Below are 72,089 nucleotides of genomic sequence, written 5' to 3'. Positions count from 1 at the left end.
TTAATTTTCCATCCCGCTCATATGAAGACACGCGTAATCTGTTCAAGTCAATCAGATCCAGAATTTTCTTGCGACAAGCACGATTTGAGATAAAGGGAATGTTCGTCGGACGTGCCTTAATTAAGACATTTTACCTTGTCATCAATTTAGTTTCTTAGAAGTCATTAGGAAGGTTTCTTTAATGGAATAATGAACAGCCGTTAACGAGTTTTAGGCACTTTGTCACCATAAATGTAGTTAATTTCCGTAAGAAATAGAGGAAGGAAAAATAAATTGTCCGTCCTATCCTTCATTCTTTGAGAAGCTTTAAAGAAATACTCATTCTTCTCTTGAATGTCTCATTGCTTTGACATTGGCTTCCTCTAGACCTCGTGGATGAATCCAGAGCCTAGGTTCCTGGACAGGGTGTGTCAGGAACAAAAATGACTCGGATGATTGCTCAGCCGGTATGCCATGAGATTCTTGTTGCCATGTGATTGCTTTTGATAAGTCACGGCCCAGTAGCAAACCATCGCACCCCACTGGCCTCGCAATCGACCGTGATAAATGATAGATCGTGATTGCATGTCATCAATCTTGCATGTGGCACACAAATCACACAGCCGTACATGCAGGATACTAAAAGAATAAAAACCAAACAAAAACTCTCATCCTGATGTGCCCGCCCGCACACACACACACACACACACACACACACAGCCCATTACATTTACGTCAGCAAACGTGAGAAACGCATGCCGTGGTGGCTGTATGATTGCCATCTGGACGCATTTAAACAGTGAAACATTTGAAGGCCAAAGAGCTGAAACCTTTCCACAAGAGTTCAGCTTATTTACCCTGCTTATCTTCCTTCTGACTTCAACACAACCAGGAGCCAAACTGATGACTGTTTATTCTCACGGAGCAAAGTCAAATACATAACAGACCATTCACTTCTCTGTGCTGCAAGTTGTGAGTGTGTGTGTGTGTACTGTCTGTGTGTGTGTGTGTGTGTGTGTGTGTGTGTGTGTGTGTGTGTGTGTGTGTGTGTGTGTATTCTCAATTGATCTATGCTGGGTCATTTTCCAGATCTCCACCATCTAAGTCCAAGAGTGCGTGTATCACCCCTTTCCCTCCATCTCTCTGCCTTGCTCCCTCTCTCTCCCTCCATCTCTCTGCCTTGCTCCCTCTCTCTCCCTCCCTCTCTCTGCCTTGCTCCCTCTCTCTCCCTCCATCTCTCTGCCTTGCTCCCTCTCTCTCCCTCCCTCTCTCTGCCTTGCTCCCTCTCTCTCCCTCCCTCTCTCTGCCTTGCTCCCTCTCTCTCCCTCCCTCTCTCTGCCTTGCTCCCTCTCTCTGCCTCCCTCTCTCTCCCTCCCCGTGTTGAGTCTGGGCTGGGAGGGTATCATGTGCGGGGGGGCAGGGGGGGGGGGTTGTGGTCCAGCCTGATAAGAGCCTGCTGAGGAAGTCCCGTCCCACTGTCTGAGGGCCGGAGAGGAAACAGCAGGTCAGTCTGGAAGGTCAGATAAAGAGAGAGAGGGAGAGAGAGAGGGAGAGAGAGAGAGAGAGAGAGAGGGGGAGAGAGAGAGAGAGAGAGAGAGAGAGAGAGAGAGAGAGAGAGAGAGGGGGGGGGAGTTAGAGACAGAGAAGCTCCCAGTCGCAGGGCCAGGAGGCAGTAAGCGGCCGGGACAGACTGCAGCCAACCCCCGCCGCCACCAGCCCCCGCCCCTCACCCTCCCCTCGCCATCTAGATCTCATCATCGCTAATCATAACAAACGATGGGCGAGAGAGGGACACTGATATACTGAGAGAGAGAGCGAGCAAGAGAGAGAGAGAGACAAGAGAAAGAAAGAGAGAGAGAGAGAGAGAGAGAGAGAGAGAGAGAGAGAGAGAGAGAGAGAGAGAGAGAGAGAGAGAGAGAGAAGAGAAAGAGAGAGAGAGAGACAAGAGAAATAAAGAGAGAGAGAGAGAGAGAGAGAGAGAGAGAGAGAGAGAGAGAGAGAGAGAGAGAGAGAGAGAGAGAGAGAGAGAAGCTAAAGGACAGTTTGAGAGAAAAACAGAGAAAGATCAAACTAGAGGATTGTGTGAGAGCAAAACTGTAATGATAAAAACAGGATTGAGATGGTGCAGTCTCACTGGATTGAGGAGGATTGAATTTAGCAGCGGTCAGGACCAGAAAACACGAGGGATTTAACCCAACCTCAACATGTATCTTGTAATCCCCTCCTTGCCACCCACTCCCTCCCTCTCCCTCTCTCCAGCAATACAGTGAGTTCATAATCTCAGCTTCCCACTGAGTGTTGTGATGTTTCGAGGCTGGGGCCTAACCCTTCCAGCAGTGGCTCACTTGCTCTGCTACTGCTCGGTGAAGCATTCCACCGTGATTCATTAAGTGGCCGTGTGATTTGCAGCAGAGTTGTGGTATTGTTCTTCTACAGTAGAGGCTTTCACAGGGAAAAAGCCCAACTTTACTGCCATGTCTTAAGCAAGTCTGAACAACCAGCTATCTCCTGAACTCCCGGGTGCTTGTCAACGTGAGGTTAGACAATGTGACACGGTCATTATTCTGTCTTTGTGACATTCTTCAACAACACAAAAATGACATGAATTCTGTTTTCAGGAATAAAGTGCAGTTTGCCTTTTAACATCTTTACAGAGTCGTAAAAGCTCCAACAGAAATGGCTTGGAGGATCTGATTTGAAAGGCATGACCTGCTGCTGCTGGGTTGACCTGGGTGAAGGACACAGTGACACTGCCAGCCATCCGAACTCTACCCTGCCAGACTCACAACAGCTTTGGTGACGCTCTTCTACAGCACAGCAGGTGATACCTACCGCCCTCCTCCACTCTCTCTTTCTTTCACTCTCTCTTTTTTCCTCTCTCGCTCTTTTACTCTTTATTCCATCTCTCTTTCTCCCCCCCCCCACCTCTCTCCCCTCTCTCTCTCTCTCTCTGTAACTATCAGTCATTTCTCTCCTCAGATAGAACAGCTTTTCCATCCATCCTCTCCCCTCTCAGATAGTTCCAGGATGAACTGAAGCAGACAGTGTTTGTTTCCGGACATATGGCTCACCCTGACTGTTCTGAGAAAACACAAACTGGCTGAGCAGAGTTAATGAGCACGTGTGTGCACACACACACACACACACACATAAACACACAAGCACATTACCTGTAGCGACAGAGGTCACTCACAAGTCTGTCGTGTGATATGCTCATGTAGCACATTAGATACATAAGCCCAATTAATGGGACGCACCGTTGTGTAAAACAGCTGACCCAGTAGGCCTCTGCTCAACTTCTGTTATGACATCAGTTAAAGACTCTCTCTCCCACACATACACACACACACACACACACACACAGCTCTCCCATAGGTTGACATCGACAGTGGCTGTTTTTACTCTTTTAATGAATGCAAATGGCGGTGTCCATCAGCCTATTAGCAGCAGGGCCATTTACATGATGGCTGCTCCATGTCAACAGTGTCTATGTTAATACCACAGCTTATTCTGGTCTCGTACTTAATGAAGGAAGACTCAATTAAAACTCCCAACCTTTTGTCTCTCTCAAGTACTTCTCTCCTATGCACACACACACACACATCCCACACAAACATCCAAGCACACTGGCAGACACACACAGGCCACACACAGACACACACACACACACACACACACACACACTAGGGAAGACGTTAAAAAGCCCTCCCTCCCCTTTCATCACTGGCGTGTCCTGTGGCAGACGTGTGCAGAGGATCATGGGCGAGCCGCCCTCACCCTGCTGTTCGCACGCCCGCTCCCCTACCCGCTCCGCTCCCCGCTCACCTCCCCTCTCCCCTCTCCCCTCCTTGCTCCCCTCCCTGCTCCCCTCCCTCCTCCCCTCCCTCCTCACCTCCCTACTCCCCGCTCCCCTCCCTGCTCCCCTCTCCCCCCTGCTCCCCTCCCTGCTCCCCTCCCTCCTCCCCTCCCTCCTCACCTCCCTACTCCCCGCTCCCCTCCCTGCTCCCCTCTCCCCTCCCTCCTCCCCTCCCTCCTCACCTCCCTACTCCCCGCTCCCCTCCCTGCTCCCCTCTCCCCTCCCTCCTCCCCTCCCTCCTCACCTCCCTGCTCGCGCTCCACCTGAGGGCTGCCTGCTCCTCATGCCCTCTAACACACCCTCAGTCATTTTCATTTGAAAAAAACGAAGCGAAAAGCTATCAACTGGCGAGGATCTTTGGAAAATGACTTCTCGAGATTGATCCCCCCCGCGCCCTGCAATCAGCGGAGGGAGAGGGGCAGGATGAGATGGAAAATACCTCTCTCTCGCTCTCTCTCTCCCTCTCTTTTTCCGTCCTTCCCTCCCACTCTTTTCCTTTGGGTCACCCTCGCGAGCGGTCCCTTTGATCTGGGAGAGAGGACAGTGACGGAGCGACGCGGTCGTCCTCAGAGAGGAGGCCGGGCTTGCCGCGTTTCTCCTTTCTCCATCATTCTAATGAAAACGCCAGGGAGAGTACCTGGCGCGCCGCACAATTCATATCCACTCCGTTGCTCCCTCCCTCACCCAATCCCTCAGTGATGTCTTTATCCATCAGCAGCCCCCACACCCCCCCTCACACCCGCCCCCCCTTACCCCCCCCCCTCCCACCCTCGGCAAGCTAGAGGCCATAAAAACGTCCCGCGTGGGTGCATCAGGGCGCTGCGACTCGGCCCATTCTATATAAGGATGGAGTAAATATGCTAAATAAAAACCATTGTCCTTCTGCGAAGATACCTTTAGAGCTAAAGGTAGCTCGGGAGTTGGGGTGAAATATTGGCCAAACTCCAGGAGCAGGACAGAACTGGAGTTCTCAAGGATGGGAAGGATACACAGTAGGGTCATATACCGAGCATGATGGGTACTGTGGTAATCATATGACATGTGACAGTAACCAACCGAATGTCTCCTTGTTAATGGTGTTTACTCTGGGTTCAAGGTGGTTCACTATTTTCAAGGTTTATTGAGGCAGACTTTTAAAAGAAATAGCCTGCATTTGTTTGTTTAACCTTTCATTTGCCTGAAGTCAAAATGAAATTACATTTGGAGAGCTAATTATACACAGCCTCTGGGGAAAGATAGCTTGTGTTCTGAGCTCTGCTGGTCAAATTGGGGGGAATGAAGCTACAAAAGGCTGACTGTTCTGGTGACTGTCAACTGCAGGGATGCCAACCTAGTCCAACCAATGGGTGACAAGGGCACCACAAAAAAAGTTTCCATGGACTAATTCCTGACATTTAAAGTTTGAGATTCTAGCCAAAAGGGAAATGTTGTGCCAAATATGCTAAATTAACCTTGGATAGTATGATCGCACTAAGGAGTTAACTTAATTTGGAGCATGTATATAGGATGGGATATAAATTAGTGGCAGAGCATTCAAGAACATATTGAAAAGATTGCAGGTTAAAATCCGCCTCTTCGTAGCTTTGGGTAAAATCATCCGCTAAATAAAATGATATTACATTACATTATTTGGTAACTGTGATGAGATAACTGAATCAAGTTTCCATTGATCCATGCCTGAATTCTGTTTTGGACTAAATCCGATAGAGAACAATGAACACCTAATCTACTTTAATCTGGTTTAAACGTCTCCCCTCTGAAGTTTGCCTCGTGTGAAGTCCCCCTTGCCACTCCCTCTCTTCCTGGGCCAGAGGGAGGACAAGGGGGAGAGAGAGAGAGAGAGAGAGAGAGAGAGAGAGAGAGAGAGAGAGAGAGAGAGAAAGAGGGGGGAGAGAGAGAGGCCTGCTACTGTGATTTTCCATCCCTTCAATGAAACTTTAATCTTTTCAAGCCAAACCCCAGTCAAAGACAAAGCCCTTGACTTTTTACAATCAGGCCTAGCCTTTTAACAACATACTTTCAAATCAAAGCTCATTTTGGAATGCTTTAACTGCAGTTTATTCTCTCAGGTTTATTCTCCTCGATTTTTATGAAGCAATCGCAGAATATCACCTTCCTCAAGGTCGGCCATTTTGCAAGTTTTCCATGCAGTTCTCAAGGCCTCTGCCGTTTTATATGGAGTTTTACATTTCATTACGGGCGGTGCTGTTCCAGTGTCACTGGCGTTTGGTGTGTATAGTTTACAGGAGTAATGGCTCCGTGCTTCATAATGACTTCATTACAGAAGTGCTCTCCTCATTAGCAAGGCTGTACTCAGAGAATACTGCTAGGTTTCATTAAGCCCTGTTGGTAACGTAGATTCACCACCGTAATTATGATGCTTGCCACTAATAAAAAGACTGCCACTGAACTCACATGGCCCCTCTTCTGTCTGTGCCGTGTAACCCTGGGTTCAGCCCAGGACCAGTGGGAGGCCAAACCTGAGCCAGCAAGAGATGGGTCAGCAGGTTTATGGAATCAGAGAAGTGAGAAAGCAGCGATTTATTTCTGGTTGTTCACAATGTGTGCTTCTTGTTTTGGCTACCCGCAATGCTTTGGGGCTATCTTGTTGTTATTATCAGTGACCTATGCACTTTGTAAAGCTCTCTCTTGGAAATCGCTTTGGATAAAAGCGTCTGCTAAATGAATAAATGTAAATGTAATGTCAATTTAAAAAATAATTTTGAACTCTCTCTTGTTGGTTTGACACGGCGTCTGTTACAATAGTACCTTTTCTAAATGATAGGTGGTATTATTTGTAGTTTTTCTCTCGAGACCCAGTCTGACAGTACATAGAGGCTTAGAAATTCACAAGGATAAAGCTAGTCTGGTCGCTTTAAAAATAAAGCTAGTCTGAGTGCAGGGTAAGCTATTGTCGTACCAGACAAGGTCGGGACCAAACATCGTCCATCTTTCTCTCTTTTCCTGCTCTTTCCATTCCCTCTCCTCTCCCTTCTCTCAACCTCTCACTTCACCCCTCGCTTTTTCTCCACGTCTCTCTCCGGTCTCCCTTCACCATCTCTCTCCCTCCCTCTACATTTTCACCTCTCACATCTCTCTTCATGTCTACATACCTTCCTTCTGATCTCTCCTTCCACTGTCTCATTCATCTCCTGTAACCCGCACATCACCCACTCGCTTATCAAATCTTCTCATTCGCTAGCGCGCGGCTGCAGCAAAAGCCTACATTTGCTTTACCTGTAATCCATTTACTCAGCTTAGATATCCATTTAAGAGGATTTACCACCTTCACCGCTGTGTGATCCAGCTCTCTCCGTCTCTCTCTGAGTACAGGCCTTCTATACATCCCCCCATTACAGCTTCCATCCCTCTTAATCAGCAAAGTTCATGACAGGTCCCACCAATCCTCAATCTTGTCACATATTTCTAGATTTGATTCAGAGTGCCCTGCAAGCCACCCCATCTACTGCAGTATCAGCAAATCCGGTGTGACCACAAGGCCTTCATCCCGCAGCATGTGGGTTCACAAGTGCGGCCAGGCCGGCCAGTGGCGGCGGTCATAACTTCAGACTTGGCTCTGCCTCTGAATGTGATAACTATGAATCCCATTACCTGTGCTCAACACTGCATTATTCAGATGCATGGCAGATGCCCTTGTCCCGGGCCACACTCCAATTACTTTTCCAATCTCGCTTCTCACATGCAACCAAGACCTGTACAAAACATGCCCTAATCCTCTTACACAACAGCCAGCCTGAACACACACACTGTGGAGATGCTGGGGTCAATTTGGAATGTGACAGAGGTTTAACCTGAGGGGTGAAGTACCTAGTAGCAGCTCCAGCTACTGTGCAGGGGAGTCAGCAGTGCACTGCCCTACAGCCAGCATTGAAGCTTCTACCACTCACCCCACTCAACCGGTTTGAATGTATCCCTTTTCACAGCGGCTCAAGCTGCAGTGTACGAGGCGGGAATACAGGAAGGAGGCCTGCATGCGTGATGACAGTGGGGACGAATGGGGACAATAAATCGGGCAGCTGTTTTCTGTTTCGCTAAATAGCCCTCGTCGTCGAGCAAAAAATAAATAAAGCGGCGTAATTATGAAAGCACTCGTTTGAAAAACTCCCTCTCTCTCTGGGCGCCAATTATGAGTACTTCAGAAAGAGGAGAAGAGAAACAGGAGAGATGGAACCTGTGAAAGGAGGTCAGGTGAGGTCATCTCATCCACCATACAAGAATAAACCTTTCAAAGGAGAGGAAAAACACGCAAAAACACATCCACAACCGCGAGGCGCTGAGTGATGGATGAATAAAAAAGAGAAGCAATTTCTGTGCCGCTAATCATTCTAACTGTCAGTGCCTAATTTCACAGTAACCCTTCAAACCCTTTTTACTCGCTACATTAACGAAAGGTATTGTGAAACAACCCCTTTTTAATGTGTTTAACAATGCATTAAATTACTTGATTAAGCGGCTGAATTAGACTGGGAAGCTTTTCCACGGGTTTGCCAAACACATTTCAGGGCCGATGGCCAGAAAACACGTAATGGATTGGTGCGGACAAAGGTAAATAGGTAGTAAACAGAACAAGTTGAATCTACATCTTGTGATAGGTTTATTATATGGTTTTACTGTGCTCTGACCCTATTAAGGATATTTCAAATCTCCAAAACTCATGCTAAATGAGTATGTATATTTTCCAGTTACAGTATGTAACTTAATGTACTATAATTCGGCACCATCAAAGGGGTGAAAGGGCCAACTCACAGGACTTGGCCGACTCTTCCACAGTGTTGAGGGGAATGCTATATTTTACAGCGAACGGCAAAGGAGGTGTTTTGGCCTAAAAGGCTGCCAGTGTGACTGATTGCAGGGAGAAATCTGTGTATTTTATGACTAACATTTTCTGCTCTGAGTTTCTAGGTCCTTCTATTTCAGCCACAGTCACTGTAGTTATACAACACTAAAAAATAAAATAAAAGATTGAAGTATATGGCGCCAATGAAAACATAAACGATCTAGCCCCCAAGAGGTGGAACAGAATGACAGGGCAGGGCTGAAATAAGGAAGTAGGAGTCAGTCCTTCTAAAGCTAGGATGGGTTCAAGCTGGCAGGGAGAATGCCTGTTTAAAAAACAATCCTGCCCAGTGTGACCCTAACCTACGGGTCCCTGGTGTGCTGCATCTTACCTCATCACTGACACACTGAAGGACCCACCCTCCTCCTACCGAACGGAGGAGTGCGTGCACAGCAGATTACAGCCTTGCTGGGGTCATCCAGACCTGTTAAAAATCCACCCTCAGATGTCCCGATGTAGTAAAACTATTTCCCCTTGTTTGTTTTCTTTTGGACGTGCACAGAGAGGGATGAAAAAAAGAGACAGTTGGCACAAAGTGTGTTTAGCCGAAAAACTTCTGACAGGCATGTGGGCCTGAACCTAGCGACTGTGCTATGTGATAGAGGTATGGGGGGGAAGTCCTGGAAGCTGGAATAACACGAGCAGAAATGACACATCCTCTGTAAACGAGCGAAGAGAAGGATGAGAGAGGGCGGTCGACATGTCTCCCTGGACAGCGTGCTATGACATGGAGAGTCCCAAGCAGACAAAAGGTGGAAGGAGAGGACAGTAGAGGAAGAAGTGGAGGACAGGAGAGGGGCACAGTTGGCATCACTTGAAACACGCTTCTCACTGGAGGTATCAAGGCGCTCTAAAAAAAGAAAAAAAGAAAACACCATGGAGTGGTGACAAGTCAGTATATGTCAACATGTCAACGTCATACAGCAAGGACTGCACTGCATTCCAACCTCGTACATCTGTGGGGGACACTGAAACGGTGGTCAAAGCCCATTTTTACATTTAATTGTATTCAAATATGACACACAGCGCCCCCTGTTCTTGTCTTGAAATTGGCTTAATGCACAAGACAGTGAATCTATTTTTCCATTAACAAAAAATTGGCCAGGTTTTAGAATGTAGATAAACCTTACTTTCATGATGTAACTCAACACTTATAATTTGATCCCCTTTTCCCTCTTACTTGAAGGGCAGCAACATATAATCATGTACATCGTTAATGGTCATTTTGGGAAGATTACTCAAATTTATCTAAAAAACGGCATTTTGTATGAGAACTCGCTGCTAGCTACCGGAAGTTGTTAACATGGGTTACGTATCTTAATATTACGTATCTTAATATGCGGAAGTAATGCGTGAATTCTTAGCGACAGTAGATTAGAATAAGTCGTAGTACTGCGTCATTGAAAGTGAAGTTTTTAATTGAGCAAAAAAGTACATGCGTGAACTCACCTGTAGATTGCTAACTAGATACTGGCGTTCGGAAATAAGATGGCTGTCTGTTTCGGTCACTAGCTTTTGTCGTTTGCTAATTTACACCTAGCTAGCTAGCAAGCCTAGCTGTCGGAAACACGCACGCAACTACCATGTAGCGTTGCTGTAACACTGATTTCTTCATTTGGACTAAATCACATTGTTGGATATTATCAGCCTCTCCTGGTGTTTCATCAAAGGTGAGTTGAGACCTTTTTATTTGGAATAATTCGATTCCAGACATCCTCCTGATCTGTTACCATTATGGAAACTAATTATGTGTAAAATGTGTGCTTAATATCACTTGGCACAAGTGTCTCATTAAGCAGTGCTATGATTAAGTTGTTCCATTGTTGTAGTTTGCAGACTTGGCAGTGAGCCATAAAGTAATGCAATCCTCGTCTGAGCTCTACCTATACTTCCTGGATTAGATTCAGTTCTGTGATTATTTGAATTTCGCCTAATCACAGACTTGGTATTACCAGATGTAGCCCGCATTGTGTGTGTTTTTAGGAGAGACTATAATGAAATCTGCACTGCAACAATACCAGTCAGTTGCCCTGTCTGTGGGCCAGGAGTCATGGGTAGGACCCCAGACACCTGTTTTACCTACTGGCGTCAGACGCCCTTTGACTTGTGGCCTAGCAACCCTCACGGGGGCCGTGTTAGAGGTGATTTGGCTCACAAACCGTGGTGAAGGACCCTGGGTAAACAAACCTGCGGTGAAGGATAGCTCCAACCCGGGCTCTCTGTTTCCCTCCACGGCTAGATGTTTCTGGTACAGATGTTTGTCATAAATATTCATAAAACGGCCTAATGACAATCGTTACTCCAGCTCAGTCTCCTCCTGGTGAGGCTTCTTGCCAAAACGACTCCTGAACTCTGACCTCTGGTGGCCGCCGGGATGGATACGGGCTGTCGGCGCAGACGACACGGGCCGGTCTCTTGACACAAGCTGGCACGCGGCTGACAAGCGTGTACGCTAATACATGAGGTAGAAGAATGTACGAGTCGTGTGTGAGGCGGGTAGTGTGTGTGTGTGCTCTCGTGTGTGTGTGTGTGTGTGTGTCATACGTGTGTATTAGTGGAGTGGCAGGCTCTCTAGTTACCTTCTTGTTGAAAGGGGTTCATTTCTGTTGACAGATGCCCTACCATTTGTACCCATAATGCTTTGTGAAAAGGTTAAACCGTGCAGACCTCACCAAGGTCACAGAGGAGTGAGTTTGGTGGCACTGGGATGAGAGAGAGGAAGAAGTGAAGAAAGAGGAGGATTTAGAAAGGAAAATAGAGAAAGGGGGATGTTGACGGAGTTCTTTAAATGCATTTTGATGGTGGATAAGGGTGAGTGAACTTGAAGAGCTTCCCCTTACTTTGCCTGTAAGTGTTTAAACAGTAGCCAATAAAAGCGCAAAGGGTGACTGACGGAGGCCTTTACCTTTAAAAACAGTCCCTCTTTTTCTTCCTCTCTCTTTATCTGCAACTCCTCTGCTCTCGTTTCCTCGCAGTGGCCTCTCCTAACCATCTGAGACCTCTATAAATCTAAAGGGATTTAAAAAACCGAGTTGGATGTTTCTTCCAAATTAAACTGGGGCAGAATCACTCAATAATCTGCGAGAAAAGGGAGAAAAAAGAAAAGGAAAAAAAGAAACTGCATTGACTTTGGCAGGCTGCCCACTCATAAGGAACAGGGAGCAACAGGAAAGAGGAGGAGCAGTACATATATAAATATACATGAATAAATAAAGACTTTACAATAAATAAATTATTACTACCACGTAGCTCTCTTTGCTTTTCCCCAAATTGCAGCCTGACATTCAGAGACATATGTTGCTGCACTTTGTTTGACTTGTTGTTCGCTTAGGGACCAGTTTACTGAGATGCATAACTTGTCAATGACAGTGTGGCTTTGGTAACCTTTTTTCATCTCAAAGTCAGACAACATTTCTTCAATACTTTTTTACCCTTTGACAGCATCGGCATGGCAAGAAGCAAGCATGCAAATGATGGATGTTTATATTTGAGTATACACAGGAAAATTGCTTATTCATCCTCATTATCAGCCCTGTATTCATAATAACCGACACACGAGTCCCTCCCTTTTAGTTTCTAAGCTAAAAGTCAAACAAATAACTGATTTGTGTGTTTCATGGACATAGTGTGTGTTAGTCAGACCATCTGAGTGTATGCTTCTCAATTCTGAACATAATTCCTCCTCTTTCCCCCATCTCCTCTCTTCCCACCCCACCCCCCCTCCCCCTCTCTCCCCTCTCCCCCCCCCCCCTCCCCCCTCTCCCCCAAAGAGTGATAATCAATCTGAGTAACAAACCGTAACGGTTTGTGCTACTTTCAACCAGTCCTGTCGAGAGGGAGGAAGGTGAAGGGGTGATGTTTTGGGGGAGGAGGGTGAAGGGGTGAGGGTTGAGGAGTGCACCCTGTCCCACTGGTCTGCCTCCCCTTCTTCCCCTGCCTCCTGGGTCTCCAGGGACCCTTTGTTGGCATACACAACGCTGTTTGTTTGAGCCGCTCCACAATACCTCCACTCAGCCACAGGGAACTCCTCCCTAGTGTAGAGTTACACCTTGTGGCTTTCCTCTCCTCTGAGCCCAGCTCGCCAGGGCGAGCATGCAGATTAATCTGCTCACGGGCAGCTAGAGAAGGCCCACTGTTGCACATGAAAGCACCCTGAAAGTGGAGACTGGTGATCTGGTTGCGGCTAACCCTGTGTTTCTGGCTGGGTGGGGGTGCATCGTGTATGAGGAGTCCTTTCGTTTCGGTGGATAATCGTGGCTCGACACTCTAGATGTGATCAGCCGGTTTGTGCTGCGGAACCTTGAGCACAGTTCATGCAGAATGCTTCAAGGGAATTGAGAATTAGGCCGTGTGTGAAGGATATGAAAAGTACTGAACGCACTGTTTCGTCGAAAGCCCTTACACCTAGCCAGGGCCGGTCCACAGTGGCTTTATTGAGACGCCAGTATGTCATACCGGGCCTGCTAGGCAACCGGGCCTGCTAGGCAACCTAGCTAAAGGGGTTCACTTCCATCCGGTGCTGTTCGTTGTGGCAAATTTTTAAATGAGGGATTTGGGGTAAGTGTTTTTGCAAGTCCCATAATGAGGCCATGTGTTCCAGAACCATGGTATTTTCAGTTGACGGCGGTCGTCGTAACATTATCGGTGGGCAGATTTCTCCCCTCAATTGCGACCATTCACACTTCAGGCTCATTAGCCTCAGGCATTGATTTGACATTCTTCACTTTCCACATCTGGTTTGTGTTTGATGTCATAAGTATGAGGTGAGTATATATATATACCAAGGTCGTGACAGACAGATGCAGTCATAATGGTTTTCAGTGCACTCCCAGTCAGTGGCAGAAGAACTGCATGGTTCTGGTTAGACTCCTTAAACAGAGACTCGACTGTAGCCAACCACCAAGCCTTTTCTTCTGCGTCGGGAAAGAGAAGTAAGCTGAAGCGCCGGTGTAACCTTCAAAGGATGAATTGCCGTCATTGGGGTGGGGAAGAAAGCGGAGCAAATTATTCCTCGATTGAGAGCCCATTCCTCCAAATATTGTTTACATGGCTGTCACTTTGGTTCGCTGAGGAGATGCTTACAGCCTTTTTAGTTTTTTTTTTTTGTGGGCTGACTGCTACAGGCCCTGTCTCCAAGCTGCCATCATTAGATTTTCTGCTCTGCCACTTTGTTCTTCCTAGTTAAGGGTGGGGGAGGTCTGGGAGGTGGGGAAGGTCTGGGAGGTGGGGGAGGTGGGGGAGGTTTGGGAGGTGGGGGAGGTCTGGGAGGTGGGGGAGGTCTGGGAGGTGGGGAAGGTCTGGGAGGTGGGGGAGGTTTGGGAGGTGGGGTAGATGGGGGAGGTGGGGGAGGTCTGGGAGGTGGGGGAGGTCTGGGAGGTGGGGAAGGTCTGGGAGGTGGGGAAGACTTGAGGTGAGGAACGGAGTCTGAGTCCCACGCAGCTTTTGAACAGATGAGGGTTGGATATCAAATGAGAAAAAGCCCTGCGTAGGTTATCTTCAAGAGTTCATGTAAAGTAAGGAGATACAGGTAGTGTGGTAGGCAGTTGCACGGTGAACCGTAGCGATTCCACTATCTTTGCACATCCAGTGATATTTAGTATGAACACATTTTATGGGAGATTATAATAGGGCCACGATCACACTTAACTACTTCTTAGCTTTACATTTCACACTAATACTGTAAGCATACAAAATAGAGCGTTTCTGCCATTGACACGTGTGAATCAACTGCATATCTTTGTAGGGATCTCTGCCATATGCTATCCATTTCAAGGCTTAGAGTGCTATGCCCACCACTGAATCCTTTTCTCGCCTGCACCTGACTGATGATCTGCACAGAAATCCTCTCGTCTGCCGCTCTCCAAGCTAACTCTGAGAAAGAACGACGAGGACATTGTAGGGGGAAAAAAATAATAAAGAAATGAATCAAAAGCAGGAAAGAGGTTTCGTGACAGTTGAGGCAGGGAGACGTGCGAGCAGGAGCCGCGAGCCACACAGCGAGTGTGGATTCAGAATCGGGCGTCGTCCTGGGTCCCTCCTGGAGATACAAACCCTCTCAGAGCGTCTCAGGAGAGACTGCAGGCCCCAGACGTCAACTGCTGAATAATTTCTCTCTCCCCTGGGGGGCGGAGCCAGGCGTGAGCAGGAGAGCAGGCCTGCCTGGGGTTCCTTTACCCTCTCAGACGGCTCTGGGTGATCGGCAGTGATCGACAGCTCCTGTGTTTTCAGTTGGGCTTTTTCTCTTTTCTTCTGTCAGTTCGGCCCACGTTCCTTGGCTGGGTGGGCCTATTCCCATGTTTGCACGTCATGTTCAGGAGCGAAGAGGCTTCCCTCACGTTGTCGTGCTAACACCGCCGCAAATTAGGCTTATGAGCTGACTGTGTTTGATGATGTTTTTCTTTCCCACTTCCCTACCGAGATTTATATGGGACATAAATGAGAATAAACACCATACGCAGAAAGGGGCAACCCCATGCAAGTTCAGGCATGTAAACACACTCACACACACACACACACACACACACACACACGAGCACAGAAACAGCAATAAAACAACTAGGGATAGGCTTGATGATTGATGCTCTTAAATTAAGGTTTGAATCTTACACCCCTCTGCACCAAGGTAGTAATCTCTGACCGCGGTAAACCTAAATGAGGTTGTCTGGTGCCATGCCCACCCCGAACCCTGCTGAGAACCGCAGCAAAGACAGTAAATTACAGGTCTCACACGCCAACAGTTTGGAATGTTTTCCAATTTCCCTCAGAACCAATATGAAAGCCATAATCCAAGAGGCCCAGGCTCGAAATACGAGGCTGGCATATCTTAACACTCTGGGTGCCTTTTTGAGTTTTAACATCCCTTATTACTCACAGCCGGGCCATGAAATTAACAGCCGGTTAGCGATGACGCTAGCATCTAGAAGAACCTAACCGTTTCCCACCTAGCTCCTTTCCTTCTTTTATTTTCTCTTTCTCTCAAAATGGCTGCCTAATGATGTGGATTTCTATTGGGACTACTGCTCTGCTGTGAATGACATTGTTCTGGTTAGTCTCGGAGGAAACGCACGCGATTAGACAAGGCCGTTCCCTCCTCAGCAGCCAAGCACACGCCACTGTGACTTATGTGGATCCGTCTAACGAGCATCACATCCTACACTGGGATAACTCCCTGTTTTATTCCACCCTTTCTCAAACCAACGGGGAAATTAGGCGAGAATGTTTTAGCTAATCAATTGTATGTTTTCAGCTGTAATTTTTTTGTTGCCCTTTTTCGCTTTTGTCTTTGTTGTGTTCTACCAGTTCCCATCAGTGCTTGGCTCCTTGTTTCACAAGGCCTTGGCATTCCCACATAAATCCATTGCCCAGTTGAAGGATAAAAGTTAATGACCTTAGCATCTCATTTTCAGAGACCCTGCCTTCAAAGTCGCGCCTTTTGAAAGCATCTCACAGCTCAATGAGACAGAACAGAGAGGAACCACTCTGCCATGGAATGGATAATGACATATTCTGTTATGGCCTTGAATGTTTATAGGTCATAAAATCATAAGTGGTTCATCCCGGAGATCTCGTGGACAAAAAAGAGATAAGCATCTGTGGTCAGGTCGGAGACTTTGATGATGGTCAGGTTTTTCCAGCGCTTGGCTGACCTGCCCGCAGAGAACTGTAAAAAGGCTTTGTGAAGCTGGAGGAGAATTGTTTGAGACTTGACGGTCCAAATCCAGCTTTTTTCCTCACCTCACAGCAGATGCACAAATGTTAGTATCTCAAAGCATTGTGGGTAGTAGATCAGCCAGCCAGGGAAAGCAGTCGATGAAGGCTGAAATTAAATCAACGTTTTCCTCCCTTCAGAATACTGAAACCCAAAACCAGGAAGTCTAGCGTTCTCGTCAAGACGTTAGCTCCGGCTAGCTCCGCTCTGACTTGTCATTTGGGTGAAAGCCAGTGCTTTAAGTCAGAGAGAAAATTTTCACCTCAACTCCTTTTTTTTTTCTTTTCTGATATGGCCTTGGCTGTGCTCCCAAAGCTAAATGGCTGATTTGCAGCAAGTTGCTGAAGCTGGAGAAGTTGAGGTCATTCTGCAAGCTAGCAGTCTGGGGTGATACATCAATTTGGGTAGAGAATGAGGGTATTGTTGTAGGGTTAGATTTCAGAGGCAGATGGGTACTCTGCCTTAACGGAAATCGGGACCGGCGTCTTTGTAAGTCAGTACATTTCTGGGGGAGATAACAAATGCAAGGTTTGACTTGGAAAGCAATTCCACAGATCTCATGTGAGATTCATATTGATTTGATCCCAGTATTGTTTTTCCTATCTTGGATTGTAATGGGTTTGATCTGCAGAATGTTTCCTTGACATTTCAGTGAGGGAAGAAAAGCTGAAGTCAGTGTTCTATAGTGAATCTGCAGGCAACTGTGTACAGCCATTACACTAATCACACATCCGTTAAATGAGAAGGTGAAATGAAATGAAATCTGTAGATCTTGTAAACCGAGCAAGCAAACACACAATCGATACAGACCCAGACCCCATCTCTGTCCCTACTCAGCCCTGTGGCTTGGCATTGTCCGTCATGGATAAATCACTGTGTGTGTGTGTGGGTGGCTGTTCTGGAGTATGTGAGTGTGTGTTGCGCTTGCCCTTACGAGTGTGTCCGTGTTTCTATGTTTACGATGGTGTGTTTACGTGTGTGTGTGTGTGTGTGTGTGTGTGTGTGTGTGTGTGTGTGTGTGTGTGTGTGTGTGTGGAGTCCTGTTGAGGCTCTGTTCTCTGGTGTAAACTCCGTCAGAGAGACGAGTGGATCTGGGCGACAAAGAACTCAACATCCAAGATGAAGGACGCACCGACCCTTACACACACACACACACACACACACACACACACACACACACACACACACACACACACACACACACACAGACACACAGTCTGAGGTTCACTCACACACACACACACACACACACATTCAGTCTCAGCCACACACACACACACACACACACACACAGGCTGACCCTCACTCAACCACACACACACTCTTTAGTTTCCATGTCAACCCCACTCCCATTACCAGTGTGAACTTCCATTAGAGCCAGACTCTGGGCCAAATAGAGTAGAGACTGCAGGGAGTCTGCTTAAAGACTGAGACTCTGCTACAACGCTAGTATTCTCATAGCACTATTTGTGATATACGGACCGTCAGAAAACCCAACAGCCGGATACTTACAGAGATAGGATCTCAGTGAGTAGAACTGTAAGTGCCTCCCTTGTCTCTCTGTAACTAAATTGGATCAATTGAGCGCACGCTTTTATCCAAAGCAACCTCCGAATTCATAATAAAGTTCAGCAGATAGAGAACGGGGGTTGTGAAAAAAGAGAGCTGGGGAATCTAACACCAGCTTTACTTTCAGGAGCTGAAGAAAACACTGCTCGCTCTCAGGTTGTGACACCACCTATCTTTGACCTTCAAGAGGGCATTCTCTGAGCCAAATTGACCAGTATTGATGTTGAGATAGATTTATTTTATTTTTATTTTTTGGGGGGAGGGGGGGAAAGCTCTAGCAATTTTCTTTGCTATCTAAATCTACATTATCTTCCACCCCTGCCACACAACTGGGCTCAACAGCGCCAGCTAAACAGAAATATTTAATATTTCGATTTTCCCGCACCATATTAGTGCACTTACTAAGATGCTATCTCACTAAGTATAGGGCTGTTCCTGGCGGTCCATAATCGAATAGTGCCCATACCACAATCCCAGTGTTGCCCAAACCAAGAGTTTGACACCAAACATACAAAACAAAGTACAATATTAAGGACAGATAGCACAGGCCCTTACTGAGGTGATTTCGTGAATTTAGGACAAAAATACATTTGCTTCTGTTTGAGTTTCTTATTGTCTGGCACATGGAGAGGAGAAATCACAACTGCTCTGCTCTTTGTGACCTTGCTCGGTTCTGACGAAATATGATTCATGAAGTTAGGAACTCACGGCTGTAGTTCCTGACAGAGTTCTACCGGTTCAGTCTGGGGATTTTTTAAATTTTTATTTCTAACTTTTAATTTTTTTGTTTTGCTGCTACCGGCAAAACTTTAATCTTTGTTTGTCCTACTATATATAATTAAACTCCAAGGAGCTGCCAGTTGCAGACAAACACATTTTTGTGTACGGAGGTTAAGGAGACCACACACACTCCCGTTTCCCACAGGACCCCAGGCAGAGACAGACAGGCATGTTCAAACACACACACACACACACACACACAGGCTGACGACCTGATGAGACATTAGACATCAGGATCAATATTTTTACACGCTTAATTCAACAACGGCACATCCATGAATTTTCCTAAATATGGCTCTGCCCCAATCTAGTTTATTGAACCAGAACCGTAGGAAAATATTCACTGGAGTAATTGCATTCCAAAGACCCAGTGTTTCACTGCTGTTCTGCCTGTGACTGATTTGTGTGTGTGGATACGTGTGTGTACATGTCTGTGTGTGTGTGTGTTGCGGGGCGGGGGGGGGGGGGGGGTTGGAGGGTGGAGTGGGAGGACATATTGTCTGTCTCTAAACAGCTAACAGCAATTTAGCGACAAAGGATCAAGAACAGGAGTTTTCCTGCCCAGCAACGACAGACGACCAAAAAAACAATTATGTTCTCAGAACCCAGTGACACACACACACACATCTTGTCTGCTTAGAGCGACCCAGGCCCGCCAAGACCGCCCTTTTATTTAGTCACAAAACACGTTTGTCAGTCAAGCGAGACTGCACGTGAGACGGAGCTGTCAGGACCCCCCCCCTTCCTACTTCTCCTTCCTACTCACTAACAACTAACGTAAACAAACAGTTTCCAGTTACAAAGACAGCACACCTCCTGAAAGCCTCACCATGAGAAGCACTCAAACTCTTCTTTCCCTTTTCCCTCTTGGAAATTAAAGAAATCATTTCGGCAGAAAACACGGGCTGGCACGATGGCAATCGTTCAAAGCTCACTGCGTATTTATATATTTTTCATGTCAATGGAACCGCTTTGTAATTCACACTTGTGTTTTTACATGTGTCTCAGGGCGAGCTGGCTAGGAATGCCAGGCGTCTTCACACACACTCCTATCCATTGTTCCACACAGACTGTCAACATCAAAGTTATAATTATGCAATCAACTATTGAAGACCACGGCTGCTCAAACCTGATTCTGTCAGGTCTGCAATGTTTTTTCGCCTCCAGCTTGTTTGTGTGTGTTCTCACATCGGGCGCACTGTTCCCCTCAGATCACGACGCGGAAGCAGAGGGCTTATGCTGCGGTGATTCTGTCGGCTGATGCGGTGGAAGGAGACTTTTCTGAACTACTCTTCAGGCCTGCTTTGGCAGGTTCCTGTTGTAATTGGCGTGTAAACGCCCCGCTCTCTCTCTTCTCTGGGGACTGAGTATGCAAACACAAACACTCTACATGCACACTGGTGTTCCAGCCCACAATATTAAGCACACACACACTGGCACTATGCATACATGCACACGCACACTTATGTCTCTCTCAGATGTGTACGCACACACACACACCTAACAACTAACGGCCAACTTATTGTCCAAACACACCATTCTATGGATACTCTGACCACTTCCTGTCAAACCTACTTTCACAATAAAAGGAAAAACAGCTTGAGTAAAAAACACACTGGCACATTCAGCTCTACACTGCAGAAGCCCTTTGGTTTACCTTCAGCTCCTGACATTGAAAGCTTGGCCGGAAACGACAACCCCCTGCTCTCGACAATCCCCTGCAGTTGACTGAAACCGTGGTCAAATAGCCAAATGTTTTTTTTTCCCCTACAATGTTCCAGTGGGTTTACGATACATTTCCTGCTTTTTCATTGTCATCTGTGAGAAAGGTTTTGAAAAAGTGGAAGAGAGGGCAGCTTTGGTTCCTGCTTGAGACCCGCCCTCTGTTATGTCATCCCTGATTGGCCTGAGACTTGTCCAGAGGCCTGTCCCTTACGGGTAGAAAGCCACCCATTGGCTCGTTGGTCATCCACTGATTTCTATCTCCAGGCAAGAACAGTGACACACTCAGTTGCTGGTCTTATCAGGGCAGGGGTTTTGTGTATGTGTGTGTGTGGTGGGAAGGGGGTGTAGCAAGGGAAATGGGTTGGGGGGGGGGTGAAGGAAGACTGGCACAATGGCCCCGGGTAACCGTGGTGACAGTGGGTTTAGCACCACACCCTGATAGTCACAATGGAGCACGTCCGCTCTGCGAGTCACGCTGCAAACACCAGGAGCTTGGAGAGGAGGGAGACCAGAGCGAGGGGCAGCTCTAGGGGTCTGTACAGGGGCCAGCGCCAGGAGAGAAACACAGACAAGTCAAGTTGAACCTGACTTGTCATGCTTCTCACATAGATAGGTGTGCAGTTCCTGCTTTTCCATCTGGTGTATAGGATGTGCTTTGGATGAAGAAGGAAAAGTAAAGGCAGTGCCGACTGTACCGGTTAACTCTGGTGGAAGATTTCAGTTCGCATGAGCACATTTTATTTTCCATGCATAACGTATTAACGCGCTGACTTCACATATCACACCTGCCTCTCTCCCCCCTTCTCTCTCTTTCCCCCTCTCTCTTTCTGTCGCTTGCTACCTCAATTCTCTCTCTCTCTCTCGCTCTCTCTCTCTCTCTGTCTCTCCCTCTCCCTCTCTCTCCACCTCCCTCAAAGATGGAGGATCTAAAATAAAGTCATACACAGCAAACTTGTAAATGCCTCATACGTGCAGGGCCTCACGCTCCAAGGAGCTTTCTAATATAGCGAAAGAAAATGAGTTTGCCTTGCCTCACCCTATTGTACAATATGCAAGCCTTGAATTCGTTTTTTATTATACAGTATTATATTTATTTATATTTTAAGACTGCTGTTTATTTGCTTGAAGTGCCTCACTCTCATCTTGGCGGGAGATGATTTTGCTCAATTTATTGAAAACTTTTGGAATAGTAGAACAATCATGCCTTAGATTTGAAATATATCAATGATACTCAGAGTTTAAACTCCAGAAGGTAGCACCAAAAAAGGTGCTCTGACAGTGATGGGGAGGAAAACAGCTTTTCTTGAGTTTCTGGGGGTAGAAAAGGGCTGAATGTGTCACCAGCTGCTGCAGAGAGCAAAGGGAGGTTGGGGCTGTCGCAAATGAGCCACAGAGAAGTTCAGCATCCAGAGATGGTCATGCTAGTAGCTAGCACCATCTTTTCTCCAAGGGAATATTTATGTTGACAGATTCAGACTGTTAAATCTACCCAAGGTTGTATTTCCTTGATCATAGGCACTTTTTTAAATGGCATGGCACGTTAATAAACACTTCCATCCTTGACACCTGCTCTGTAAGGCTTTTTCAAAGCTAACACCGCTGTCAGTGCTAGTTCCAGTAGCATCTGGAAACTAGCAGCTAGAATGTAGATGTCGCAATTGTTAAAAGGTGATATGCAACACCTTTCATGAACTTGACACTTTATCCTTTTTCCAAACTTGCAATTATACTCCAAAGACACACAGAATAGACTTTTGATTGCACTTTTTCCACATTCTCACTTTCGTAAGAGACAACGCGTGCATGCACAGACACCAAGCAGGATGCTGATGAAACACTTCCAGATGACACTTTTTCTGTCAATTTCAAGTTTTATCTATTGAGGTTCCAAGCATGTAAAGAGCAGGCACCCCTCACAATTTGTAGCCATCCACGTGTGCGTGGTCGAAAACAATACGCTTTCAAATGTTTCAAAAAACGAGGATATTCAGCCTCTTTTCCTATGCCATGAAACTGTACTGAGCCAATTAAATAGGAAATTGAATTATCTGTAGTTATTCGATTGTGGCAAGACCACAGTCAAGGTCATGAGACTGGCTGATTTGTTTAATCCTAGACATTGTATCCATGTTAAATCACATACATACTCAGTTGGACTCTCAAACCGAAGGGAAACATTTCTCAAACTAAGCTCTTCTCGTTTTCCCACAGAAGCCTCTCTTTGTTTATTTGTGTCCTCTTGAGATATTTAGAACATTCGACCAAGACAAAAGTTGTTTGTTGTGCCCAGAATCATACAATCTTCTCCTGTTTCGAGGTCACGCTCCTTCTGTGTTCTGCACATTTGAGTCTCTTGACGTGTTATTCCAATGTGTTCTCATTTCCATCCAGCAACAGTGTTTTTTTTGTTGAACTTTCTGTGATTCTGCCATGTCACTGTAAATTGTCTATTCCAAATGTAAGCAGTGTGCCTTTGGTATGCATGGTGCACGTTGGGTTACCCAGGATTTGATGAGAAAGCGCTTTGCATGTCCAATGTGTCAGTGTGTATTAGAGGTGAGAACTAACAGTTATGTCCAGACACACCCACTTAGTCACCCCCTGAATATCATTTGCATGATATTAGCAGAACCCCTGACCGTGAAACAGTTGATCCAAGCTGATGCAGCTTATCCCACAGGTTCCAAACACAACACACCTTAGGAGCTGTTGTGGGACTAGTTAGTTTCTAAATGTTGTAAACGTACGGCAAGAAGAGGTTGAGACGATGCCAGGAAAACAACCTTTGTACAGCCTCAGAGGGACTTTGAGGGAAAGGAGAATCCGTGTTTTGCAGACGCTCAGTTCACAGACCTGGCCTGCCAAAGACCATTCAGGTTTCACTCCATCCGTAAGATGAGATGGCCTCATTGTGTGTCATGGGTTTGGGTGGAGGCAGTTGTCCTGATGTAAGTGGACATTGCATGCTTATTTTGTAGCGGCGGGACGGTGTCTATCTTGTGTAGTTTGAGACTAACACCGTTGGGGTTCTCCATTTGGTTTTATATTACTGTTTTAGGTTCAGGTCTGAGCCCAGGTGTGTTTGGCCTGTCTTGGAAATTGCAAGTGAAATTGGACTGTGGTCTGAGTGGTCCCATACTCGGGTAGGAGAGGGAATGAGAATATGGAGAAACATGGGTTTTACTTCCATGCTGCGGCCGTCGAAAAAGGCCATTCCTTTTTCACATTATCATGTATCGCATGCATTGCTTATCTTCTGTAAGCCTTGAGACGTTGGTTTACGGGAGGGAGTACGGTTAGGACATCATGCATGTTTTGACTAGGGGGGTAGAACAATCCAGAAGTCCCTCAGGTGCCAAAATCATTCTTTTTATTTTTTTTTATTTTTTACTACAAGCAGATAGACAAACAACGTCCAGTTTCTGTGGATCAGTCCTTCAGTCGATTAAAATTTGTATTTTTTTTTCCAGATTTAGAGTGATTTGAGATTGGTGGAGTTTAAATTGGTGCGAGATGCGTGGTCTGTCAAGCTGACGGTGAAAATTGTGTTTAATTTAAACCAAAATAACTTTTTCCTCAAAGACTCGAGTTGGGTTTCAGATTGCTGCTTTATCCATCGGCCCCATTTTTCCACCAATTCCTCCATCTTTTCTCTTTCTTCCCCAGTTTCTTTTCACTATTCATTTAGGAATTATCAGTAGACGTCTAGCTTAGTGGTACCCCAAATCTGGAATCCAGGCAATTTCAATAACCGAGTTAAAAACCAGGCAGCCTATCAATGACAAACTCCAGAGGAAAGCTATCTTCTGGGGTTACCATGGAGAAGGGCCAGCACTGGTGGCCATTTTGATTTCCTTTTAATTTGAACTTGAATACTGAGGGTTCAAATGTTCTCTGGCTGCAGAACATACATGACCTGTCTAACACGTCTCTACACACCTCGTTGCTCATAGCGCTGTCTCTTCTACATTTGTGTAAGAACACACTTTTCAATTCCGTTGACTACTGAGATTTTTCCTCTACCTCTTTTCTTCTTCGAATGGGGGATTAGGTTGAAAAAAAAAACGTGGACTTAAAGAAATACTTTTTTATCAAGACAAATCCTGTCTACTACTTGAACCGAAACCAGTTAATGTTGCTGCACACGACCTGTCAAGTCATGTCAGCTCTCTAGTGAAGGAATAGAACATAAAAACCATGCAAACAGTGACATGTGTAATGTTGGCTTGTCTTGTACCAACATTGTGGGGTTAAGAAATACATATTTCTTGTGTTAATCTTTTATGCAGAATCATCAACAACATGGTGGTCATAGAACTCCACTGACAAACACAAATCATTGATTATTGATTAAGATCTAGTGGTTTAGCCCTCATGTTTGCTTTTTCTCGCACTCACTCGCACTCGCACTCGCACACGCACGCACGCACACGCACACACACACACACACACACGCACCCCTCCCTCCCTCCCTCCCTCCCTCCCTCCCTCCCTCCCTCCCTCCCTCCCTCCCTCCCTCCCTCCCTCCCTCCCTCCCTCCCTCCCTCCCTCCCTCCCTCCCTCCCCCCCTCCCTCCCCCCTCCCTCCCCCCCTCCCTCCCTCCCTCCCTCCCTCCCTCCCTCCCTCCCTCCCTCCCTCCCTCCCTCCCTCCCTCCCTCCCTCCCTCCCTCACTCACTCACTCACTCACTCACTCACTCACTCCCTCCCTCCCTCCCTCCCTCCCTCACTCACTCACTCACTCACTCACTCACTCACTCCCTCCCTATCCATGTCAGAGACATGTCAGACACCAAGCCCATAGCCAGTATGGGGGAGAGGGGGGGGGGCGCAAAGCTTGTTAAAAAACCATGACATGACCTGAGAAAACACTCAAAAGAAGAGTCGAACATTTTCACTCCAGACACAGTCGGAGAGAGAGAGGGGTAGGAGAGCGAATCTGAGCAGATGCGAGAGGCGAGTGATATAACAGACGAGTCCACGTGAAGAAGCAGAGTGGGGCTTCTCCTGCTGCTGACTGTCGTCCGACGTTAGGCGTCGCCAGACGGGATTCAGCTGGAAACAAAGCGTCTGTGTGGCTCGTCTTGACGATCCTGTGGTGGAAGTACTGTGCTGCATGGGCCAGGCAATGCTGTGGATTTATGTGTGTGGTAAGAATCAATAGTGTTGTAATGTTTGGCTCCATAACTTTACGGCTCACGTTCCTTTTTTTTTTTTTACACTTTGTCTGTCTGTCTGTCTGTCTGTCTGTTGGAGACGGCAGAGAGGCTGAACTCACTAATCGCGGTTTGATCTTCATCCACAGCGAGAATTCACAAACTGCAGCAGCTCGATAAACCAAGAGGTATAAACCCCAAAAACTGAAAACAGAAGGCTGCTCTCATGAAGGCCCATTCGACTAGGCTTTTGTGCCAGCCCAATTTATAATCCCTGATACCGCCCCGCCGTCCTTCAGGGGAGCACTAAAACATTGAAGAGCGCTTGTCAAATAATGCAGCTGTGGAACAACACACAACCCCCCAAAATATGAGTTATGAGAAGCACCTTGAATGAGAGCTGGTAAAACCTCCCCACAGGTGAAGAGCCCTGCTACGAGGGAGAGGGATGAAGGGGGAAGTGGAGGAAGGAGGGGACCGGAGGAGGAGTGATGGATATCTGCAGCCATTCTTATCCTGATTTTCCACCGTGATATGTTATGATGAGGCAGGCAGCTGTTTGAGGACGGAGGCTTTGCAGGTTCACGGCAAAGTCAACAATGGCCAATCCCCTAAAACCTGCAAACACCACACACACCTCTTTCTGACACACACACACACACACACACACCTCTTTCTGACACACCCACACACACCTGTCTCTCACATACACACAAAAACACCCTTCTCTCTCTCTCTCTCTCTCTCTCTCTCTCTCTCTCTCTCTCTCTCTCTCTCTCCTTCTCACACACACACACACACACACAGTCCCTTGATGACAATGTGCCTAGATGTGTTATATCCTATATCTACTTTCGTGGATTAAAATGATAACACGTCAGGCCTTTCGACAGAGTCAGCCATAATAATATAACTGTGCACATTTCTGTCTCGTTTACCTTTGCAACCCCTGCCTTGAGCCTTCATATATGTACACAAACCTTATAACACATCTCGGATATTATCCAATCTTCACCTCAATAAGATTAGCGTTTTCATGGGGTCTTCTTCCGAGTGCTTCTGAAGAAGCTCTGTGCAAACACCAAGCCGCTGCAGGAATAGAACCCAGCATTTCCAATCAGCACTCCATTCTTCTCAGGCCCTCTGTTGTCAAGGCGAAGCGGAGCAATCAGAAACGAAACGCTCGCGTTTCTGCTCAGTGATTTGACTGTAGACGCGCGAGAGAGAGCGACGTGCGGGAGAACACGAGGGCGATCTACAGTGCAGCCACATCCAGATAGCATCCGCTGCCACTTGAGTCGAGCAAACCCACTGATGACGTTCTGCGCTATGGAAGTAGGAGACACAATAGACCTGGCAAAACATCCATCTTGGCCTACTTGATTTGAAATTGTTTTCTAAATTGATATAACGCTTTTGGTGAATATGTACAGTACACATTTAGTTTACAGAGAGTTAGTTATACCATGCGGCACACCACTGACTGTAGAGGGGAGGGGCGTGAGCGTGCGAGGAGGCATGAACGTGCACGCTCTCCTCTCTTCGTCTCTGGATCCTTCACGCTCCGCTGTCGAATCAGGGGTCTAATTATGCATTTGAGCGTGAGAGGTTAATTTGCACTTTTCATTTGGAGTGATTGGCACTTCCAGAAGGTAGGCTGAAGGCTGGTTAACTGCTGATGGGCACACTGCTCCTTGCAGCCCTGGACACTCCTGATCAACCTCCCCCAAACCCTTTTTTACAGGCAAGGCGATAGAAGGGCAACACACACACCCATAGAGCTGCACCCAAACCCACCTACACCCATAGAGCTGCACCCAAACCCACCTACACCCATAGAGCTGCACCCAAACCCACCTAAAACCCTCAAGGAAGACAAGGAAAAACGCCCAGCAAAATCTCATAAAACAAAAAATAAAAAATAAACTGACCAAACTTTGGTTATGTCCCCCCCCCCTCCCCACAGTGTGAAGCAGGGGGCGAGCAGCTCGCTACAGAACATCTCATTACAGGAACACTGATAGGACGGTTTGGTGTTGGAAGAGGGCCACTCCCCAAACCACCCTCTGACCTCCTGTGGTGCTCGCCAGCAGATAATTGCCGCCGGTGGAGTTCAGGAGAGGAGCGCGGAGCGAGGAGCGAGGAGCGCGGTGTGCCACTTGGGAACCCCAAAATATTTCGCCGGCGCTCCGAGAGACTGAGATGGAATTCCCAGCTGGATTTGAGGTTCCCATCATCCGACCTCTACCACCGTCACATGCTTCAGGTGAAGCTGTGAGTCCACGCACACAAACACAAGGACTGAAAAGCACACACACACACACACCCAGGCATGGACAATCAGAACAGGAAAATGGACAAATGGAGCATATATTCAAGGACACAGGCATAGACATCACATGGTCATACACACACACTCCTTATTGCATCTCTACCCCTAGTTTAAGGGACAAGCAGAACCAGAGAGGTCTTCACTGTGGGAGTGGCTGTGGTTATCATGATGGATTGCCCCTGTGGTATGACATGTTCTTGGAGAGGGATGCTTGCTTTCCCATACAGATGTTTTGTCCCCATGCTGACTGGCCAAATAGGAACAATCTATCTCCCCTTTCTTTCTGTCTCTCTGTCTCTATGTCTCTCTGTCTTTCCTCCTACCCTCAACCTCTCCACCCCGCCCTCGCAATCTCAAACTTGCACACCCAATGCTTTTCTCTCTCCCTCCCTCTTTAGTCCCTCTTCTCTCGCCCCCCACTGGCACACTCACGCCTTGCTAATTAACCGTTTGTAAGAGGAGGGAGGTTGGGTGGGGGGGGGCAGGCGTTGGGGAACTAATGAAGAGGAGCCGAATAAAGTGCTGTGCAAAGACTTTCTATATGAAACCAAAGAGCTCACCCCCTCCATTACTCCAAAAAAATGTGTTTGAATCTGTTTTTTTATTGTTAATTTGATTGTCTGCTCTTAATGTTGTTCCATATTTTTTATGTCTGTAATTTTGACTGTAGCGCTTTGAGTGCAAGAAAGGCACATTACAAATAACATGTAATATTATTATTACCTCCCCCCCTCCTCACCCCATCATTACCTCCTCACTTATTTAGTGTTAGCTAAATCTTCCACATCTCCTCTCCTCATCTTCTACCTCTCCTCATCTTCCTCCTCTCCTCTCCTCATCTTCCTCCTCTCCTCTCCTCATCTTCCTCCTCTCCTCTCCTCATCTTCCGTCTCTCCTCTCCTCATCTTCCGTCTCTCCTGTCCTCATCTTCTACCTCTCCTCAACTTCCACCTCCCGTCTCCTCATCTTCCACCTCTCCTCATCTTTTCATCTGAGGAGTTGAGGGATTCACTCTGAGCAGATAATGGAGCCATCAGAGAGCCATTATCATCACTGGTGGACCGGGAGGAGGGAGTGGGAGAAGGGGGTGGGAGGGGGAGGAGGAGGGAGTGGGAGGGAGTGGGAGGGAGTGGGAGGGGGAGGAGGGAGAAGGGGGTGGGAGGGGGATGAGGGGGAGGGAGTGGGAGGAGGAGGGGACCAGTCCTTCTTCACCAGTCAGGCGCAGCTCAAGGTAGCAGGGCAGGACGGCCCCCTGGGGAGGAAGTAGAGGAGGTTTGTTGGTGTGTGTGTGTTTGGTAGAGTAAGGGTGGTTGTGCAGGGAAACTGTTCAACACACACACACACACACACACACACACACAGTCGCTCTGGAGGGATGGCCAGGGTTAGCGTTGTCTAGAGGGGGGACAAACCCAGTCTGTTAACTGTGTCTGTGACGCTGGGGACAGATGCTTGCTGTGGCCTTCAAGGACAGTAGGAGACTCAAGGACAATAATGTCTCCCATACATAGAGCTCAGACTGGAGAGACGGAACTGAATAGCACCATTCAGAACATGAACTCAGTGTGTGTGTGTGTGTGTGTGTGTGTGTGTGTGTGTGTGTGTGTGTGTGTGTGTGTGTGTGTGTGTGTGTGTGTGTGTGTGTGTGTGTGTGTGTGTGTGTGTGTGTGTGTCGAGGCAGCTCTTTTCCTCCCCCGAGCTCTTCAATCATTTATCTCATTAGAGTAAATAAATCTCATTTCATCCAGGGTGACGTGTTCTGCTGTATGCAAATCGCTATCTCCCTGTCCTCAAAGTGTCGCTTCCCCTCCCTGGCGCCTGGATCTGTTTGTATTTATTCCTCCGCTCTGGCCATACTCGCACGCCTGTAAAAGCATAACGCCGTCAAATTGATCCCTGAATTATTGAAAAGTCTTATTGCCCTATCGCACGGGGGGGAATTGAAGACTTTGCGGTTCCTTCTGCAGAGAGAGAGAAGGAGAGATTAGAAAACTAAACTGACGTGACGAGCAGAGATGTCAGGTAGAAAAACCCTCCCATGGTCCAGATAACAACTGACTTCTGTTTATTGCAAGGATTTATTAATAATGAAAGACGAAATGAAAAGTCGGATGAAGGAATGATAATGTAATCTACGTATCGTAGGGCCCTGGTGACCCCCCCCCCACTCCCGCCCCCTCCCCCCCGCCCCCTCCTCCAAGCCGCCACTCTACGGTCGGATAACGGGGAGAGAACCCTCTTCCAGGGCCGGTCCGGGGGGGGCGGTGCTCGCTGGAGCCCCCTCATCCCTCCAGGCCAAGGTGGGATGAGGCACGGGGACAGACGGAGGGATGAGGGTGGATCAGAGAGGAGGAGAAACGCAATCCTGGGCTCTGTCATCCAGCCCCTCACAGGCCACTCACAGTGGAAGAGCCCCTGACTGACTCACCCGGGTGACCGGGTCTTCCCTCCCCCTCTCTCTCTCTCTCTCTCTCTCTCTCTTTCTCTCTTTCTCTCTTTCTCTCTCTCTCTCTCTCTCTCTCTCTCTCTCTCTCTCTCTCTCTCTCTCTCTCTCTCTCTCTCTCTTCCCTGCCTTTCCCTCCCTCGCAGAGGCACGCCTGGGGGAGACGGGGTCGGGAGAGCAGGGCTGTGTTGGGGAGGAGGCTCCACGATGCCGGCCCACTCAAGCATCCCTACGGTGGGGCTGGTGCTTAATCAAGCCCCTGGCTTCCAGTACTCCCAGTAGGCCCAGCCGCCCTTGAACCCCACCATCTGTGGCGAGCCCAAACACTCTCTACTCCATAATGAACTACCTGTCCTTGATCCACTGGGCTTTACTGCACTGTGGGCTCCTGTGAGATATCAAAGCTCAAACATTATTGCGTATACACACCCACACACACACATACACACACACACACACACACACACAGAATTGTCCACAAGGAGCACCCACCAACACAGGAAAACAACTACAGCGATGACATTCAAATATTGTTTTCAGAGCCCCCTAAGAAATCAGAAGACAGCCATATAAGTTATTGTACTGCAAAACAATTTATTAGAGCTATTCTTTTCCACTCGTTGTTGTTTTGTCATTTTCACTTGGCACCCTCCGAGACAAGAAACACACACACACACACACAGACACACAAACACACACACAGACACACACACTGCTTCCCCAATGCCGACGTAAACCATTCTTGCTCTCGTTACTGTGGTTTTTAAAGCGCTAGCCGGGCTGAGATAGCGATCGAGCGGCGTCTCTCTGCTCCCCATCAGAACGGCTGACCACAGAGTGGCTGTTATCAGCCGCGCAGCGCCGCACTGATCTGAAGCCCGCTCTGATGGATCTGGGCCCGGCCCGGCCCCTGGGAGTTAAGCAGATCCGTATCGGAGTGATTGAATGAGCTTGGGCTGGCTGGATGCGGGAGCTGTCGTGGCTGATACACAAGGGGAACCCGGAGGAGAGACACTGGGCGGGGGTGTGGGGTTTTCCCTGGTGGGAGTTCCACCGGGAACAGATGGAGATTGTGGGGGGCTGGAGAGGAATAGCTGTGTGTATTATATACTGGGGTTAGACACTGTACGATGTTGGAGAGATGAAGGTGATTGCAGAATGTGTGTGGTGTGTGTGCGTACTGTGTGTGTTTGTGTCAAAAGGGGATGAGGAATGAAGAGAAGCAATAGAGGTGGAGCCGGGAAGGGAGGTGGTGGTGAAGGGGGTGCAGAAGGAGTGAAGGAGAAGGAGGAGGGGAATTTCAGAGGTCTAGAGGAGGTTGGGGGAGAGGAGGAGGGGTTCAGAGGTGGAAAGGAGGTTGGGGGAGAGGAGGAGGGGTTCAGAGGTGGAGAGGAGGTTGGAGGAGCAGAGGAGAGGAGGTTGGAGGAGAGGAGGAGGGTTAGTTTGACATGAGTCTGGAGTGAGGCCACTCCCTGGGATTAGCCTGCGTGGCCCCAGCAGCCCAGCAGCAGACCACACGGAGGGAAGGAATGCGCTTTGTCCCACTCCGGCCCTGGGATTGGACACGGGCTAAATCCAGCGCACACATCACTGGAGCAGAGGGGGATTAGAGAGGAGAGGTATTCTGAGTAAAAGGTGAGAATGGACAGCATCAACATGAGAGAAACAGATCATCCACGACCGGACGAAGGAGGATGAAGCAGGACGGGAGGGAGGGATGGAAGGGAGGGAGGGATGGAAGGGAGGAGGGAGGGATGGAAGGGAGGAGGGAGGGATGGAAGGGAGGAGGGAGGGAGGGAAGGGAGGAGGGAGGGATGGAAGGGAGGAGGGAGGGAGGGATGGAAGGGAGGAGGGAGGGATGGAAGGGCGGAGGGAGGGATGGAAGGGAGGAGGGAGGGAAGAAGAGTAGCACAGGTGGCCCGAATGAGCCGGGAGGAAAACGTGCAGAATGGAGAGTGGACACGAGAATATGCCGAGGATGCGGAGTGTTGCGTGGGGCGAGTGGAGCTTGTCTTTCCTGGAGCTTGTCTCTCATGGAGCTTGTCTCTCCTGGAGCTTGTCTCTCCTGGAGCTTGTCTCATTATCCAGTCTATCAGCATGGCAAATAAATGGAGCTGACCTCTGTTGACCTGGCGTCTGACTGGGCTAAGCACAGCTAACGCACGCTGCAGTAGCTGGGCAATCCACCGTCACACTCCATAGAACACACTAAGACCCCCCGCTCCCCAGCCAGACGCCACTCTCCCTCCTCGACGTGTGTGTGTGTGTGTTGGTGTGCTGCATGAAAAAAAAAAATGTGGACATGCGTTCGTGAGAGACCGTGCACGTGTGCGACAACACTGTTTCTGTCACTTCCTATTTGTTTTCCTAGCCAACTACCCCCTCCTCCTCCTTTCCACCCTCCTCCCCCACCCCCCTGCCCACCTCCGCCCTGCCTGATTCTCTCCGGTGTTATCGACAGACGCATCGCTCTACGTGGTTTATGGCTGCTGTGTTTGCGAGGTAAACAAAAGCTGTGAAAAAGGGCATGGTGTTTCTCTCCCTGCCTGTCGTTTGTCTCCCTGACTGAAGAAAGAGGAATCAGAGAGCCACAGAGCGCCACGCTCCAAAGTTAATAAGACTGGTCGCTTTTATTCTACCGCAAAATGTTTGGAACAGACATCCATCCTTATTGAACTGACCCCCCCCCCCCCCCCAACTTCTGCCACTCTTTTCGCTCGTTTCTCTCTTTCTCTCAATCTCTCTCTCTCCGTTGATGACTATCTCTCATGTCGGTTTATTTCTCTTGCTTGTTTAGATTGAGCTTGGTTTGGGGTCGTGTTATGGGTAGATGGTGGGAAGAGGAACACGGAGGCAGAAGGAGAAACACTGTGGAACTAAGAGGTTCAGAGGTCAGGGTCTGAGTATGGGCCGCAGGCTCCAGGGACCCCCAGCACAGGACTGAAATGTAAACCCGTCGCTGCAGAAAGAGGTCAAGTGTTGTCTGGGAGCCCGGTAGGAACCCGGCACCCCCCCCCCCCCCCCCCCCCTCCTGGCTTCACGTGAAAGGGTTTCCTCTCTGCTGTAAGAACTGCATTAGACTCTTCGTTAGATTTTATATTTGTTTTTTCATAATCCGGTCGCATAAAAAGCTGTGGAAATGAACATTTGGAAGTAGCGTGTGAGATGCATTGAAATGTTGTTGCTAAGCTATCGTTCAGACATTCGCTTCAAAGACAGATTAATCAAAATAGAGAAGGATGCATTATCGTGTTATTATATGTATTTACTGGTAATGGCTTGTCCTTTAGCATTCATGGTATTGTATCCAAGCTTCTTCCTGCACCGGGGTAATCAGCTGCACTTTGGTGATTAAACAAACAAAGAACATGTCAAGTAGTCGTAGAAAAACACTGGTCTGACTCATGTTTTCCAGAGAAGAAATACAGAAATGGAAGGCACTGGATGGAATTTCACGTCATTTGTTAAAAAACGGAACCGCCCCTTTTCCACCACCTGTCACTTTTCACCAGCCAATACTGTCAGAGGGATGAGGAGGGGAGGGGGGGGGGGGGGCACGCCGCTCGCCTCAGAGACAAGCGCACAGTCATGTCCCCTGCAGCACAGCACAGCACAGCACAGGCAAAGCACAGGCAAAGCACAGGCAAAGCACAGGCAAAGCACAGGCAAAGCACAAGCCCACGGTGAAAAATGAGCAGCAATTTCCTCGTCTCGCTGTGTCTTTCCTTTGTGACACTGGCCCAGACTAATATAAAGGTCAGAAGGTTTACTTTTTTTTATTTCGCTTCTATGCTGTTAGATTTTTCGCCTTTGATAAATGATGGAAATCTTCCCCCTGAAGTGACTGTCGAAGGCTGAGCTTGGTGAATCGTATCACAGACAGAGTATTCATCACTAACTAAGTGTACAGTACTCTCATGCATCAGAGGAAGAGCTCAATAATAACCACAAGAAAAACAGCATTCAACAGGTTGTGAAATACTTATTTTATTGTACTACTGTAGCCTTATCCTAACCAGGCAAATGTCATATTTAGCCATGCAACTAAATACTGCAAAATACCAACACGTTTTTTGTGTATGTTTTCCAGCGGGTTAGATCTTTGTAATCTATTTATTTGCCACGGTGAAGAGCTTTGGTTATATTCATCAAATAAGGAGAAAATAAGACATGCTATTCTCATAGCCTCATTCCAATATCTCATTCCAATATTCAGCAGCAAAGTGGCACAGACAGGTAATTCTCCAATATCTTCTGAAATGACTATTAGAGAGATATTGGACACACGACTCGTATATTCCTGAGTCATCTGTGATCATGTTTTACCCCTTCATCTATATCAGCTCTGAAGGCTGTTTGAGTGTGGCGTCCTGTCACACAGAGGACAGGGTAATAGTGGCGGTGGTGGACCCTGGAATATCTCCAGTCATCTCCTGACACCACTCTCTGTGCCTCTCGTCTGAGGGATTAGATGGGAGGTGAGATGAAGGCCCTGGATTTTCTCTGTTTCATCTCTCTCTCTCTCTCTCTCTCTCTCTCTCTCTTTCTCTCTCTCTGTCTCTGTCTGTCCCTGTCTGTCCCTGTCTCTCTCTTTCTATCAAGGACATCTGCATTCATCAAATACGGCTCTGTCTCTCTCTCTCTCTAATACATTCCAGGTAGCAGATACTCTTATGCTAATGATTTTATGTAGCGTAGTGTTCAATTCTTGTTATGTCATTGACAAACACACACGCTCCCAGAAATATAAATTGGTTGTTCAGGTGTGGCATTACAAGCGCTGCAACAAAACAAGGACTGAAAAAAAAGCCCTGTACTCGCATCACGGATTACCACGGCAACATTTAAGATTGTGTTGTAATTCACAAAGCACTGAACGTTGAAATTCTGTTTTAATTCCTTGTTGAGTCCAGACATGACAAATACATAATCCCTTCAACTTTTTACACCTTGCCAGAGGTCAGCAAGCACCCACTCTCATCTAGGTTCGAAAGAGCAGTTTAGGTCGTGGTGACGGTAGAACATGGGTCTGTTTGCTCTCCAAATGGAATCCTGTGGTGGGTAAACAACAGCTTGTGTGGCTTGGTCCCTGGTTGGGTCTTTGGTAAGAATCATGCAAATACACTGCAGGAGCTGTGTATATTTACCAGAGATAATGGATGGTTCTATGTCTAAAGAATGGGAAGTGATAGGAACAATGCTAGTCTTAGCCTGGTTGTAGAGAGCAAATATAGATCTGCTCAAATGAACCTGGTGTGGATCGGATCCATAAAGAAGGTAGGCGATCCCAAACTGGCATTAGGTAAGTGCCTGTCAATCAAACAACGCAATATTAACAGGGTGGGAAGTGAATTCCCTGTTAAGGTGGTAGGGTGGGGTTTGTTGTCAGACCCGTCTGTGCGATAGACTAATGCTGAGGGAGGGGGGGGGGGGGGGGGGGGATTTTGTGCGATAACCTACTGCGTTTTACAGAGAAGGGAGACTGCCGTTGGTCACGGTTTGGAATGAACGGAGAAAACAGGACAACGGCGGATATCGCTATTCCAAAAAAACAAGGATTTTTTTCTGTATTATTTTTTTAAGACGTAGTTAAGGTGGCAGGCATGTGTTGCTTAGGCGGCCGCCTTAACTGAAAAGTGCTGTGGGAAACCCTGCCCTTTTGTTCTTAGTCCCTCTGATTCCTCTGACCTCAGAATACACCTCGCCTGTTCAGATTGAAGTAGCTGTGTTGCATCGCTCCTCTCTCATGAGTCTGACAGGCCTGTGACTGCTAAAAGACAGCGAGGAGAAGTGCTTTTTAGGTATTTTGAAAGCCCTGAGCAGAGATTGACTCCTGCAAACACATTTTAAACAGACTATTAGCTGGATTGGCGGTTTGCTGGGCGGGCTTCCCACACCATGAAGGTAGAGGAGAAATCAATACAAGTCAAGTGCATATAAACAGGATATTAGGTCTAAGGAGATTCCAGCACACGAACACCATTGGGAAGCCAGAAGCCAAAACGCCTCAGCTTCATGGCCTGATCGATTCCCAATCAGGTGAGGACGTGTGTGTGTGCGTGTGTGTGTGTTAGTTGATTGATGCATCCCAGTGAGTGAGAGTGCATATGCATGGGGAAGGGTGTAAATCACAGACTTGTGCGATTTTTCTGTAAAAATGCTTTCAGCCTACTAAGAAGTACAGTACTGATCATACACTGTTTATGTAGGGTCAATAAAAAAACTGAGCACAGTTCCCCCTTTCCTTGAGCCATCATTAGTTATTTTTTTATAAACTTCTTTCTTCTTTCACCACAGAGGAAAGCTATTAATCTCCTCTTTGATGTCAGGTCTTTGTAGCATCATGAGAAGGTGTCTTAGATGGCTGAAGGCCCCCAGGGACCCTGTGGCTAGCTGTCCCCAGAGCGCCTGACTATTAAACCTTTGCCAGACCTCATGTGTGGCTTGTCTTCACTTATGTCTATGCTCAGCCGCGGTACAACTTCTGGAACTGATGAGGAAAAAGGATGTGTATTCACCGGCAGAAAGGTTCTCGCAAGCAAAGGCTGGACGCAACTTAAAAAGCATTGCATGAACCTCAGTTTGCATGAAGCCATTCTGAACTAAAGTGACTTTCCATACCCTGGAGGCAGACGGCAACCAAAGGTTTCCTGCAATTTTACGCTAATGTCACCCCTTTAGGATCCTCATAAAGCAGGAGAAAGTCCATGAAAAAAGGCCACAGGGTGAGAGATGGTGCTTACGCGATCTCTGAATGCTACTGTTTGGTTTTATGAAGCTTCCCGGAAAGCCTGTCTCTTCAGAAGCCGTCACGTGTTTGTCTGCGTTTACGGATAAATCACCTCTTTAGTAGCGTCTGGCTTTACCCATTCACAGCTTCACAGGAATCCCTGATCTGGACCGACCACGACGATGTGCTTAAACTTCACGGGGATGACCCCGGCTCCTGGGACTAATCCAGCAGGTCAAAGGTCACCTACTGGGGTCCTAATCCCGGAGGACCCCTCGGCTCGGTTCGTTTTGTATTTCTTCTGCATAGCCAGCGTCCCAACCACAGAAAAACCTCTCATTACTTTTCTCAATTGAGGCCTTCCGACCTCCCCCCCTTCCCGGTTTAGAGAGAGAGAGAGAGATAGAGAGAGGTGATGGCCTGGAGGGAACCAGGGGGCTTGCAGGGGCCAGGGCCCTATTAAGCCCAGGATTAGAGCTTCTCATTGGGCTAGGTGTCTGACCCGCGGCCCAGGCCTTTTATGAACTGGCTTTAATTATATTAGCCGCAGTATTCCAACCCTTGGCCTTGCCTTTCAAAAGCACTTTGAGTCTGTGGCGGTTTTCATCGGCAGCTGATTTGAAGGGCCCGTGTTTTCGGCGGGCTATGCTAAGCTTCGTCATCATCATAACTGTTTGTCAGACAAGGTCATGTCACATTAACTGCTGATGGAGGTTGAAGATGTGCAGGGACCTCCCCTTTTAATCTTTTCATCATAGGGACTTTTGTGCTGAGACAGGCTTGAGTGACAACTACTGCCCTCCCATGTTTCATCCACACAGAGTGGGTGGTCAAGTTCACATACACACAGATACCCCCCCCCCCATACACACACACACACACAAACACACAGATACCCCCCCCCCCATACACACACACACACACAGATCCCCCCCCCCCCCATACACACACACACAAACACACAGATACCCCCCCCCCCCCATACACACACACACAAACACACAGATACCCCCCCCCCCATACACACACACACACACAGATCCCCCCCCCCCCCCCATACACACACACACAAACACACAGATACCCCCCCCCCCCCATACACACACACACAAACACACAGATACCCCCCCCCCCCCCCCCATACACACACACACAAACACACAGATACCCCCCCCCCATACACACACACACAGATACCCCCCCCCCCCCCATACACACACACACAAACACACAGATATCCCCCCCCCATACACACACACACAAACACACAGATACCCCCCCCCCCCATACACACACACACAAACACACAGATACCCCCCCCCCATACACACACACACAGATCCCCCCCCCCCATACACACACACACACACAAACACACAGATACCCCCCCCCCATACACACACACACAAACACACAGATACCCCCCCCCCATACACACACACACACACAGATCCCCCCCCCCCCCCATACACACACACACACACAAACACACAGATCCCCCCCCCCCCCCCACACACACACACACACACACACATCTGTGTCCTTCAGGGCTTGGTGGTTTGGGCTCTATAAAGCTTACGCTGTAGATGTCATGTTGTGGGTCCTAGGCAGGTATTTCAGAGTACAAGTCTGGACGTGCATGGGAGTTACATTCACAGGTACGGTGTACAAAAGGGGAATTTTGATAAATGTTTTAAAGGACCCCTTCTCTTAGGAGATGATCTAGAGACAATCGCAGACATGCATACATGCGCACACACATAATTCAACATGATACCTAGGCTGGGCAAACATCCTAATTTACTCTCTGTCTCTCACAGTGACAGAGAAGATGGGGAGGTGGCTGCTGGCTGGAATCCCGTTTGGACACTAAAATAGCACATAAAAATAGAAAATGAATCATTAACAGCCACTTGAAACTGTGCGATGCCTATCAATGTAATGCAGCTTCGCACAGTGTATTAGCATGTCCCAAAGGACCACAAAGATGGAATTAGCAATGTGTTCCACCTAATTGCATGGTGCAGGCAAATTAACGTGCCCTTACGCAACCTTGTATTTGTGGAGCGTACTCACGCTGTTTGTTTCGTGTTTAAAACGACGTATTTACACATGAAAAGATTAAGCATCTCCATTAATTACATTGAGTCTGTTCAGTGCTGCAGTATCACAGAGAAAACAACTGGCTTCGTTCGCGCTGATTAGCACAGCAGTCATAAATTACTCCGGCTCTGTTTGTTCTGCTTACAAACCTAGAGAAACACTCATACAAAGAGATGCTAGCATTCTGTCGTTTTGCTTTTATAACACAGTTTGCTCATCGATGCTAGCGTCTTGCTAACCTGGCTAATGGCAGTGCAACAGTGGTAGAGGTGATGAAATGCCATGTTCACTCTGACGAATCCACTACACCGTCACACTGCAAATAGCCGTGCATGGCACGCTTGGATGAATAAATACAACCTTTTAGCAGCGCCACCGGGAACAAAACAGCACTTGTATTTATTGCCGCAATAACATTAAAGCTAGATGTGGGCTAAATAGCTAAATGCTATTGCCTGCTCTTTCAGACAGCTGTCTGTAAATCAAGGAACACTTAGTTGCTGGTTTGGCCCATGCCAAGGCTACGGCTACGCGGTCTCTCCCAGAGAAGCAAAGACTGAACTCGACCCACCAGGGTCACGTACAAAACGAGTATAGCCATTAGCCATAGTTAGCTAAATATAGAGCATACCGTTTGATCTCACGGCAAACTGATGAGATACAGATTTAGAAGACCTCACTCTCTCATAGGGAGGCGAAGGAAAAGTTAAACACGGATCATAGTTTTTTGGGAGTTTGCGAAGAAGGGCTAAAAGCTAGACCACGAAATGTCCATATCAGCCTTGTTTGTGTAAATGAGTTACCCTTTAAGTCCCATTGGGTTGTGATTTTAAACAAACGTATACCGATGTTTTTGAGTCTATATGGAACAGAGCATTATTTTATTTTTTTTAAATCTATTTCCCTGGGGTCTGGTTTGGCCGGGTGAAAACATAGTGAGAGAGCATAGACTCAGTCAGTAGCTCTGAGAGGGGACAGTTACTGTCGGGGTTTCATCTCTCGTCTCGCACAACAAATGTTCGACTTGGAGCGTCAGGAGTTCTCATGATTTATTCACTGCATCCTGTTGGCCATCTGACTCCTTGGCATCGCTGAGCATACTACAGTATGGAGACACACAAATACTTTCTGAGTAATCGTCCTACACACCTGGAACACAATCAGTATGCATACAAAGACACACAGACACACACATGTATTCCTCTTCTTCCCCATGGCTTGTAAATACCCGACTGTCTTTCCCGATTACCTTCTTCCCAGCCTTGGCAGGGTTCTCCTCCTCAGTGTCAGATCCCTCCCTTGCTGCACCTTCCCTGGCTGCCTTGATCTGATCACCACAGGGAATGATGGCTACTCCCCTCTCAGTCATTATCAGCTTCCCACTCCCTATTCGGGAGCTTTCATGCTATAGAATCGCAAGCTAAAAAAATCAATGCTGACCGTAATGCTGACAGCCAGCTCGACCTCTAGCCTCCTCCGGGCCTGGGGTATGCTGCTCTCTCTCCCTCTCTCTCTGTCTCTCTCTCTCTCTCTGCCTCTCTCCCTCTCTCTGTCTCTCTCCCTCTCATCTGCTGTGGAGAGAACAGATTCAGACATTGATATTGAAATGGTTTGTTTCTCGACGGGAGATTGGTGGTTGGAACACGTCCTCTTCCCCCTTATCTGAAGGGGTTCCTGTGGCGGGCGTTGCCGGGAATAATTCCCCGCTTTTGGAAAAGGCATGTCGATAACGAACAGTGCTTTGAGCTTGTCTATGGCGTGGCGTATTCAGCGTTGTGGGGCTCTGTACGTGTGAAGGAGTGAGAGGTGTGAGCGTGTGAGAAAGTGTCTTGTCTCTCGGAGTGTGTGTGTGTGTGTGTGTGAGTGAATAGATGATGGAGCAGGACGGGGCAAGTGTTGAGTCTGCCAGAGACACCATGAACGCAGGCTAAAGGGAGAATCGCAGCCTGCCTGCCTGCCTGCCTGCCTGCCTGCCTGCCTGCCTGCCTGCCTGCCTGCCTGCCTGCCTGCCTGCCTGCCTGCCTGCCTGCCTGCCTGCCTCCCTCCCTCCCTCCCTCCCTCCCTCCCTCCCTCCCTCCCTCCAACAACCTGCTCTGGCAACGCTGACACACCCTCAGTCATCAAAATGGATGTCTGGTCTGTAACACCAACCTCCCCCTTACCCTCCTCACAAACCCTCCTTTTTACCATGGCAAACACACACACACACACATGCTCTCTCTCTCTCGTTTCTCAATCTCTCTCTCTCTCTCTGTCTCTCTCTCTCTCTGTTTCTGATACCTCTCTCCTCTTGTTATCTGCTCAGACAAGCTGAAATGCTGCTGCCGTGTAAATATGACACAGCGCTCGCCGGTGGAGGAGGCCAACAGAGGAACAGGTGTGTGTGTGTGCAGAGATGCAGGTGTGTGTGTGTGTGTGCAGAGATGCAGGTGTGTGTGTGCAGAGATGCAGGTGTGTGTGTGCAGAGACGCAGGTGTGTGTGTGCAGAGACGCAGGTGTGTGTGCACATCCAACCGGTTCTTCCTGGGTGGTTCCGTCTTTGAGACCTGCAGCCTTCGACCCGCCCGGTCAGGTGGGTTTTGTCTGGATGCGTTGTCCGTGTTTGTTCATGAGGTTCCAGGTTGTACCTCTGGCTGCGTGCCCCTCCCTCCATGACCAGTAGGGGCAGTAGTGAGCAGTGTGCGGAGAGGCGGGCGGAGGATCGTGCAGCTGGTCCCTCGTCGACGGCCGCAGCACACTGTGGAGGGGGGGGGGGGGCTGGCTCAAACTAGGCGCGACAGGCTTGCGACCTGATGGACGTACAGAAGGGAGGATCGTGTCTTTCTCTGTTTTCTTTGATACCTTCTTCCTTCTTCTACTTCCGTTCCCCTACTTGGTTTAAAGTGGGTCCTCTCAGGGGTATGTAGAGCCGCCCACTCCAATGTGCTGAGGTGATTCCGTTGCCATGGCGATCGCACCCAAATAACCAACAACGAGGTTGGCATGTTAATAACGGTTATAACTGTACACAGTACAAAGTCTGCTCTGAGGAAATATGGTATTTTCTTCGGGTCAGAGGCTGAGATGGAATTAGAACAGTGGAAATGATCACCGAACGAGAGATCCTGTGTACTGTTCATTGTTGATCCTGAGCTTTAAGATTTCACTGTGGATGCATTGATGGGCCATAAAAACAAGTGTGGACAAGTCATTTTGACCTCGCCTAATTTTGAAAAACGACCCTGTTAACAACGTTCCTGAGACACAACAACAGCACAATACCATGTTAATGAGCCAATAATCAAGATGTGAGAATCCCACTAATGTAATTTCGCACTTGCTCTGTGCAGGAAAATAGCTGTGATTGCAAATGCAAATTTGAATCATTCTGTGCCTGAGACTCTCTGGTTTCCATAACATCCTTGTTTTTTTTTCTTGATCTAGTCCACCTGTAAGCACGAGGTAGAGAGAAAGAAGGGATGAACACCCCCCCCCCCCCCCCCCCCCTCCTCCAAAGAGGAAAGTAATGTTGAGACGAGGCCATTTTCATTCCGTCTGTTCGCTCCTTCCGCCCATTAGCGTTCGTTCACATGTCCTCCTCATCTCCCCGGCTAATTAGTGCTGCGCGAGTGTGTTTCTCCTGTTGCCATGGCGATAGCGCTACTCCATTAGCCCTCGTAATAAAACAGCGGTGGGTTGCAATCTAGCCGTCCGCCACCCCTTATGCACTCGCATTAGCATCGTTAGCGTGTTGCGTAGCCTCCGGCGCTAGCTCGCCTCAGGGAAGTCAGTGCTCAACAGCAGGTCTCTTGTCTTACGTTTGTTTAAGCAATGGTATTTCGGATTTATTGGCTTGCCGATACCTGCTGACCGGTTGATGTACAAGTACGACTGAAGCTTAGCAGAAATGTTCAGCGATTGTTGTTTAGCGCTTTCGTTACTTTGCAAAATTAGCATATCCCCTATGTAGCCTTCTTGCTTGCATTTTTCCTAAACAAATCAGCCCCATTTTTCTTTTCGTTCACGAATGTGGGCTGAATTGAGCATGTGGTGAAGAGACACTGCCCATGCGTGTGTTTTCACAGCTCTTGATAAGAGCATAATGCAAATCACCGAGATGTATGAGGGAGGGGAGAGAGAGTGAAGGGAGGACAGAGGTCAGGCCCCGGAGGAGGTTTCTGGTGTTTCTCCCTCCTTTTCTATTTTTGGGTCAAATGAAATGCACTCTCTGTCTGTGTGGGAGACTAGGAGCAGTGTCGGCCCAGAGCTTAAGCTGCTGTCAGTCAACGTCACTCCGAGCTATTTAGATTCCAATTACACCTGTCAGCCTGGTCTCATGCCTCATCCGTCTCTCTCTCTGTCTCTCTCTCTCTCTCTCTGTTTCTCTTTCTCTGTCTCTCTGTTCTATACATCCACTGTGTCAGGCACACTCTATACCTCCCCTGTCCATACACCTCTCGCTCTGACGTCGCACAGCGCTCTCTCTCTCTCTCTCTAGACCTGTGTGGTAGTCTCTACATCCTCCCTCTCTCTCTCTCTCTCTCCCCCCCCCCACACACTCTCACTCTTTCTCTAGACCTGTGTGGTTGTCTCTACCTCCTCTCTCTCTCTCTCTCTCTCTCTCTCTAACTCTCTCTGGACTAGACTTACAGAATTCTTCCCCATCATTCCTGTTGTGTGCTTTGGGTTCATCATCTACTGTAGAGCACGGGTGTGGTGATGTGATGTGCACCCCCTCTGTCCCTCTGTCCCTCCCCAGAACAGATGGACGACCAGAGAGACCCTGCTAATCCCCCGGGGGCGCAGGCCTGGTGACAGTCCTGAGCGATCACGTCCTGCCTTCTGAGGGGCACGGGTCACCCTGGGAAGGGAACCCTGGTGACACAGCCAGGCCCCTGACAGAACCAAGAAGGGGGGTCTGAGAGAGGGGGATTAACCCCTCGACGGCGATGAATATAATGTCCGTCCCCCTTTTTCTGATGCTCATACAATCCTGCCATTATGTCGTTTTCAGTATATCAGGCTATTGAGGTCAGCGCTCGGCATGTGTGGAGCATTGATGGACTCCCTATGTCAACTGGTGTGCCCGTCTGTTGTTGGAGAGCCATATGGTTCAAACCTGGCAACCCAGGACGCCCCACTATAAAAGCACCAGCAAGGTCAAAACGGGGTGATCTGATTCATGCGGCCTATGATATGTCACACACACACACACACTGACACACACACATACTGACACACACACACACACACACACACACAGGCACCAACAAAGAGCACCGTGGATCAGGATGAAAGGGTGTGTGTGTGTGTGTGTTTGAGAGAGCCCGGTTGGGTGCGATCCCGGGCCCATCTGCGGTTAATAATGTTTAACACGTCTAAGGCCGATCCACCAGTGCTTCTGTCACTCTGTAAATCAAACACATCTGGGCCCTGGACACCCCATTGCTGCCTGCACACTGGCAGGGAAACGCCCCACAGGGCCCAAGACACCCCATTGCTGCCTGCACACTGGCAGGGAAACGCCCCACAGGGCCCAAGACACACCCCTGGCCCAGGACTCCCATCTGAAGCCATTTATCACTGTGTGTGTGTCTGTGTGGGTGTGTTTGTGCAGGTGCACCTTCCTTCCACTTGTGCAACTGGACACACTTCCGTCCAGCCTCACCTGAGCCTTCGAGTCGTTTTCAAGAAGAGATGACTGGATTACTTTCTCCTGCTCTAAATCACAGTGATAAAAAACTCGGTCTGGATACTCCCTCAAAAAGCCATACTGTGAAAATCGTTGCCTGGCAATGTGATTTTCAGAGTTACATTTTTTTTCATTAACTTATTCTCTTTGTGACTCATCTGCGTCCAGGGTAGGGTAAGGGAAGTGGGTGAGATGGATGGTTTGCTGCTCAGGGAGATCGCTGTAAGGAGAGCTGGAAGCTAAATATGAAGAAATAATTCCGACTGTCTTTACACAAACACATATGAAACACATCCACAGATGAAATGTTCACACACATTCATACTACTGAAAACATACATCCACGTGGAAGTTTCGAAAGGTTGGAAAAAAAGAGTTAGAAAGGTTATGCAAGCATTTCACTTACGATGTGGGTTTTGAGTAATATGTACGTGTGAAAGGTTCATATGCAAATGTGTATGTTTCTTATGTGTTTGTGTAAGACAGTCAGAATTATTTCATCAACGGCCCCTCATAGCTAAACTTTTTTTCACGATGTGCAGTCCTCACAATCCTATTACTCCCCTTCACTTACAGCTAAGACCTTGTTGTAATGAACCACTTTGACCGAGAAAACGTCTGGTACTGTTGCCATGAATGTGCAGTGCTGTGTTATTCTACCTAACGTGCCGGTTGGAGATGTTTTCAGGAGGAAGCCAAGAGGAATTCTAGTTCAACAAAGTTTCGTTCAACTTAGTTTAGGTAGTAGGCCTACGCTCAAAATGGTAATACAGGTGAGTTTTAAAAACACTTAATTTCAGTGATGAGACAATCACAATGTTCAAATCCAAGGTTTTCACGTCAGTGTTTTTGCCTCCTTGTTAATGAAAAAAAATAGACATACTCAGAGCCCCCTTTGGCGGTACGAGCAATTTTATTTTTCATTATTTCACCATTAATGAGCTGACGTGATCAATAGGACATTATGATATCGCACACCCGGCCCATGTCGCTTCCCCCGTGTTTGCGTCCGAAATATATTTCCCGTTAATATAATTTTAATTTGAATGCCGATACGAACTTCGAGAGGGGGGGTGGGGGCATGATTGCAAAGGGAATTGTTTAATCAATAGCAGCTTTGCCTGAATGGAGACAATAGCCACATTATGACCAGCGATCCTGATCCAGCGATCTGTCCTAACCTGCAATCTCCCACTGATGAACACAATAATCATGCCCATGTGACGGCTAAGTGGGGCATTCCTGGACCGTGACAGCTGCCTGAACGCCATGATGGATGATATTGTTTTAAAAGAGAGAGAGTGAGAGAGAGAGACAGAGAGAGAAAGCGAGAGAGAGAGAGAGAGAAAAAAAAAGTGAAAATGGAAGTTTTTTTTTCTTCTTCTGGGAGCTCTCTCTAAAAGTCACATTCCGAGGGGAATAAAGGAAGCTATTGTGGGCCATTAATCCACTCTTAAAAAGGTCTCTATTCTGGTGTGTTTGTGTGAAGGGAGGGTATCAGTGTGTGTGTGTGGGGGGTGGGGGGCGGGGGGGGGGGGCGAGACCATTGTTGTGTATGTTTGTTGGTCTATGTTGGAGGGCTGGAGGGATGGAAGGCTGTTAGGTTGTGTGGGTGTTTTTGTCTGTGTCTGTTTGTCCAAGGCATGCTCCTTTAGCTAGTCTTTGGTCCTGTTGTGTGTCACATTAACTCCACTCTGGACTCCTGGTCGCTAGGGAGACGAGCCACTGACCCCAGTGCAGACTGATGCACAGAGAATGTGACTCCCACGTTCAAAGTCCTGCTTCTCTCTCTCTCACCCTCCTGCCTCCCTTCTCTCCTCCTTTCTTCACCTTCACTCTCCCTTTCTTTGCCTCACATTGTCGGCTCTCCCTTTTTCCCTTGCCCCCACCCACCTCCCTAATCTCTCCAATTTATCTATTTTCTTTCTTTTCCCTCCTCCTTGTATTCCCTTCTATTTCTCCCTCTGCCCCCCTCTCTCTCTCCCCCCCTCTCTCTCCCCCTCTCTTTCCCCCCCTCTCTCTCTTCCCCCTGTCTCTCTCCCCCCCTGTCTCTCTCCCCCCTCTCCCAACCCCCCCCCCTCTCTCTCTCCCCCTCTCTCTCTCCCCCCCCTCTCTCTCTCCCCTCTGTCTCTCCCCCCCTCTCTCTCTCCCCTCTGTCTCTCGCCCCCTCCCTATCTCACTAGTGCTTCGCCTATTTTCTGACCTCCCATTCACTTCATTTTCCTGCTGTAATCTTCTCCCAGATGCCTCTTTTTGGGGGGCTAACCGGACCCCCCCCCCCCCACCCCCTTATCATGATCACTGATGAATGGTGAAAGGAGAGCAGTGGAGGCAGAGCCTCTAACCCGATGCCTCGTGTGTGGGAACCCCATTGTGGCGGGCGACTCGGAGCGAGAGGAGGCTAAGGTGACGGTCTCCCCTCCAGTACGCTCGATAAAGCAGCCCCTCTCATCTTTCTGCCCGCCTGAATGGCATCACTGTGCGGGGGAAAGAGAGTGTGAGATGGAGACGGAGTGAAAGAGGGGGGGGGGACAGAGAGAGAGAGGTGGAGAGGAAGGGAGACTGAGGTGGAGAAAGGTGGAGGGAGGTGGAGGAGTTGAAGGGGAGGAAGGAAGGTGAGTGTCTGCTCTTCTCAGTGCACACCTGTCTGACCAAACACACTAACACACCGCCAGTCTCTGCAAGTACGTTTTTTCTGATGAAAAAAAAAAAAAGGCTTATAAAAGTCTCCCAAACCCCCATGCCTCATCAATTATTAATGTATAAGTCAATTAAGGCTGAATTATTAAATGGATAAGTGTCAATATTTGGTAAACAATCTTCTGCTGTTTTAACAATTCCCCAAAGAATCTGCACTCTGTTGTGGCTGAGAGACACAAAGCCACCCCAACAGAAGGCATACACGTGTGTGTGTGTGTGTGTGTTTGTGTCATAGTTGTTGTTCTTTTTTGCGGCAAACACTTCATGACAGACAATGACACGTTTTAAAGGGACATCCTCTCTCCGGACAGTGTGAAATGACACCAAAGCTGCACTAAAGTGTAGTGTTTCCCATGTACCATTGTTTGTGTGGTTTGGTAATGCTGTGTTATGGTGCGCGTCCGGGTGGGATGGGACAATAGGAGGAGGTTGCAGGCTGTTTGGTGGTTTGCATCGAGCCACAGCTGTTTGGAGTCTCACACGAGAGGCTGAACGCAGCCTCCAGTGGGGCTCTTAACCAGGTTGCTGTCACACACAATAGCTAATTCGCCCTTTCTTTTCAGATGGCTCAGAAGAAGTTCACAGCTATTTGTTTAGTCCTCTCCTGTTTGTGTGGAGTCTTGTGCTATGTCCTAGACCTGTCATGGCGTCCTGGGAGTCAGAGCCATTTAGATGGTAGGCCTGGGATCGAAGAGAAACCCACTGTGCTTTACAACCTACATCAGGCAGGGAGAAAAGCAGCTATTACAGGGAATACATGGAGTTACCAGCCAACTCTGTGTAAAAGTCACTTGGTATCATCTCCGCTCTTGACAAGTGGATGACAAAGTATTTTTTCCTTTTTCTTGCCGCTGTATTTTTCCTCTCTTTTGCTCCTTTTCCATAATATCTTTCCTATTCCCTTGATCCCCCCCCCCCTCTACCCTTCCCGCTCTCCCTTTTCCAAGCCTTCTCTCTCTCTCTCTTTCTCTCTCTCTTTCTCTCCCTCTGTCTCTCTCCCTCTTTGTGTCTCTCTCTCCTCTCCCTCTCTCTTTCTCTCATCTCTCTGTGTCTCTCTCTCTCTTTCAGATGATCCATAAACTCGTTCTCCTTTTCTTTTTCTTTCAGACTTGTTTTCCTCTTGATTTGTTTGTGCTTTGAAGACCATAATCATTCTACATGCACACCCACGCACAGAGCTTAAGATTATACGACTCTGTGAAAGAAAAACAGCAAAATCATAATAATAATAATGGTGAAAGGATGATCACAGTAATGATCCATCTCTCTCATACTTACAGGGTTTGCCTAATTTATTTATTTCTGGATTTAGTGGTGGGTGTGGGATTTGGGAGTTACGATAAAACAAAATAAATCTCTAAAAGTATGGACATGTCATGTGTAGGCCTGTACAGTAACATGTTGACACATATAATCCACCAAATATGCACGCATGTACACAGATCTTTTCTTCTGTAGACGGGCAAGGAGACTTCTTTTTGGGCTTGGGTATTGCTCACTGTTTATGAATGTTGACGGTTTGCTTCTGTGTGTGGTTTAGATGTCTCAGTCTTCACATCAGCTGCAGATGTTGACGGTGGTGTGCCTGTGTGTGTGGTTTGCAGTGAGCTGGTCTTCAAGTACACTGCCCCCCCCACCAAGTCAAATAAACGATCTCCCTCTCTCCTTCTCCCTCTCTTTTTCCTCCCTCTTTGTCTCCTCCCTCTCTTTGAGTCTCTCTCCATCTCTGTGGCTGCCTTTTTCCTGTCTTCCTCTCTCTTCTTCTCTCCTCCTCTCCTCTTCTCTTCCTCTCTTTCCTCCTCTCCTCCTCTCTCTTCTTCTCTCCTCCTCTCCTCTTCTCTTCCTCTCTTTCCTCCTCTCCTCCTCTCTCTTCTTCTCTCCCCTGCTCACTCTCTGCGAGGTTCCCAGACGGCGTGCCTCAGCCGTGATGGGAGCCGCTGATAGGACGAAGTGGCGCGGCGCTGAGCTCTCCTCTGACTCCCACACACTCCCCCACTTCAGAAAGGACCGAATTCCGCTATCGGTGACTGAGGTGGCGGAGGGGTGGTGGGGGTGAGGGGGGTTGGTGGGGTGGACTCAACTGGAGATGTCTGAAGTGGGCCCACTGAAGTGCTTCTGAGGCCTCTCTGGCATGGGGGGGGGGTGGGTGGGGTTGAGCATTAAGTGAAAGGGCAAGGCATTAAAGGACTCCAAAATGAGGTGAGGTAGGAAGGACAAGGGATAGAGGAGCAGGTGGAAAAAAGAGTATAGAGGAGGGAAGGAGACAGGAAAGAGAGTTCATATTGGTGTTGTTGTAAGGGAGTATTATGAGGTAGATTTTTATCAGGATTACTGAGCTTGGAACTTCAGCGTCAGGTGGCTGGCGATGGTTTGAAGTCAGCAGAATAGAACCCGACTTCCAAGTCTAGAGTACTAATGTTTCAGCTTCCCAATTTCCAGTGTGCATTAGCTTTCTGTTTCAGACAGATTTCTGTTAGATATTCACTGAACAAGTCAGCCTTTCAATCAGTATAAGAAGTACGTGTGTGTGTGTGTGTGTGTGTGTGTGTGTGAGTTAGAGAGAGATCCTCGGACCACCATGGTGAAACACGTGTCATGTAAAACCTCAAATAGCATCTAAGACAGACAAGCATTGTGTGGAAAACGGTCCCTTCCAACTGCTGAACAGACACACTCTCTGTGTATACACACATATGCACACTCATGTACACACACTCCTGGGGCCAATTAGTCAAGTTAAAGCGTCTTCATTTTTCATTTGAGTGTTCAATGATCAGTGTAATTGGAATTAATAAGCCATTTTCATTTGTCTGGAGATGGGATTTTTTGGCACTTGTGTTGAGCGCCCTCACAGCCGGATCCAGCGGAGAAAACCACAAAACAAGGGTCTCATTAAACGGGTCAAGTAGAGTAGAAAACGCATTCCCTTATTAATCTACCGCAAACCGACCTAATGAAGATGTTTGTGCTCTCGGCAGCTTTTGCTTTCCATAACATGACGGTATAGCCCAAACGGCCCAAAAGCTTTCGAGTGACAATTCGAGTCAGGGTGGGAATTACGGCGGGGTTTGGGGGGTCTGACCCCCCTAATTAAGACTTGGACCCCTCCAAAAGAGGTAAGAACAACAGGTCGGGGGGGGTGGTCGATACACCGATGGAGAAGAAGTTGACCCCCCGATTGTCAATGTATAGTGGGCACTGTGATTCGAGTCCCAGGTTAGTTCCAGCAACCCTGTATGCCGTGGCAGGGCCTATTTGTGTGAGGGAGGTGTGCTCTTATTGGAAATGAAATGGTGGATGTGGAAGGCTTTCATTTGGTGGGTTTGGCGGTGAACAATGGTCGTCGCTGTGTGTTTACCACACCCCTGTGGACAACCGAAATGTCTTGTTTTATCTCTCTCCCTCTCACTCACACTCTCACACTGACACAAGCCTGATATGAAACTAGCTCTAACCCAAACAGACATAGTCACACTGCCTCTCGTTTAGGCTCCGTCGTGCTGTCGGTGCTGCTCATATTAAAATATCCCCTCCTATCATTGTCAGAGCAGCTAACAGATGGCAGCCAGTCTGCTTGGCTCGCTCTAAGGTCAAACAGAAGCCTCTTCTCCTCGTACAAACTTTCTTCTTAAACCTGTAATACACCCTTGACTTCCCAATGAATTTGCTGTGTGCCGGGATCTATTTTGAAGCAGTGAATTATTATTTTTTTCACTTCTCTCACCCACCCCCCCCACACCCCTTATTTGGGAACACTTTTCTTTTCTCCTTGAGATTTCTCTGAAATACTTTATTAATATCCTCCCTTTGCGGGCTGAGAAATAGTTCTGACCATCTGTTGCTCTGATCTCACGGATGACTGTAGCTCTGTGATGTGCTCCAGAGCCTCAGCAAAAATAAACCTGTCGCCCCATGTCGAGAGGCGTAGCGCAGTCAAGATGTTTGCTACGTGGACAAACGTGAGTCAGGCAAGATTGAGAGAGCCTTGCAAGGCCACGTCACTGAAGGGTACGATATATAAGTCAAGAAAACTCATCTAATTGGGCGATTTTTTGTTGTTGTAAAACCTTAAGCCTTGGATGTTTCTAAGTACCTGCTTTCATCTCTGACAACGGGAACCTCTTTAGCTGTTTGCTTCAGAACAAGGGCTCATCAGGTGCATGTGATAGGGTCTAAGCTGCAGCTTGTAGCAGAACGTCCCTGAATGGCTCAGTAATGGTCAACTGTGTGCGAAGAGAGCAGAGAAGAGAGCAACTTGATGATAACAAGTGTGAGCTCATTGCCAGGAACATACTGCATCTGAGACCTTCACGCGTCGCTTCAAACACGGACCTGAGGAAGGCTGTGAGGCCTCGTTGCCAGGAACTCCATGGCGACGAGAGAGTGGGTGGCTTCACTTCCATTGGCTGGTGGGGTGTCACACTTCCCACTCACGCTCAGATCCTCTGAACTCCCTGCTCTCCCTTTCTCTCTGTCTCTCTCTAGCACTCTCTCTCACTCTCTATGATAGCTCTCTCACTCTCTCTCTAGCACTCTCTCTCACTCTCTATGATAGCTCTCTCTCTCGCTCTCTCTCTAGCTCTCTCGTCCCTTCTTTCTGTTGACTCATTTTCTTCATCTCTCGGCACCTGTTCCCTTCGGTATCACCAGCAAAGTCGGGCAATTTACCTCAGGTCATCAGCGCCCATCAGCCACTTCCTATGTGACTTTCCGGCGGAATTATACGTTTGATATAAAAGCCATGCTCGAGGTCTGGGGTGCACAGAGAGCAAGCACAGGCTACTTGCTGACATTTACAAGACTTAAGATATCCCTGAGGTTAGAGAACATGCGCTGAGAGTAGCACTTAAAGCAGGAAACATCTGTCCCAACCATAAGGTAATACAGTTTCTTAGGTATATGACTACATCCAAAGTGAGCCAATATGGACACGGTTTCTAATCGCTAACGAGGCGCTAACCCCACACTCAGTGTAGTGCCTATGAGCTGCAGAAAACTCAGGTAAATCCGGAACATAGTGTGGTGGAATTTTCACCGGGAGTTTCTCTCTTTAGATACGCACAGTCTTGTTTTTCACTGTTCACCCTGCTTGGCGGTGATATGTGCCCATCTTGGCTCCAGATACGACTGTTAGCGCTTGGGTTTATTACCGTACTTCTACCCACAGGGAACGGGCCTTCAACCAAATACCTTTAACCAGATCAGACACGGTTTGGTATCTGAGTGTGAATACATCTGCTTCCTCGAGCTGTATCTGCAGTGATTCAGAGGAGCTGGGATAACACCGCTCACCAGGGGACTCAATGACTTCCTTGATGCAAAAGCTGTCCCGATGCTAGCTCCGTTGTAGCTGCGAAATTAGGGGCTGCGGTCCACAAGCTTGAGAATCTCACGACAGACTGAGGTAAACAAACTCAAACTTGCTTTCTCTGAGATCCATGCTTTTCCTTTCTCTCTCTCTCTCTCTATGGGGTGTCTGGTTCTACTGTAGTCTGCGACAAGAGTATTGGGCTGCAAGATGACAGGAATGTATCCAACAGTGAAGTTATCTTTCATTCCTTGTTCCCTGTTCTATTGTTTGCAAAATTCTGTCAGGCTGTCTAGTCAAACCACTAAGGCCCGTTCCAGGAATAAAAATCCATGCTTTTGAGTACCAATAGATTGAACCATAGACAAATTCATATTCTTTGTTTGTCCCTGAAAGCAATGGTAATAATGAAATGACCTTGTAGCTCAGCTAAGTTAAGGAGGATTGCTCCACAAGCATGCAGGCCAAGGCATTTACGGCGAGCTTTTGAAAACAATTCCTCTCAAACTTACCAATAAATGCCACAGCTCTGTTTCAAGCCCAGCCATTGCCTTATAAATTACTTTGTTCTCAAACAAGTTAACTAGAGGAAAAGATTTTCAGATTTCAATCTAACATTCTATAAAATGAGTCTTGGGTCTTGGCTACCCCCCTGTACTGTGACTCTTTGTGTTCCAGAAATCACACAATGTTTGCAAAGACACAGAGTCTCTCGCCCCTCTCACCTGTCCTCCAAATGTCAGCTCTGATCTGGGGCCTGGTGATAGGTGCGAACACTATGAAAGAACGCCCGTCATAAATATAAATGACTGCATGAATAAATGATGACCCCCTTATTTCAACAGTTTTTTATACATGCAAATGGTGACGATTGAGGAAACATAGACACCAAGCATTAAATGTGGATTGTAATCATTACAAGGTTTCTGAACCAGAATCATTCACATTAATTGGGTTCACTTGTGTAGACCCACCTCAATCCCATTGGCAACCCTGGATCTGAATGATCTGGATCTAATTTTTCATCTGCGAGGTGATGGCTAGTCCTTTGCAGCAGGGATTGACTATTCATTGGCCTATTCATTTTTGTAGTTTTGGTAAAAGTGTATTGTCTACCACCCACAACTCAGGTGGCTGAGCGGTTAGGGAATCGGGCTAGTAATCATAAGGTTGCCTGTTCGATTCCTGGCTGTGCAAAATGACGTTCTGTCCTTGGGCAAGGCACTTCACCCTACCTGCCTCGGGGGGAATGTCCCTGTACTTACTGTAAGTCGCTCTGGATAAGAGTTTCTGCTAAATGACTACATTTAAATTACTAAATGAGACATTGTTGTGTATAATTCAATCTTTACAGCTTGAGTGCTGATACGGCGTTTGTCTCATTATAAGTAACGAAGGTCAGAGTTAAAAGATACAGCATGCTACTGGAACAGCTTCCACTTTGCTCAAAAACCAATCTGTGCAAGTTTTAGTGGTAAATGTAATTCTAATTGAAAAATATAGTAGATGGCTGTGTTCAAAGTTAAATTTTGTCTCAAGAGGAATCTGTGGCAAAACAAACTGGGTGTTTTTGAATAACGACACAACAAGATCTGCAGCTGTACAGTCATTACTGCATGTACTGCCTGCAGTGTGCAAAGACAAAAACTGTTATATTAACAACAGTAATAACATTTACATTTATGCACTTAGCAGACGCTTTAATCCAAAGCGACTTCCAAGAGAGAGCTTTACCAAAGTGCATAGGCCACTGATCATAACAACGAGATAGCCCCAAACATTGCGAGCAGCCAAATCATGAAGCATACATTGTGAAAAACAAATAAGTGCCAAAGGGAAGAACCATAAGAGCATGCAGTTAAACACGTTACAATTAAATAACAATAATATTGTGCTTCAATCAGTGACCAAAGCTAACCAACATTTGAAGTTGTCAAGCAATCTATCCCCCTATTAAAAGTTCACTCTTTGGTCTTGATCTAACTGAGTGCTAATGAGCAAACATCCTAATGCAACCAATTAGCCATCAACAGCAGCACCTTTCTATGTGTTTTCCCAGTTTTCCAGTATGTGAGACATTGATAATTAGAGTTTGCACTGATTTTCTGTGCGGTCTTCTCAAGTCTTCAGAACCAACCAGTAGTCAGACTGAACCTGCTGACATCCTCCATTTCCACATATCTGTCCCACCAGAAAAAGAGCAAACAAAGAACTCTTAGATCTTTGTAAGTTGTTAATTTTAAGCAAACGACACAATCTGGCTCTAGCAAATCTTTTAGTAAAGGTTTAGCAAGGATTGTTGGAATCAATTAACAGGGTAACAGCAGTAATACAGATGAGCTGTTTGTTTGGACATCAAATTTCAGTGATTACCACCGGCAAATGATCTCATTTGTGGAAGGCCCGGATTGATCTCTTAATCACTTTTCTGCTCTACCATTTTCTGGTATTCCATACCATACTGGGTCCAGGCTGGGACGGGGGGGGGGATGGGGACGGGGGTGGTTAACGGCATCGTTTATTCTGTCCTCCCCACTATTGATTTGGTTTCTCTTTTCATTTGTCCTCAACCCAAAGCCATTATTACTTTAACGGCTGTTTTTACGAGCCTCCATCCGCTGCCTCCCAATTACGTCCTGTACCCCATTAAGAGCTCTCCAGATCTGACAGAAGTGCTGCGCTACACAGCTGTGGGCTGGTGAGCTATTGTCTCCATGCGCACACCATTGCCCCTATCAAATATTAACACCTGCCAGGGCTCTCCTGCCACACTTCCAACTCCTTCGAGGTCCACTTAAAAATCTTCACCGCATCAGTTTTTTGTGTGTGTTTTCCTTATCCGAACATCCGCCCCCCCCCCCACCCCCCCCCCCCGCGCATCGGCCAACCTGCCAACCTCACGGGCTGTCAGAGTTTGCGTCTTCACACCTCGCTTCAAATATTCACGTGTCAGGTTGTGTTACCAAGTTCCCAAAGTTGTGGTTGGACTGTGGCTGAGATGATAAGGGAATTAATCTTCTTAAGATGCCATAACCACTGTCTCGCTGTACATTTAGTCATTTAGCAGACGCTCTTATCGAGAGTGACTTACTGTCAGAAATATTAATCTATCAAGCATTGCACAGTCAGTCGGTGAACAAGTTTATTGCTTGCGGCCAGCCCACAAGGAGACAAAACCATCACATGCCATTGTGCTACAAGTTTGTTCGCTAGCATGTTGCTAGCGGACAAACCGCTCTTTACAGTCATTGGTTAAGACAAAGGCATGCAAATGTTCCATGGCTCTTCTTCATTGGCTCCTTGCATAGACCTGGCGCGTGTGCGTGCGTGTTTGAGTGTGTGTGCCTTTTGACCCCTGTAAGCTTGACCACATGATTCACCCAACACAGATAAGGCCAGACATCTTTTATGGCCTCTCCAGTAAGAGAGAGTGGTCAGCCCAGGTCACCTTGTTTACATATGCCTTGTGTAACCCAAAGTCCAGATTTGGGGGTAGGCCTCTCTCTACACACAAGGAATGCTGAACACAGAATCATTCTTATACAGGATAAATGTGTTACATCTTCAATTTTCCCAACACTTACAGTAAGTACAGGGACATTCCCACCGAGGCAAGTAGGATGAAGTGCCTTGCCCAAGGACACAACATCATTTGGCACAGTGGGGAATCGATCCGGCAACCTTCTGAACCTTCGACTCCCTCACCGCTCAGCCTTCTGACTCCATGTATGAGAAGGTAAGACGTACTGTGACTGAAACCAGCGAATTGTACTTCCTGGAATAGGGTGGGAAGTCTACGTTATGCAGTTGAAGCACGTATGTACACAAATCTTCCTCACATTCAGTTTTTCAATAAAAAATGTCTTCTCAAATGTGTCTCGCCACTCCCACCCCTCAAGTGAAGGCCATTTCCAAACCCCTGCTACTCTCACAGCTTTGCAAGCGTTTTCTATTGAGTTAATATAGGCTTTTTGGAGCTTTCCTAAACAAAGTATTTTGATGACGATACAGTACGTGTCTTATTAGGATGATCATTAGAATGTCTCGCATCAAACCCCCTCTCCTGGGAGCCAGCGACTGTGAAGACCATCTTTTACACAACACAAAGGACGGGCTCTCAAATGTCCTCACAGCATGGGAGCTGTCTGGAGCTTCCAACACTAAATGAATGATCACTTCCCCCGACTTCTGAAGCAAATGTTTTTGGCTAATGTGACGGATGTGCAGCGGGATATGCAAATTAATTCTCGGGCCGCATTCGTCTAGATGTTGTTTTGATCTGGATTCAGACGACAACATCAACAACACAGAGGTAAAGGATTTGTTGTTGGTTGATGTTGCTACCAGATGTGAAGCCTTCACTGCATCAAAATGGCCGCCTTGAGGAGAGATGTAGTCCTTCCTTTTTACCAAGTTTAAAAAAGGAATACAATATTTTGTCTATACTCAAATGGCGAGCATTTTTTCTTTGCGATAACGTGTCTTGTTTGTGACACAGTTTCAAATCAATGCTGTGTAATAATGTGTTTAAACAGACAACTCATCAAAGTGGAAATCATTAAACAAATGAATGTCTTTTCAGACCTACATAGAAACTGTCATAAATAGACACGGATGTGTGTTTCAGTGCAGTGTGCTGGGTTTGAATCCCAGCTCCTCCCTCCTGTGCACTCCTGTGTACCTGTATCTGAGCTGAATGGAGCTGACCTGGAACCAAGCCCAGGAAGACAGTGTCTCATCTCCAACACACACACACACGCACACACACGTCCACATGAACACGCCACCCCCACGTGACCCCCAGGCCCCATGCAGGGCTGGCTTGAACAGCACCCAGGTTACTGCCTGTCACACCGCTGGCTCAGCCTGGCTCCTCTTCTGTCCCCTCTGTCACCGAGCCTGACGTCTTGGGCGGATGCCAGTCTAAACCCGTGTCCCTCCCTCCCACCCTCCCATCCTCTCCGCCCCCCCATCCCCCTTCCTTCCTGAGAGTGGGACACAGAATGCAGCCCTAGTCCATCTAGAGATGTTTTGGGATGCTCTTTCAAATCCCACCTCTGCAGCTACTCAGATACATAGCTGTGTGTGTGTGTGTGGGGGTGTGTGTTGAAATGTTAGTGTCTTTGACAGATGGAGAGAATCCAGAGAGGGAGGGAATAGAAGAGGATCTCCCTTAACGTCCGTCAGCAGAAAGGGAGGATGGAGGGATACAGGGAGAGGGAGAGAGGATGAAAGAAAAGAAAGAGAGAGACTGGAGGGCTAGCTGTGTGTTAGAGAGGGAGACAGAGAGGTGGAAAATGGGGGGGGGGGATAGAGGGGTGAAAGAGGACGGACCTTTAAGACCTACTCCATCCCTCTCCCCCTTCCTCCGGCCACGGGAGGGATTCTGATTCCGGGCCGACGCTAAGAGTATCTGGTTGTCATGGCGACGCGGCTCGCCGGTAATTCTGTCTCTCGCTCGAGGCTCCCTGAGTGAGACCAAAGTGTCAGATGGTGGCTAGGGGACGGTGGGGCGGGGGGAGGTGTGGACGCGCAGCGCGACCCACCACGCTACACCCCGCACTGCACCGGCTTCAGATCCTCCACAGTTACAATGCCGTAGCGTAGCGTGGCACTGAATAGCATAGAATGGAACCTAAATAGCATAACGATAAACATTTCCAACGTCTCCTAAGCTGTGTTTAAAAAATCTTAAACCTAGATGAGGCGGTGCAGAAGAACTCCCCAGTCAGTGATTGACTTTTCCCTCCGTTCCCTCTCTGTATCATATCTGTGCAACAGTTTAAAAGAAACCCAGGGCCGGCCGGATCAGATAAGTGTTTTGGTGTTGGCTAACAGGGGCGGCTGGCGGATTATCCTCCTAAGTTATGTGTTCCAGACCTCCCGTCAGCCTGCCCAGGGTGCCCCCGGTGCCACTTAAGAATCATGGGAAAAGAATGTTCTGGGCTCGTTTCTCTGCTGATCATATCGGACACGGGGAGGAAATGGAGGGACCCTGGGAGGGGGGGCAGGTCTGGGCAGAGCACAGTATTCTGGAGGGAGAGAGACTAAGGGGACAGGACACCGTGCCTTAGAGAGAGAGACACCGAGAGAGACAGAGGGAGAGAGACACAGAGAGAAAGACACACAGAGAGAGAGAGAGAGGGACACAGAGAGAGAGGGACACAGAGGGAGACACAGAGGGAGAGAGACACAGAGAGAGAGAGAGAGACAGAGAGAGAGAGAGAGAGAGAGAGACTAGGGGACAGTAGAGAAAAGGGATAGAGGCAGCAAGGCAGGGAGCGAGCGAGTGGATGACTGGGCAGGAGGGTGGGGTAGACGGGGCGATGTGAGAGGTGCGGGGTGGCGGATGAGGGGGCAGGAGGGTGGAGAGGAGTAGGTGGAGAGCGGATGATAAGGACCTCCAGAAGCGGATGTGTTTGGGTGGGGAGTGACATGAGGGTGCGGCGACCGGGGGGGGGGGGGGGGGCGGTGAGGGGGGAGGGGGTGATTCATCATACCCAGTCAAAGGAGCCGATCCATGGGTCTCTAGAAGAAGGGAGGGAGGGAGGTCCGTAGAGGCACAGATGGTAAATGACATAGCAGGGCTTTTTTTGGTTTTTGCTTGGGGACACATTGTCCTTATCAGGACAGCCTTGCCCACAACATCCTGGAAAGAGAGAGAGAGGAATAGGGAGGGAGAGAGAGCTGTGCCAATATAGACATGACATCATCAGTGTGATTTATCATTATAATCGTTTTGACCAATCCCAGTGCCTGAAGGCCTACATTCATCCTTGTGATAGCATCTCCTTCACCACCAAGCTGCTTCTGATGCCTCGTGTGAACCAAGGGTTCAAATGAGTCGCTTTGATCAAATCGAGCAAATATTTGCCTAAAAGCAGATTTAGAGCGTAAACAGATCATCTGAGGGGTTCATCTATTAGCGATCAGCACACAGCACTCCACGCTTAGCTTATGCTAAGGCTATGGGGTTATCCTGAAATCCCTACTGATCCACCAGTGTTATCTGGCTATGTGGCTTCCACCCAACACACGTGTTTAAGAGATCTCATTCTCAGTGGGATTCATTGAGATAAAGGAAAACTAATATGGTACCAAAGAAGACAAACAAACGTCCTCAGTGATTCTCTGTATGGAGCTTGGGGTGAGACAGCTTCACCCTCCTGTCAGATCAGAGACTAAAACGGATCTGTTCACCTTGGCCTCTGGCCTTCTATCAGTTCAGTCATCCCCATCCATCACTGCTACTGATATGTTTTTGTTTTTATTGTTGCTTCGCCGTAAGTAAAGTGTCTTGGGTCTCTCAAAGGGCTTTTTAGTTTACATTATTATCAGCATTGTAGGGGGAAGATGAACCTTGCTTACCTGTCCTGGACGGGTTGGACCGCCGTGCGGCTCGTTAATATCACCACCAGCTGATTGAGGGAACCTCGCAGCTGCACATATTACACCTGACCTTTCTACAGCTGCCCCCTCTCCCACTCTCTCCATCCCTCTTGAGTGGGGTTTACATGCCGCAGTGTGTTTGTTTACATGCTGTGGTGTTTGTTTGCAGGACGGTGAGAAAGGAAGAGGGTAGCGGCGAGAGCGTTGTGTTTCTTGGTTTTTAAGAAACGCCAGCAGTCTCCATCCAAATAGAATTGGACTCACAGTCACAGCAGCTGAAGAGGTTGTTTTCTCCCCTAAAAATCAATCACACGTTCCTCCTGTTGACCAAGCAGGCCTGCGAAGGGGAAAAGGCTCTAACTCACAAACACATTCTGAGGGTGAACATTCATCAGCCCCAGTCCGTTCAAACACAGCCCATGACAACTGAATGGGGGGTCAGATGGCTGAGCGGTTAGGGAAACAGGCTATTAATCTGAAGGTTGGCGGTTCGATTCCCTGGCAGTGTCAAATGACGTTGTGTCCTTGGGCAAGGCACTTCACCCTACTTGCCTCGGGGGGAATGTCCCTGTACTTACTGTAAGTCTTTCTGGATAAGACCGTCTGCTAAATGACTAAATGTATACATAAATGTATAATAAATGAATGCTACCACATGTGCCATATTAGCGACGTTTAGCATTTTATCCAACTATCAGCTAACAGGTGGATGGGCGCTTGTGCTGGCTAGCTAGCGACAGAAGCTAATCGAATCGAGGGGTGTGTCACGCTAATTCCCTCCTCACAGCTAGCGCCCGCAGCCAGGTGTGTGTGGGGCTGGCGTCACAGTGGGTTGCCAGGTTTAAATACAGATGGCGCAGTGCTCAATCCCCCTGTCGTCCCCCTGCAGCATGCTTGAGAGGAGTGTTTACACGGCCAGGCTAGGCTCCAGACGCCTGCGCGGGGATTAAAGATGCCCTTTCACCCCTGGAGGAAACGCCTGTAGCTAGCTCTCTCTCTCTTTCAAACACACGCGCACACATCCATGTGTGCCTCTTGGAGCCTTTTCTTTATCTATTCACTCAATTTCCTCTCTCTTTGTCATTCCTTCTCTTATATTTATTCAGTCTATATATCTCTCTGAAAACTACTTTCTCACCATTTCTGTGCCTACTCTATCATTTTCTTTTCTTCCTATTTCATCTTCTCTTCCTGGCTCTTGCTCCCTGTTCCCTCCTCTCCTCAGGTTGCACCTCCAATAATCTTTTCTTCTCTTCCTCTCTCTCACATTTTCACCTCATTTGAGCTGCCTTACTGTAATCTCTGAATGAAGAGACCATCGCTCTCTCACTCCCTCTTACTCTCTCTCATGTCAATATTCTCTTCCACGGTGTATTCCGTGTTCCATCATCTTCTTTTTCAATATGTCTCTTTTTTTCCTCTCTCTCTCCCTCTCACTATTTCTTTACCTTTATCTTGTCACGTGTCCAAGTCTTGTTTGTCCCTCTTTCCCCCCCCTTTCTTACATCGAGTGTCGTCAGTGGAAGAAGGGAGGATGATAAGTCGTGTTATGTGCTATGCTGCCGCCACTCCTATCTACATTGAGCCCATTGATTTTGGACTTAGAGAAATGTCAAACGTGTGATGTTATCAAATCAAACATCACAAGAGAAATGTCACTTTTGAGAATAGACCAGATGTTTTCTCTCCCTCTAATCTCTCAATAGATTTGGCCGCGATTTCTCACTGTAACCTTTTCTTTCCACTCCGCAGAGAGAGATAGATAGCATATGGTCAGGGAGATAATATGGCATTACATGGATCTAGTGCTGAAACATATGAAAGGTAGTGTATGACTGTTGTTGCCATTGGGGGTTTCAGTGGGTACTCTGGGTGAGTTATGACTGTACGTGTGGTGTTCCAGGTCAGACGTGATTGGCTGAGACTGACTGAACTGCAATCAAGCAGGACAATGGAGGAATTAAAGTGAAGCAGGAAAGACGACGCAAACACTGAACTGACTTGATTGAGGCTTTTGTCTTCTCTGCCACACACGCAGGGACACACACACACGCAGGGACACACACACAGGGACACACACACACATACTGTACACACACTCCCTCTTTATCACATGCTCGCACACACATTCTTTATGGAGATGAGCTCAGCTCTGCACCCTCATTTAGACTGTGACAAGGTGATAATTAAAGTCACAGGCTTAGCTCTCCCAGCATCTGTGGTATGTGTGTGTATGTGTGTGTGAGTGTGTGTGAGTGTGTGCGTGCACACGTGTGCGTCTGTCTGTGGTTTTTGTCTGCGTGGCTGAGGAAAGTGTGATGCATCTGTTCCGCGTGTGTGGAGGAAACGATGGGACGCATACCTCAACATGTGAAGAAGACCAACTCTCTCCTTCTGTCTCACAGGCTCCTGAAGTCACCCCTTTACAAAGTACATACTTAAACACACACACATTACTGAAGTCACCCCTTTACAAAGTACATACTTAGACACACACACATCACTGAAGTCACCCCTTTACAAAGTACATACTTAGACACACACACATCACTGAAGTCACCCCTTTACAAAGTACATACTTAGACACACACACATCACTGAAGTCACCCCTTTACAAAGTACATACTTAGACACACACACATTACTGAAGTCACCTGTTTACTGGAGGAGACAGGAGAGAGACATGGATGTGTAAGACGAAGGCTGAGGAGCAGGTACACAAGTCTCACACGGCCACTTCATAGAAACACGGTTCATGTTTCATTTTGCCCTGAGAACCTTTTTAGACATAAACCCCCACAACACACAAGCAGACTTCTGACTTTCACACACAGCCAGCGTGGCCTCTCCCAGACAGGCCCTCTGAGCAACCACGCAGAGAAAGGCAAACAGACATGTCCCAGAGAGAAAATAGGAGCAGAGCGGACAGGCATGAGAGACAGGCCCGACTCCTCCCTGCGTCTCAAAAGAAAAATACATCAAATAAACCACAAGTGTCGGGCCCGGCTGCACAGTCTGTATATTATTGTCGGCCATTAAAACAATCATGTCGGCAGAAGAATGCGGCTGGCGATTTAGGGGCGATTCTGCCCACGGGTAATGACCCATGTGTCGGACACATGGGACACCACACTAACCACTTCATGGGCCGAGACCCACAGAGGCCTCGTGTGTGTGTGTGTGTGTGTGTAAGAAAGTGTGTGTAGTGAAAGAGGGAGACGGAGGGAGGGAGACGGATATATAGAAAGAGATAAAAAAGCGTGTGTGTGTTTGTGTCCGTGTGTGTGAGAGAGGAAAATGTGAGTTAACAGTGGATCAATGACAGAAGAATGCGTATAGAGAGAGAGAGAGAGGAAATACACATGGAAGGGAAATAAATAATAAGTTCCAACAGTCTCACATAAACCTTGCTCTTTAACTTCCAGGCCACCATTTTACTGCCCACACTTTGCCCCCCCCCCCAGCTTGGCACACACTATTAAGAGTCCCATACTTCCACACAAAACCCTCCACGTGATCAAGGCCACTTTACCACTGCGGCAAAAGCATACCAATTTCCATCAGGAGCGTATTCAGCCCTTCATACCCCTTTGTGGGCTGGGTGGGCCATTGGGAAGACAGTGAAGCATGCTGGGAATCGTAGTGTGTCATAACAAAATGGCTGACAGGTTGGACGGGAGGGAATTTTTATGTGGATCATATAAAGTCAGTTCTGCGAGCCCTAATTCTAATAACCTCCCCTCGTCCTAATGGATTGGAGTGATTGGGGCTCCAACATTAACTGCTACTCTGTGGTTTTACGGCCTCTTTAAAACACAGGACCTTTCTTCTGCAGCTCCCAAGGTTACTGGCCAGGAGCGCTCCTCGCAGGTCTCCTCGCAGGACAGATCTCCTCGCAGGGGGGACAGGTCTCCCCTGGCAGAGCCGTCACGGCTCCTCAGTCTCACCACGCTTTCCAGCCAATGAGAGAAGAGCACTCTGAAGGGTACAAGGCCTATGCTCTGTAATGCCAGAAAACGAAGCCAATGAACACATAACTCATGACACGGTACCTCCTTTGTTTTGTCGTTTGTCGTTCTCTCACTAGGGGTTTCATACTGTGACAATTGTAGGACACCCGAAACTATGAATCTTGTTTCGGGAAACCTCACAACTTAGTACAGAGTAGGCCTACACATGGTTTATTCCCCCTCATTCTCTTTTTCTGTCATGCTATTATCTTTTTGTCGATATCTCTTCAGGCCTCAGTCCTCTTGTGGATCTGTCTCTTGTTGCCTGTCAGAGTCTGGACACCAGCTTTGCCTTGTCACTGTGCTCCTCAGACCTCCATTAACACACTGTGACAGCCGGTCTAATGGTCCAGCCAGCACTGACAGACACCGGTCTACATGCCAAGAATTGACGCAAAACACGCTAGCAAAGCAAACCGCTAGCATTTTCAACATTTGCAGCCCACATGCACTTTTTCTTTCTCTCTCTCTCTCTCTCTCTCTCTCTCTCTCTCTCTCTCTCTCTCTCTCTTTCACTTTTGAACTCCCTTCAGGAGGAGGACCATCCATTTGAGTCTAAAGCCTGAGAAACCTACTGTACTGTTGCACTTCAGCCAACCCCTCTCCACCCCCGTCTCTGAACTGACGCTTGGATCCTTTTAAACCCCTAATCCAGGACACTAAACAACCTCCAACTCCCCTCTCACCACTCCCTACTCAGCCGGGGTTCCCCATGGGATCATAACAGATGGAAAATAATCCAGAAAGGTTTGTGTACTAAAAACTTTTCGTTTTTAAAATAGTTTTTAAAGGCTTTTTTCCCCCCATCTAACGTCAAGCATCTTGATGAACAGTTATGACTCATTTAATAAGATAAACAGTTGGCTACATGTTTCAAACGATTTCTGCTGGGAGAGAAACAGCAACACAATAGAGCAGGCGTTCTTCACTGACAGTTGGAAGGCTGAAGGCCACACTTCCTCTGTGTATTGATGTCAGCGCAGAACCAGAACCACTGACAAACAACACAAGAGACGAAAACTTTAATTTACAGGACAAACTGACGAAACCACGAGAGAAATGAACGATGGTAATTATCGCATTCCAGCCAGCTGTTGATGCCGGCTGGGTTTGGCGAGGTTGGTGTGTAAGTAGTGTGTGTGTGTGTCTGTGTGGAAGCTGGAGCGTTGTGGGAGGTAAAGGCCAGGTAAATATGCCCTGTCTGAGTGTGTGTGAGTGTGGGTTTGGAGAGTGTGAGGGCCAGCAGTAGGCCACAGAAGAAGACGATGTCAGTCTGGTGTCAGATGCTGGTGGGAGGTGCAAGAAAGGTCAGACGTGCTGTGGGCCCTGCTGGCTCTGCCTGGATGACCTCTCACACACAGTCACACACACACATGCTCTCACACTCACACACACACACGCTCTCACACACACACACGCTCTCACACACGCTCTCACACACGCACACGCGGTTAAGGCGAGTCATAGACCCACACAAAATACAACCTCATTGCTTGTGAGCGTGAGCGAAAGGAAATGAGAAACCTCTATTTGGACGTAAAAGCCTGAGGGGAAAACATCGTCAAACCCACATTGTGAAGTCTCAACTGCAGAACTCAATCTGTCCCCTTCATCAGCTCCAAAAAAAACCTCAGCTAGCACATGAGGACAGCATGCCCATCCTGTAACTATGCCTACAGTAACGGCCTTTTCTTCTCTTTTACTTCCCCAATGCAATTACAGGGCAACATGAGATCAATCCAGTCTGAGATTGAAGTTTGTGTTTCTAATGGTGCTGGCCGAGTCTATCTGAGAAGCCATGTTCCAATATGTTTCCTTTTTTCCCGGGACAATAATTCAATCTTCCTCGCTCCAGGTTTTTCTCAGGGGGCAGCGATCAGGATGTCACTGTGTCCTTTGTGACTTTGTTAACTCAATAGAAATGTGATTGTGTCTGGTGAGAGGACACACAATTCTACACACAATGTTACACAAATGTTGGTTATTTTCTTCTTTCTTTCATCCCAGATGTTCCCTCTTGGTCGTTGCCGTCCTGACCCCTCCTTCTAACCTCCTGACCGAGAAGCCCATTTCTTGGGATTTCATCAGAGAAAACTCGACATACAAACCTACAACTGGATCCTTTCTCGCTCTGACCTGTAGAGGAGCCGTAGAAGAAAGGAACTGTGGAGAGAACGTTTATAGAATCGCTCATATATTCTCAACGAGGCTGAGCGCTCGCACCGAATGACTCCTGGAGCGATGTCCGCGGTGTCCACATCTTTGGACACGACGCCAGCGACGGGGGAAACACAATTGTGGACCATCCATATTTCCTCCCACGAACAGTGGTCAGGGTTACAGAGAGAGACCCAGTACCACAGCCTGGTTGCGGTGAATTCCTTCTCGTCTTGGCCAGTAGACCAAGCCCATCGTCCTGATCTGACGGACAGCTTTTGAACTTGGAAGCAAACCTTATGATTTGGACGTCTCCAGACAGCTGCAAGTTAGTTTACTGTATGAGTCCAGACAGCCAGCGGTGTCCACACAGAAGGGAGGAGAGCTGAACGGGTGAAAATCCTAGATCGTCCAGTTATGCCTCCAGTCTTCTGGAGAAACTGTCAGAGGATTTCCAACACTCACCCCCCCCCCCCACACACACACACACACCCCACACACTCCTCCACCACACACACACACACATTCCACCCACACCATCAACTCCTTCCTCCAGCATTGTGCATCCTCATTTATCTCGCTGGGTTTTGACAGACAGTTTGTTGGGTAGCGGTGAAAGGCTGGGTGTCGAGGCCTAACGGAGGCAAGCAGAGCCAGGGCAGGGAGGGAGGGAGAGGGTTGTGATGCATGGAGAGGGTGGAGGTGTTTTTACACCACCTGGCTGTCACCAGGAGAGAGGGAAATGGAGAGGTCTTCTGCAGACTGGGCACAAATACTTTGCATCCATCGCTCACTGGATGGGGCAGCTCTGGTGTGTCGAGGTCTCAGTTTTCTGCAAGCATCTGTGTAGCACTCATGGGGTTTTGGACCCCTGTGTTTTGCAAAACATCTTCCTCATTTGTATGTGTTTCAATTTGTTTAAATTGTGGGGACAACAGTGAATTTCTTTGCAATAGTTTCACTTCAAAAAAACAAAATAAATCCTTTGTGGTGACATTTAAGAGTTTGCAGCACCTCCAGTCATCCATTTCCCCTCCCTAGTTAAGTGGCTCCACTGGGGAATAGACAGGCTCTGTATTTTTACACAGGCTCCCATATTCAAATGAGACTCATCTTGCATTTTCCCAATTTCGTTTTGACACCGTACAGATTTTGAGACATCCATCATCATGACTTGTCTGATGCTGTTCTGCTCCACAGCCAATGACACGCCAAGAATCCTGGGTCAGCAAGCCCCCCCCCCACACACACACACAACCCACACACACCATTTATTTCTCTTCTCCTCCCCTCTCTACCTCCTCCTCCTGTGCCCATCAACAGCATCTCCCCCCCGCCCCCCCGCCCCCCCCCCCCCCCCCGCTCCCAAACAAGATGGGCCTTCATTTAGCTGTGTTATTGACCGCAATTCAACTAAAAAGGAATAACAATATCAATAAGTGGCTCTTTCATCTTTGTAATGCATCATTCCCATTGTGGACTTGGCTGTTCCGAGAGGGGGCCGAGGTGAGGGGAGGTCAGAGGGGGCTGGCGGTAGTTGGCGACCCGGGAGACCTGGCCTGTCTGGGGGCAGCCTCCCCCCAGGGACAGGGGCTCTGCTGGGTGTCTGGAGACAACCCAGCCTGGACGTCCAGGCATCAAAAGACAAACGGCTAACCCTGGAGGACATGCCAAGGGCGGGGGGAGCAGGGGGGGAGGGCTGGAGAGGGTTAGGGTTAGGGTGTAATGAAGAGTAAGTGGGTTAGAAGTGGTCCACAGAGAGAGAGAGAGAGAGAGAGAGAGAGAGACAGAGAGAGAGAGAGAGAGAGAGACAGAGACAGAGACAGAGACAGAGACAGAGAGAGAGAGAGAGAGAGAGAGAGAGAGAGAGAGAGAGAGAGAGAGAGAGAGAGAGAGAGATAGAGAGAGAGAGAGAGAGAGAGACAGAGAGAGAGACAGAGAGACAGAGAGAGAGAGAGAGAGAGAGAGAGAGAGAGAGAGAGAGAGAGAGAGAGAGAGAGACAGAGAGACAGAGAGAGAGAGAGAGAGAGAGAGAGAGAGAGAGAGAGAGAGAGAGAGAGAGAGAGACAGAGAGACAGAGAGACAGAGAGAGAGAGAGAGAGAGAGAGAGAGAGAGAGAGAGAGAGAGACAGAGAGACAGAGAGAGAGAGAGAGAGAGAGAGAGAGAGAGAGAGAGAGAGACAGAGACAGAGACAGAGACAGAGACAGAGACAGAGACAGAGAGACAGAGAGAGAGACACTGGAGGGAAGGCGAGATGACGGAGAGGCAATGTCACTCCTGTAGGAGCTGAGCACTGCAGTGAAATACTGGGGTGGGGGGGAGCTTGTTCTTCCTTCTTTACCATCTTCTATTCAAGGCAACACGCCATATCTGGATACGGGGCAAGTAGTTCATCCAAGTGTAAACTGTAAAAGATGCATGGTCACTGTCTTACATGGAGAATTACCAGGAGCAGAGTTTAACTTATTAATAAAGGTCTCGGTGTTATTCGGGTAATGCTGGGCTGTGAAAAAGCAGCGAGGGTTTGTATCGTCCGCTCTGGCTGTCGTGATGTTTGAGAGCCTGTGTTCTGCTCCTGATCAGGTACCTGGAAGGGTTTGAGAGCCTGTATTCTGCTCCAGATCAGGTACCTGGAAGGGTTTGAGAGCCTGTGTTCTGCTCCAGATCAGGTACCTGGAAGGGGAAATCGTTTCCTTCACGCTCCCTGTACCTGCAGGTAAAAGGACCTTGAGTAGTGGAGCTTTTCAGTGTAAAATCAATGGATGACCTCTCAGGTTACTTTAGCACTGGGCATGTTGGGTGCCAGTGTACCGGATGAGGGGCGGGAGGGGGCCATGCTAATGATTTTCCAGTACGAGCTTTCAAGCGAGCGCTGCCTCAGACGACCACGAAACAAATTGGCCAGGGGTTGATAGTAATCGATGTAGATTGCGCGACGTTAATTACAGAAGACCTGTGAGTTATCGGTGAACAAACCGTACTGCAGTTGTGTGTTTGTGACTGTGTGTGGGTGTGGGTGTGTGTGTGTGTGTGTTGGCGACACAGTCACAGATTTTTGATATAAGAAGTGAAGAAGCAGAGATAAAGACAGAAAGAGTGGGTGAGGAACAACGAGAAGAAGAGAGAGTAGACTTGGAGAGACAGAGAGCGAAAGATAGAAAGTGAGATACCAGAGAGAGACAGAAAGAGAGAGAGAAACAGAGAGAGAGGAGTGAAGCAGAGGAAGCCTACTGCGCTCCAGTTAAGCTCCTCACCATGCTTTAATGAGACTGGATAGGGTGTCCTCAGAGAACTGTGGGCATTAGAAGATTAGAGAGCTCATATCCAGGTAGAGAGACTAACTCCGGATCCTGTGTGTGTATGCGCGCATGCGAGTGTGTGCGTGGGTGGGTGTGTGCCTGTTACAGCCCCTGAGGAGGGAGTCTTAAAGACAAGGGGTGTCCGTGACTGGAATAAGGGCTTTGTTACGGGAGTGGGGTTGCGAGTGTGAATGTGTGCACACGTGTGTGTGTGTGTGTGTCACCTCATGTATTTTAGCACGTCTCAGGGTATACAGATCTTTCTCACCCCTAGAAACAAAGGAAACTATGAAAGGTAATGACTTTTCTCCCCAAGAGGTTTGTAGCAGAGCAGCCTGCAGGGTGTGTGTGTGTGTGTGTGTGTGTGTGTGTGTGTGTGTGTGTGTGTGTGTGTGTGTGTGTGTGTGTGTGTCTGTGATTTGATGTCTAATTAGACATTCCATTTCCCTAGTGAACACATGGAGTGTCCGTGTGTGTGTGTGCACGTGTGTGTGAGTGTGAGTGAATGTGGGAATTTACAGGGACGTAAAGAACACGACCACATGAGCACAACAAAGGTGTGCCAGTATACTGACATTCACATCCAAATCTCAAACAATACGCAGAGATTAAAGGACAAAAATAAATGTGACAAAATACATTTGTCTTGTAAAACATGTTGATTAGAGTAAGGGTTGGTTGGTAATTGGGGAAGGGTAGCTCAGTGCTAGAGTTTTTCAATGCCAATCAATAAATTGTGGGTTTGAATCCTGTCCCAGTGTATTCTATGCTCCTTTGGTTAGAAATGTCTGCTATATGAATACATTATTCATTAATGATGATATTAAAGGCTGTAAGTGTTTCATGTATGTCATCATGCATGTAATCATGTGTTCTGGGTTCAAAACCAGCTCTGGATTTACATGTCTGACCCTGAACAGTTGTGTGCTCAGATCTAACCCTACAGAATATCTATCTAACCCTACAGTATATCTATCTAACCCTACAGAATATCTATCTAACCCTACAGTATATCTATCTAACCCTACAGAATATCTATCTAACCCTACAGAATATCTATATTTAACCCTACCATATCTACATCTAAATGTATGGCTTTATATTGCATACCCCTACAGTATATATAATCATAACTACCATAACTACGACTATAACCCTGGACGAACATAGGAAACTCAATTCCCCAGTCGGCTTACTAAAATATTCCTGCAAGAGGAATGTAAAAAATATGCACAGCTTGGTGGAATATTATGATAAGGCAACATAATACTAGTACTGGTGTATGTCTGAATCAAGACATATTACAGTAAGTATTTCATGCATTCTACTGACCCTCGCATACCAAAACTCTGCTTTCATGAGTTAGAGGAGAGAGGAGGATTAAGCTTGATCAAATTATAGCTAGTGGTGGTGGGCCCGCCTCTTAATGCCTCAAGGTTTTCCAGCACAATATCACATGCTCTGCTTATTAGCACCTTTGTGGCCTGAATCACCACTTGAATGGAATTATTGATATGACCCAGAGGCTATTTCTCAGCTCTTTTCAAACAAATGTTTGAATGCTTTTTTGTTGTTGTGTTCAATCCAGCTTTAAAGAAGCCCGCAAGTCAAAGGACTTCAGACTTGCTGTGGAAGCTTTGTAACAAACTGGTCTGGTTCATGTTGAGTGTGCATTAAATACCACATGGCTTCAGTGTTCTTCAAAGAAATGAAAAAAAAAAAGGTTTCAAATGTTTAAGATATGTTGCTTTTTGTTTAAGTTGAAATGATGCAATCCAAAACAAATAACAGTTTGTGTCCATATAGAAATCTACCAGGAATAACGATTATTATCAGAGTTTAGACGAGAAACACAACTTTAGAACACTGAAGAACACTGTCCTTGACTGGTAATAAACACAGGATCGTTAAGTAACAATTCACAACATGTATTCCAAAGTACAGCAATTACAGTGGACCGTTTTACTTATGATGGACTATCTGAATGAACACAGTACAGTTTCTTACAGAATCAATATGCCACGAGAAAAGATAGTTATGCCTCAATAAGACTTTAAGTTCAGTGGCACACACAGAACACCAACGGCTACAGCAAAATGAATGGAGCAGAAACATGGGTCAAACTCACACTTTGAAGATCCTCTCAGTTTGTCAGAGAGAAGGAACCGTTTTGGCCTCTTTTATAAGAGAAGTGTTGTAACTTTAATATGTCAGACACATCTCAGCCCATCCGTCACACACAGAAGACTTGAATCTGTCAGAGATTGTTTATACACGCTGGACCCAGCCAGAACACACTTTAGTGAAATTAACCGCC

This window comes from Hypomesus nipponensis, chromosome 23, assembly GCF_054491055.1.
Source record: "Hypomesus nipponensis isolate SF chromosome 23, ASM5449105v1, whole genome shotgun sequence".
Taxonomy (NCBI): domain Eukaryota; kingdom Metazoa; phylum Chordata; class Actinopteri; order Osmeriformes; family Osmeridae; genus Hypomesus; species Hypomesus nipponensis.
The sequence above is the reverse complement of the archived record's forward strand: the minus strand, read 5'-3'. Positions refer to the sequence as shown.